Here is a 72,089-nt window from a genome sequence, read left to right as displayed (position 1 = left end):
TTTCACATAGATAATGATTGTTACGATCTGACCATATAGGTTAAGTTGAATCAAGTTAGTTAGGTTTATCTTATTATTTTAAATTTTAAATAAATCGGATAATCTGTATATGGATGTGATCCGCTAGGGATTTACTCCTATAAATAAGGGTGCACATGTGTTAATAATAATCATTGAAAAAATCTGAATTTAGCTAAGTTATTATTTTCGTTATTACATTTTATCGTAGCCGTTAGATTGCTTTATCTTTCTAGGAGCAAATCATAGCCGTAGAAGTATCCCGACCTTCTAAACCCTAGCCACTGCCTACCTCTAGTAGCCACCCTATAATATGGCCATCCACCACCACCCTTGGCGGTCTATGACCCTTCAACGACCGCTGCAACGTCGGATAATTACTATTCTGCCCTTCTTCAATCTTGCTCCACTGTTTTATTTTTAACTTTTTATCCCAACATCTAATTTAGGTAAAACTAAAGCCATTAGAACCCTAACTCACAAGACTACCACCACCTAAATTTTCATAATTTTCTTACGTCTGAATCAGTCTAGATCTGGTTCATAACATTAGTATTAGAGCCGACGTTCCTTGAACGATGATTAACATGTGATCCAAGACGAACGAGGAAAAAGTAACCATGGAGGGTCAAGAACTCATCTCCATTCCTATGGGAGTATCTCCGACGTCCCCTCCACCACAAGCAACTATTGATCAATGAGCCACTGGCATAGGCGAAAGAATGGGTAGAGTCCATGGACTCGTTGCGAGAATCATCGAAGAGAGCCACGGAAAGCTCCGAGAGGGTCGAGAAGGCAATCCAAGCCTTGACGGCCGTTCTTCTAGCCTTGCACAGTCACCCCGCACACGCCACCACTAGACACAATGGAATTTGGCCACCCATGGCAAGAAAACCCAAGCCGTGAGGGAAGGGACGAGCCGACCAAAACTACAGCCTCGACCCCTCCTCCAACCGTGGTGGAGGTCCCTCCACCAAGCAAGATCCTCGCAGTTGCCGCAGCGATGCCAGAGCAACCGATAGAGATGGCCCCCCCGAGTCGTCTTCCCCACCAGCGGTGGGAGCTAGGGCCGAAAACCATAGCCTCCCACCGGCAACCATCCGATCACTCTCGGCCCTCGTTGCCACGTCTGGTCCCTTCCACGGGACCCCTACACCTAAGCCCAGGCCACCGTTTGGGTTGGCACCGATTGGAAGATAGCCAGCGATGGTGGTTTGTGCTGTAGCAAACTCGCAGCTGGTTGCCGTAGGTTCAGCGCTTCCACGACCACCGATAGCCACAGCTAGCTTCCTCGAGCTAACTGCCAACCCGTAGTGGCCTCCGCAGCTGCTGGCGACCATCGGGTTGCCGAACCCGATAGCCACCACTGTAGGAAGCTATTCGTACATCAGGTTGGCTTCGCCGTGATTTCCCGCCACCTCCGCTCCCCCTATAGTGGGCCACTAGTCCCTTCCATAGCTGCCGGGGGTCAATGGACCCGTCAGCGAAGTGTCATGGCCGCCATTGCAGCCCCTCAAGCCCGAGCTCAATAATTGGCTTCCTCCGCCATTCGCCGTCGTTCCACCACTACGAGGACTAGCTAGGGGTCGACTGTCGGTGATACACGACCGAACCCAACAGCCACCGCCCCCCATGCAACATGTGGCGATGCCCTTAGGCCAAATTCCAAGTTTAGCCCTAGGGTTAGTGTTAGGTTATTAGAATGGAGGAGATGATGTGCACGATTTTCATGGTAGGCCAAATTTTTGCGAATCGATCTGACCACTTCGTGCAAACCAGTTTGGAACCCATAAACATGACCTTGAGCATGAGTACAAGCCCGAGGATGAATGATGGAATGTCTTGGTGGGCTCCCATCATCAGACTGAGCCGAACCTGCGTGCAGCCTAGGTGCGACATGAGCCAAACTCATCAGCCTATGACCCACGTGACCAGCCTCGACGACGAGGTCACTTGGCCCATGATTATAGACCACATTTTGGTATCAAAGATAGGACCATCAATCTTGACTTCCCAAAGTTCTCTGGAGTTTAGCAGAGCAGTTTTCACGTACCATGGCACGCCCAACCACTAAAAGGTCGAACTAGTCTTATTCCACTTGGAAGGCGTGGTGATTAGGTGATACCAATCGGCTGAGCAGACTCGACCATTCAAGGCTTGGTAGGACTTTGTGGATGCAATTTGTGCTCGATTTAGTTCAACCTAGTACGAGGAATCCATGTTGACTAAGCTGACTCAGTCAACAATAGTTTGAGCTTACCGGGAAGAGTTCTAGTGGATATGCAACCGAGTCACTAACTAGTCTGACTCGGCCTTAAAAAATACCTTCATTAGTTGGCTCAGGCCTGACATTCAAGCTAGGTCAAGGCTTTGAGGCCCACTACTTCTGACAAGGCCTTCTCCTTAGCTGTTCTGATGGAGTCTAAGTTGAATCAGCTAAATTAGATCTACAAGAGAAGGAGAGAAGAAAGACAGTCCAAGCCCAAAGCCCACTAGAGATGGCATCTGCCCCACTTAGCCTGCACCAATGGCTCAGCCTAACCTATTACGAACCACTAGTTCAAAAGAATTTATGAAAATGTAGTAAAAGATGAGCCAAACCAAGAGTCCAATGTAAGAAGGAAATGACAATGAACCTAGACAAAGTAAGAGGGCAAGGAATTCTGCATATTTTGGTCCTGATTTTCTAACATATTTGTTAGAAAAAGAACCTCAGAGTTATAAAAAAGCAATATCTACTCCTGAAGCTCCTTTATGGAAAGAAACTATTGATAGTGAAGTTGAATCTATTTTACAAAACCATACTTGGAATTGGTGAATCTTCCACCAAGGTGTAAACCTTTGGGTTACAAATAGATCTTCCAAAGATGGATGAAAGTAAATGGTTCAATTGACAAATACAAAGCAAGACTTATAATCAAAGGATATAGATAGACATAGAAAATACATTACTTTGATACAAATTCACCAGTAACAAAAATAACGTCTATCTGATTAATTATTGCTCTTGTGGCATTAAATAATCTAAAAATACATTAGATGGATGTAAAAACTACATTCTTGAATGGTGAATTAAATGAAAAAATCTATACGTAATAACCTAAAGGGTTTGATGCTCTAGAAAAAGAGAAAAATATGTGCAAATTAATTAAGTCTCTTTAAAACACCCAAACCTCCAAATACACATGTAAACCGCGTGGGTAAATCCCCCCACGCGGTGCATCACATGACCTATCAGTACAAGGAGTTCACAAGGCACACAACAGCACAAATTCACCATAAATAAACTCAACTATTAAAGTCCGGATACAAGTTCCACAGGCCACAACAAGCTTTCTAAATATACATCCAAAATACAATGCTAAAGTCCAAAATACATCATCAATCATAACGCCCTCGCAGGGGCTTAATACAACTAATAGACATACTGAAAAAAAAGGCAACTACTCCTCGCTACCCACACTTGCGTCCCCTAGCTCTGAAATAATGCCACCAATAGGTAGTGAGTTTACAGCCCAGTGAGTAGGATCCATACCATCTAAAATAATGAAATCACATGTTTATATACATTGTATACTTATATTTGTTAGCAATAATAATATGTTTATTGAGATGACTTAACATGAGTTACTAAATCAATGCAATCGATAAAGATTTCCAGTCATTATCTTAGAACATGCTAGTTCCTAACGTATCAAGATAAGTCCACACAGGTATAAAGCTCGATACAATCTCTTATTCGTACACATCTCAATCATAGTGTTTACATATTATGTATAGAAATAAAAGAGCAGTTTAATCATCTCATGCCTACCAAAGCATTAATCATACTTATCATCGCTCACTGAGCTATTCACTACATAGGATAAATACTCTCAAGAAACAATCATCCATCACGTAACCATCTATCATCTCATACATCGAGGGGGGATATATACACATCTAGCGGTAATGCCACCTACACGTGTATGGCGACACTATAAGTGACCGGTTGTCTGTGGCCATCAGACTAAGGACCCTGGTCATAAGCCCATATTTCACTCTCTCTAAATCATCACCGTCCTCAGCGGGAGAATCAGAAGCTCTCGGCTCATCAATAGACGCCCTAACCTTGCGTCGTCGGGTACCGCTAGAATTATATCCCCGTCTCACAATCATGCTCTTCTATCATTATAATCTAGTCCTGACTATGTAGTATAACTACCTGAATGCCACACAGGCTCCTGACCTCAGGTGTAGGCCGCTAATAGTATAGTCATATAAAATACACTCTACCATTAACCTTGGGCTGAGTGAGTAAGGGTACTACTTAGTCAGAAACCAACTACTAATGATAGGTGGAAGTAGTGCAGTGTCTATAAGTGTATAAAGCATGTCATAGTCATCATGATCGTTATATTCTATATTCACAATATATATATATATATATATGCAAGGGTATATCATATAGGATACATGTAGAGCATCATCACACTAATGCTTATGCTATATTAACATTCTCATAATATCATGATGAGCAAATTATCAATAACTGCGTATGTAAAGATATAACATGGTATACTAAATGTATGTATTAATACCGATATTTCCTACAGTGTCATGACAGGTATAATGACTATAACTACATTATTCTAGATTTGTATAACTCTACTCGCTTGGGGGTCTCCATATACTAAATCTTGTCAGCTAGCCTGCTCCTTCGGAATCCCAAAATCCTCCTCACGCGGTGTCAATCCTATTAATTCACGCAAGTAAGCCATACGTAAAATTAGCGAACTAATAGAATTAATTATGTTATTAGAGCATTTATGTTTGGCAAATACATGAGTCAAGGGTCTCCTAGGGTGATTTCTATGTTATCCTAGAATTTACATGATACTAAATTATCATTACGGAGGCAAGGCTAATTAAATTAGGTGGAAATAGATAAACAAGGCTATAGGATCCAAATGACCTTAAATGGGCTAGACTGGGGGTATTGGGTTGGGCCCAAGCCCAACTCAGTAGGTAAGGAGGAGACAGCTCGTGGGCTGCAGTCCAAACTGCAGCCCACGGGCTCCATGGGCTGCAGTCTGACCCACAGCCCACAGGCCTTGTGGGTCCATGAGCTGCAGTCTGAACTACAACCCGCTACCAGATAGGCTCATAGGCTGCGGCTGGACCGCAGCCCACAAGTCTCGTGGGCTGCGACTTAGGCCGCAGCCCAATAGGGGTGTGGGTGGGGGGTTAAACCACCCGCACCCTCGCATGCCCTTCCCTTCCAAGGGAAGGAGACAGAGGGAGGGGAGGAGAGGCCCACAGGGCCGATGGCGCAGCCAGGAGGCCGGCAGCACAGCTACGAGACCGATGGGTAAGTGAAAGGGGAAAAGGGAAAAAAAAAAGGGAAGAGGAGGGCCCGATGGTGATGGTCGCGCTCCATGGCCGGCGGCCATGGGGGGCTCCATCCTCCCTCCCTTCAGCAAGGGCCCAAAGTCGTCCAAGGGAGGGGTTTCACTCCTTCCACTGGAGCCCTCGAATTGGCGGTCAGACGCAGGGTCGTTGGCCGCCGAGGTTGATCGCAAGAGGGAGGGGAAATTAACTACTGAAATTAATGGCGGGGGCGGGGGGTAGGAGGCTTACCGAAGGGGGGGTTGGTCGGCAGGCTCGATGGCTCTCGATCTGGGGCATCGTCAACTCCGGCGTCAGCAACTCATGAGAAGGAGAAGGAGAGAGTTAGTGAGGTGGAGAAGAAATGGGGGGTTGGGATGGCTGCAGTGAGGGGAAGAAGGAGATAGGGGAGGTGGGGAAGGTGGCGGTAAGGGAAAGGGAAGAAGAAGGAGAAGAGAGGACGGGGGGGGGGAAGAGTAGCAGGGACTGATGCGCGTGCTTCAGTCAGAGATTTTTTTTTAATTGGGGTGTTACACTCTTTATGGCTTAAACAAGCACGTAGATGATGGCATAAAAAATTTGACCGAGTTATGATGTCAAATAGTTTTTGCATTAATGAATATGATAAGTGCATTTATGTGAAAGACACTTCAGATAATTATGTTATTATATGTCTTTATGCGAATGACATGATAATAACTAGTAGCAATATTAATGTCATTGAAGCTACCAAGAACATTTTGGCTAATAAGTTCAACTTGAAAGATCTAGGAGTTGTAGATGTGATTTTAGTATTAAAATCACTATGACAACAAAAAGATATATTATATCACAATCTCATTATATTAAAAAATTGCTCTATAAATTTGATAAAGATAATAACAATCTAGCCAAAACACCTATAGATGTGAATCTTCATCTTACTATAAATATATGGAATGTATATCTCAGTAAGAATATTCTCGAATAATAGGTGGTTCGATGTACGTCATGAATTGCACTTGTCCGAATATTACATACTCTGTGATTAAACTGAGTAAATATACAAGTAATTCAAAGAATAATCACTGAAAGGTGATAGTTATGGTACTCAGATATTTGAGATACACTACTAACTATGGATTACACTACTCAAGATATACATCAGTATTTGATTGGTATAGTGATACAAACTAGATTTCTGATACAAAAGATACCAAATCCACGAGTGAATATATCTTTACACTTAGGGGTGCATCTATTTCATGGAAATCTTCTAAACAAATATGTATAACCATATCTACTATGGAATCTAAATTCGTAGTATTATATGAGGCTGGAGAAGAAGCTATATTGCTTCGAAATTTCTTTGTAGATATTTCAATGTGGCTGAAACCTATGTCCGCAATTTATATACATTGTATCTGAAATTTCTAAACTTCAATGTTGCAATGAGTTTGTATTATGTATATATTGCATCACATGAGAAAGAACCACATATAACATACAATGTAGCGCATCATAATGAACAATATGATGTTCTTTAAATGTTGAAATGTTATATGGTTTGTTGTATTCTATTGTTCATGTTGGTTATCTTCAAGTTTTGAAACTTCTTGGTTGTATTATATTTTATTATTTGAATTGTTGGAAAAATATTTCATAATTATTTTTTTGAAACTCTACATTCTCCGAGACTATTTGATAATATATTACAACCAAAATGTATGTTTCAGATAGTAGATATTGTTTCTATGACAGATTTAATGTAATATTAATATGTTGGAAATAATATTTGTATGGTAAAAATAAGGATTAAATTATGTCACCGGAAGAAGTGCTTTTGTATGTCACTGGAATAAGTTTTCAAATATTTCACTATAAGAAGTGTTTTTGTAATTAGTAATTTTGTGTTTATGGCTGGTTAAGTGAAAGGAGAAAGCATTTTCAATTTGAACTTGTCAAGATTTTGTTGGTAGAATACAAGTTGGAGGGGCAAGCACACATTATCTTGCTAGATATGTATTTGAAGGTGAAGGAGGGTTCTGAAATGTTGAGTCTAATTTTTCCTTTTTTTGGCAAAAACTTTTCATTATATTTTGTATTTTTTTGTTCATCAAAAGATATATATTCATGATAACTTACAGTTAATATTTTATTTTGTGTAATTTTTTATGTAAGCATAATTTTTTTGTAATATAGTTATATGGTTATATGATAGGATAATTCCATTTAGACCCTCATGAACTATCACCATTTTCTATGTACACCCTTTGAACTTTTCTTTTTTACCACATACACCCTCGATCTAAAAACTTTTTTGATTTAGATGTCCGTATAGTTAACTTTTTTTCTTAGTTCAAGGAGGTATATATGGATATTTTTCTTAGTTTAGGGGCGTATAAGTAATAAAAAAATTAGGGAGTGTATGTGTAAAACAGTAATAGTTTACGGGGGTCTAAGTGGATTATAACTTATGTGATTATTTTTTGTAATGTTGTGTAATTTTTGAAATCTGGTTTTCAAATTTATGATTATACAAATTTTGTGTGTATGCACAATATAGGCCATATGATGATAGATAAAATATGTATTTTTGTGGAGAAATTAAAAAAAAAGAAATTATTTTTCTCCTTTTTCCCACTTTTTAAAATTGAATTTGTACGAAAATAGAATATCATTGAAAACCTAAAGCATTACGGCTGCAACTATATTGGCACTACAAACATTGCATACATAGTGACCTAGCACTACATATCAAAGGCCCAAGCATTGCATACATATAACGCTACATAATTTTGCCCAACATTGCATACATATGCCTTATATATGCAACGCAGCTGTCCGAGCATTATATTCATACAGTGTTATATAAGTTTTGCCGAGCATTGCATACATAAAGCATGACACACATCTATCTTCTCAAAGGATAGGTTCAGGTTCATTCGATATTTTCTTTTCCAACAATTTTTTCGATATAATTCCTTATGGCATTTTATCTTTGACATTCTGATGCTCTATGTAAAGCCCTTTTTCTAGATTTATAGTGCATTTTCTCTACTAAATTAACTTGTTGGAGTGGGTTATCCATATATGAGTTTACATTGCAATCTCATTACCAATTATGTAGATGTGTGTTTTGTGTATTACGTTTCTCCTTGGTTTGCATATGTTTTAAGATTTGATCTCTTATAGATGTTTTGGGCTTGTCTTCTAGTAAAGTTTATATTTTCTGAGATTGAGCAAGGAAGCTCAAGTCCTCTATAGTTAGTTTTTTAGTATACTCAAGGACCATTTTTCGTTAATCTGGAGTGTGCAAAGCTTTTATGTTGACTTATAATATGTATATATTTTCATCTACTTTCATGACCATTTTTCTATATAGTTCCCTTTTGCTTCTCATATCTTTATATAGATCACTGAAGAAAGTTTAATTTGTTGCAAATTGACCTACTAAAGTTTAATTTGTTTTTAATTGCATTTGTTGAATATGTTGCAAATTGAGCTGCTAAAGTTGAATTTGTTGCAAAATGGGCTACTAAAGTTGAATTTGTTGCAAATTAAATTTCTCTAATTTGTTGCAAATTAATGTTACTCTTCTTCTAACTACAAGGATCTTGTTCTTCACAAGCTAGTTCTTCTACTTAGTGCACTAATATTGTGCCCCGTAAAAGGACCATTTTCTAGGTAATTCAGTTTTTATTTGTATTAGATTTAAGCTACAAAAATTAGTAAGTTTTTAGCAATGTCAACTTTTTTTGTTATATAGGAGCAGTATTAATATTCCTTGATTCATTCTTTGCAATACCTCACAATCCGTAAATAAAATCAATGAGTTGATGAAGAAATATTTTATGAAAAGGTTACTAACAGATGGTGCCCTAAGAGTATTCGAGATGCAATAAAATAGTATGTTTATTACTAGCCGATGCCATTGTTTGAACAAATAATTCGTCAATGGTCAAAGGAGCATAGATGTTTCATATTAGGTGAAATTGTTAAATTCATAATTATCATATTTGTTATGCTCAAATTATTAAATATTAATATTTTATTTTAACTAATTACTATATTTTAGTTATATGTAGACCTTTGATCGATTGAATTTCATTTAATAACTAAAAATGGTTAAATTTCGACTTAAACAAATTTAGGCTTAGTTAAGTTAAATTGGTCAGTACTAGCCAACTCAATCTACTTCTCATCTCTCAAGTCATGCTTAAGTCAAACCAAGATCTACTAATCACTTTTTCCCTATCTAAATTAGAACGAGTCAAAATTCATTCTTTTTTCATTGAGCAACAAATTTTCAGTAATCAAATATCTATTCAGCTGTAGAATTTCAGCAAAAAAGCTTCACATAATACAGTAGATTTTTAGCTTTAATTCAGCAAAACTTTCAGCAATAATTACAGTAATAAACAAATTTTAAGTTCCTATTTGGGTAGCAATTTTCAACCAAGCAAATTACCCATTTATTGTAACAGATTTTTATCATATTTTATATACATTCTCAGCAAATTTTAAATATAGTCATAGCAGATTTCAAGGAGATTTTCATTAGTATAAGAAGTCTATAAATAGAGGGATTGAGAGCTAAAGAAAAATATTTTTTTTTCTTGTGTACTTTTTGTTCAGTTTTTTTTAAAGGAGTTGTAGTTTAAATTTCAATATTTAAACTTACAATTGTTTCAATTCAATTAACAACAACGGACTCATTCGAAGAAATTTCAATCTTGGTATGTCAGCAAAGTTCATATTTTTTTTTTTTTGCGTAATCTTTTGTTTTTGGATTTGGATTTTAATAGTTTTTGAAAGAAATGTTCTATAACTATGTAATGCTAATCTCATGTTAATTTTTATTCAAGTTGTGTTATTAATTACAAAAATGAATTTCTAATTTTCTTAAGGTTGAGGATGAAGCTTGTTGATAGCATATTTCTTTTATTCTATATCTCTTATGTGTTCTTAGTTGCTAAATAAGTTTTTCTTTCTTCTACTTTAAATTTATTGTTTAGAATTTAGATATTAGTTGTTTTTTTAAAATGGATACATCTAATGATTTAAAATTATTTTTAAATTTTCAAACACTTCAAGTTTTCAAACAAGTCCTTATGAGATCGATACCTTTCTTGCTAACCTATTCTATAGATTCGTGCACTTGCTAGTGTTACTTAATTTGTCATAATAGAAATCAATATTAAACTGACTTTAAGTGATATGGCTATATTTTTTTGCTACCATTATAAGGGAAGTCAATATGTCTTACAAGTAGCAATTATGTAGCTCTTTGGGGTCGACGACATATAATAGGAAAGCTAGATAGGACTTCAATTGAGCGACCACTTCAGAAATTATGCTCTAGTAATAAGATTGAAGAGATAGAAGATTTGCACAATATTTCCTATTGCTTATATTTAATGTTGTTCTCTTTCAATGCATCAACTACTACTGTCCACCTCAATTATTCAAGTATCTCAAAAACATAAATGAGATAAGTCTCTACTCGTGGTCTATAGTAATTCACAAGTTTATAATAATTTTAATTAGGAAAGCTCAAGGTTATCTCCAAGATTTGCAAAGACGATAACAAGACAATGTAATATATGTGAACAAAGCAGTAATCTTGTTGCCAATATATCTATATAAGCATGACATAAATGTTCCACATTTGTTCCCTTGTCTCTTCTATCAGAATATTATAATAATTTAAATGAGTAGCACCTACAAAAACACTTATGTACTTTAACTCATAAAAAGGTAACACATAAGGAGATAGCCATTTCTTTTGAGAATATATAGTTTTGAGATGCCTTAATTTGTCCCCCAAGAAAAGGCATTGTTAGGTGGTATAGATTCATTGGAATTAGAAAAAAAAAATTACAAGCAAGTTGGTTTTTTCCTAGTCCAACAAACCTTATACTTGAAAAGAAACAATGTACTTGGTTGGATGGGCTTGGTTTTGATAAAGTGGACCCACAAAAGGAAGATTATTTTAAAGAAATATTAAAGGTATTGCAAGTAACTACATTATTAAATTTATACATAAATATTGCTTAAATATGATTTCATATACAATAATCATATGTTGTTTTATTATACATATATAATTGACAAATCTTTTGCACTAGATTAAATTTGATATTGAAGAGATCAAGCAAACTCAATTATAGATATTACAAAAACGAAGGCGCATTGGGATATTGTTGCAAAGAGAATAGAAAAAAAGGAAAGCTTTTGAAACAAAGAGGGCTCTAGAAAAAGTATGTTTCCTCCCACAATATTGCCTTAGGAGCTGATATGTCTTACTTCTCATTAGGCCAAGTTATTGAAGACTAACCTCCTATTGAAAAAAAGCTCTGAGACTTTTATAATTTACACGCTACATTTTATCTATTTTGTGATTCACAATTCATTTTTGAGGATTTTATAACTGGCCATTCTTTTTTCTTTATAATTCTCAAGTAACATCCTAACGTAATATTAACTAATTAATATTAACCAAATTATTAAGATACCCTTCCAACATCTTTTTTCATCTTTTCCAACCATCTCTTACCGTTGTTGTGGCCACCACCTTCCCTCATCCTCCTCCTCTTCTTTCTTCTTCTTCCTCCTCCTCCTCTTCCTCCTCTACCTTTCCTTGCTTCGACCAAAGGTTCATTAGAGAAGATGAAGCTTTTAGTCCTCCTCCTCAGCCTCCCTTTTAAATCTTGCTCCTCTACCTTCCTTTAGTAATCATCTAATTAGATATGCATAAATTATTTTGTATATTATAATGGAATATTCTTTTGTTGTTACCATCCAAGTGTTAACCAGAGTGTTAAATAAAAATTATAGAGAAAAATAATCATTTGAGTTACACAATCCTCAAAAATGGGGTGTGAATCACAAAATAGATAACATGTAGGGTATGATTTATAAAATTACCTAATTTATTTCTCATTTTATCTCTTACAATATATTTGAACTCAACAATATTGTTTGAAACATTATAGAGATCTTTGAGTATCAATTCAGATTTAATGGTTGAATGTTGTATATCTGGTGCTCTTGAAGGTGAAAAACTATGGAATTGTGTTTATTTGATGATTCCATTAAATACATGCTTACATTGGTACCTTCTTATTATTAATTTAGAAAATAGTGTTCAACGACATTACTCTTCAATAGAAGTATAACACTATTTCAATGAGACGATAATAGTAGTATGAAGAAGATGATTTAATTTCACATTCATCTAGTACTATTTACAATAACATAAATTATATAAATCTATATTTGCAACAGGGGAAATAGTCACCTTAAATGACTGGAATCTCAATTATGAACATGGAATCCAAGCTAGCGGCAATTGGAAAGTTATGGAAATATATTCTAAGACAGTATCAAAGTGTGAATTATAGTATATTTCTCTTGGAATATGCTGATCGAATCCATAGGAATGCCAAAATTACTAGATTTGGATAAAAGGGTATGAAATTGCTTTGGGCTAAGCATACTATAGAGCTAGCAACTGATGGTTTTCTAAAGAATCGTGAATACTTTCACTTCTATATCTTTACACAAAACTGTAACATTTAGACTACATATAATAAGATGTTAATAGTGTTATCTTACATTTTTTGCAAGGCGGAGGTTTTATCGCTCATAGTTCTTAGGATCAATCTTTTTCATGTCATATTATTGTAGGGCAATTTGATGGTAATTGATGATAATTTGATCTCCTATTAAATTATTTTTATTTATGGACAAGTTTTATTTATTTGTCTTTTGGGCTCATCCAAATGATAATCATTGTACCTGAGATGTTCCTATTTGTAAACTTTATAGATGTTGACATAGAATTTTGTTTGTTTGTTGTTGTTGTTAATAAAAGGAGCCTTCATAATATTTAAGCATGAAATTTATTTCTTTGTTGTAGTTTTCAGTATTTGATGTTTGTTGTTTAATAATATTTGCTACTGACAAATATAAATTTGTGGAGTTATAATGTTTGAAAGTTTGAATAATAAGTGCAATGTCTATTAATCTTGAAATAGTTTTGAATTTTGATGCCTAAGAATATATAAAGTTTTTAATTTGGTGTTTATTTTTCACTTTGACTAGTATAAAGTTTTCTCTAATTCTATTTGCATTTGTCTCGTGCTTATTTTTCTTATTTGGTGGTAATATTTCTTATTTGATGTAGGTGAAAGAATTACTATATATGGCATTTGTCTGGTATAGAGTTTTCTTATTTGGTGCTATTTTTTCACTCTGACTTATTTTTAGTAGAATATATATGCTGAATTAGAAAGTATATCATCGAATATAGTAAATATAGCTCGAAGAATTATTATATATAAAAAATGTTAGATTAAAAATAATAGTAACGTTTACCTATAAATTGTTAGCCACTATTATTTTTCAAGAATTTTGGTATAAATATTTTATTATAAAGGTGTTTTAGTTGTATATATATATATATATATATATAATTTCAAATATAACAAGTTGATTTAATTGCTTAGACCTACACATTGCATAGGTATCAACATACAGTGTATACGTAGATGACCAATATAGTAATGTTAGGTATTAGACACCTACCACTAATTGGTTGGAGCATTGCATTATTCATATATGTAGCATTACATATATAGCAGCGAAAGTGGCATATGTAAAGCACCTTTTATGTATTGCAATATTAGTAAGCATTATTTGCCAAAGGTTAAAATATTACCTACTTATCAGTATATAATGCATATGTAGGCGACAACCATAGTTATACGCACTGGTAGGTGTGTAAAACATGATAATGCATAATATTATTTAGCAATTGTAATACATTACCTATCTACACAATGCATAGTTATATGCACTAGTAGGTGCGTAAAACATGATAATGCATAATATTATTTAGCAATTGTAATACATTACCTATCTACACAATGCATATATAGGCTTCCACCATGATAAAACATGATAATGCATGATAATATAATGTTTGATGCATACATTGCTACTCTTTTCTCCATCTATCCATCTACCCCATTACTCTATTTTAAATCAAATATAAGGGTTTTAGTTTTTTTTTTTCTCTATTTTTGTTTACCTTCTATCACATCAGAATATTATTATACTCTTATTCGAGAATACAAGTAAGCATAGAAATAGTTATTCCTAAAATGCATTCCTAATTTTACTGCTTATTCCTATTCCACTTTATTCTACATGTGAATACAACCTATGGTAAGATGACTTGAGAATCTATGACACATCTTTTTGTATTTTCTATGATGGATCTTTCGCAACTCATATCTCTAGGATATGACATTTATTCCAATCTATTTGCTATTGGCTGGTTTTTTTAAAAACTTGTATGACCAACTTAATTTTCATCAAGTATTCAAAATATTTGTGCGAAAGTTTCCTCCGCTGTAGACATGATCATTAGACTCAACTTGGCCAAACTCAGCCCGAACCTACCAGGTTTTAATCAGGCTAAGCCTGGCCTAAGCCTGATATAGGCTCTGACCCAAGCCTGAGATGGTAGTGGGCGGCATGGGCTAAGCCTTTGCCCGCCCGACCAGACCTGAAAGCCCGATTCACTAATTTTATCTATGCCTCAACCCATAATGCATGGATATTCCTATAATCTTTTTAGTCTCACATTAGATATTTAGTAAACTATATATCAATATATAAGTATGATCCTATGAAAAATAAAAAATATTTTCATATAAGTCCATTAAACTCGGTATAACAAAATATAATATATTTTATATTTAACCCATTATGTTAGACCTATTATACTCAAGCCTAATATCTAACGAGCTAGTGGGCAGTAATGACTAAAATATTTTAGCCTTGCCCAAACCCAACCCAGCCCAAGTGATTGGTGGGTCGAGCTATAAACAAATATTTAAGCCCAATTGGTCCGAAAAGTCTAGCCCAAGCCCGGCTGGAACCCGACTCGGCCTACCCAACGATCATGTCTACTCCTCTGTTATGATGTTTTGAGTACATTTTTTTTTCTGACCTTTTTGTAATGATTACCAATCTATAATAAATGGGGTGAGATGTGTTTGATTTATAAATCTGTGACAAGTAAGGGAAGAAGTGTTTAAGATATCATTAACTAGCGGTTGGCTGTTATCTTGCATATGATGAAAGTGATATATTATCTTCTATTACATGCATTGTTTCAGATGTTAGGAATTGAGAATATAAAGCATGTTTTCTATAGGTTCCATTTTCTATTTCTCACATGCATTTTATTTTGTTACTAAGCAGATTTAAAATGAACGTAAAAAATTTATAAATTTAAGTGTTGGTAACCTCGTGAGTTTAAAAATCTAATGGTTTTGGTTTCATCTGAATTGGAGATCGGGATGAAAAGATTTAAATAAAAGAGTTGAGCAAGATTAAACCGGGGCATACCGTTAAATATCTGATGTTATGGTGGTTATCGAAGGGTGGCGAACGGCCAAGGGTGGTGGTAGACGACTGTAAAGTATGATGGCTACTAGAGAAAAGTGATGGCTAGGATTTGAGAGCTTTGAAAATTCTACGGCTATAATCTACTCCTAAAAAAAATAAATACAATCTAATAACTATGACAAAGTGGTAAATGCAATAATAAGAAAATAACTTAACTCAATTAATTTTTAATACTTAGATGCTTGGATTCTTAAACAAAGAAGCTCAACCCCTCTATATATAGATATCAGATATAATGAATCTTTTTCAAACTTAGCCCTAAAGGTTTATACGGCTCAAACTAAAACTTGTTTTAGAAGTTTACATGACTTAGTTAAAATTGTCTTTGTGATTTATGTGACTTAATTAAATTTGTCTTAGTGACTTATCTGACTTAATTAAACTTGTCTTAGTGACTTACACGACTTAACTAAACTTTTTTTAAAGGACTTATATAAAAGATAAATATGATCAATTAAAAAAAAGAGAAAAGACTCAACTCAACACTCAACTGACTAGACTAACATACCCGGTCGGATTGTAACATACTTGGTACATAGTTGTTTGAGATTCTCTGCATATTTTGGATTTTCATTTCCAGTCAGATTTGGTAAAAACACATTTCCCGCTTATCGTTTTCTTATCTTTTTCTTACTTCTAAAAACAAGACTATATTTGAATTCCATTATTTTCTAACCAGTGAAGTTCCTTTCCAAATGAAATTAATTGAATTCAAATCAAACGCAAAATAAAATCCATCTAGAATTGGTTCCAGACAAAGTGTGAAAACTTTGACTTTTATGTATAACAACAACTATGCCAAAATAAAACAAGCCCTTCTATGATCGACATAAATATTTGAAAGAAAAGAAAATAAGCTACACAATTAGGCATTTCCAGTGTCATCTTCTTGCTGTCCTTTTTATTTCAGGTACAGCTTATCCAACTTGTAAGCTGTTTAACTATTTCTGGGAGTTCCACTGCTTGGCCATCTCAAATCCATTCCTACCGAAATAGTAGTCCTCCATGGTTTTCTGTATCTCAGCTCTTGTGTTCATAACAAATGGTCCATGCTGGACGACTGGCTCATTCAACGGCTGCCCACCGACGAGAACGAACCGCAACAGCTTCGCTGATTTATTCCACACATTTAGCCCATCGCCGGGGCTGAGCACAAGACAGTAGTGGCTTGCTGCAGGTGATGAGTCCTCACTTCCAAATACTCCCTCTCCTTCAAGAATATACACAAAGGAGTTCCAATTCTCTGGGATGGGCTGCTGCAGCTTGGCACCAGGTTTGACTGTAAAATCCATATACATCGTCGGAGTTCGAGTGTAGACTGGAGATTGGACACCAAAAGCTTCCCCTGCTATGATTCGGACTTCGACGCCATCCTTCTCGGCCTGGCTTATGTCCTTGCTTTGCAATTCCTGGTATCGGGGTTCGATCCTGCAATGCGAAAACAATTGAGCAAATCATATTCAATATGCCAAATAAGAAAAGGAAAATATTGTTTGACTGGATTAATGCTCAAATTAGGTACATTTTATCTTTAGAAGAGAGATTTATCCAGAGCTGCAATCCCTTCTGGATCCCTTCTCCTGCAGGCATCTCAGAATGAACTATTCCCCGGCCAGCAGTCATCCACTAAAGAAGAAAAAGATAGACATGTTTAGAGATTGAGATGAATGAATTTTTACTCCATAAATAAATAATACATGACCCTATGAAACCAGACCTGCACATCTCCGGTTCCAATGGTTCCTTTGTGCCCTGCGAAATCTTGATGGGTGAAGGATCCCTAAAATTCCATTGAAGCAAATCAGTGAACATCTTATGGTCAATGAATATTCTCATACCCCAAAAGACTAAAGATAAACTTACATGTAGCATATATGTGACAGTCTCAAAACCTGCAACCAAATAGCAACAAAGAACAGAAGACAAGAGCATTAGAGAACAACAAAATTAAAACAAAGAATTGTCTGGGGATTGACATAATCGAACCTCTATGGGGGTGATCAGGGAATCCAGCAGGAGCCGAAACTGCGGGAAAAGAAACAAAATTAATGCTAAAATTTTCATCCCATAAGCAATCACAAATGCAATCAAGTAAAAAAGAAGAGTAGTCATATCCCAATTTACCTTCAAACTCATCCAGGAGAAGGAACGGATCCAAATTTCTCAGTTCAGGCCTGAAAGAAACCAAGATCCAACTAACACTCCAAAAGCACAAATTTTTACAGTAGAATCCAAAACAAATTCTTATTATTACCTCCCAATGCTTCTCCTAACATTGGCTCCTACGCCCTCTTCCTGGGAATTGGCAAGGACCTTCTTGATCACTTGCCTGGGCTTCTCAAAGTTTACAGCAGACATGATGGTCCTCTTGGTTTGGCTTCGAAGTAGGAAGATTTTGGCTTTCGGATTGCAGAGAAGAGGGGTTTGTTTGAAGGATGAGGAGAGATCGGAAAGGAGGCTGCTATATATAGGAGAATAGCGAAGTCGCATGGTGTGTCGAGGCGATTTGTTTGGAGAAGATTGCTTTCCTTTTTAATACGCATGGTGGGTGTTGACCATCCATCCATGCTGGCTCCTTCCAGAGATCAAAATCTTCTTTTTTTCGATGTGAATGCATCCACATCTACGCTGACCATGTCATCAGTATGTAACCATGACGTTGGCATCCTTAAGTTCTCTTTATATTTCTTTGTTTGGGAAATTTTCAAATAGCACCCTGCATATCACTGAATTACAGTTCAAATCCAGAATTATTAGGTTTTGGAAAATAACCCTTTTTTATGAAAATGGCTAGAAAATACCCAACTAGTACTTATTCTTTTTTTTTTTTTTTTTTTTTTTGCTTTTGTAAAAACCCAACTATTACTTAGTAGACAGGATTAGATTGAGATTGCATAGAAATTTACCAACTATTACTTAGTAGAATAGACAGAGTTAGATAAACGAGGGTCCTGAACTCCTGATCCAACCAATTTAACCCGTTAAACTTGTTAAATTTTGTGTTAGACTCGACCTGCTATAAATTATTACAATGATCCTAGATATATTATGAATATTTGAGATACCAAATAGTTTTAAGATTAAGATTTCTACTTGGACGTTTTCCTGTTATTGTTAGTTTTCTTTGATTATTTTTGATTGAGTTATTATGATGTTTAACTATAATCTTAAAATAAGGGGTTGTATTTCTGAATAAAAAATAATAGTTAATTATGCTAATACCCTCTAAATTTATGGAGACTCCCCTAAAACTTTTTATGTTACAATGTCACCTTAAACTTTAGGACCAAGTGAAACTGAGTAAAGACGGTGACGAAAAATATATCACAATATTATTCATTTTTAAAATAAAATAATAAATAATTTATTCTCTTTCTTCTCGTTCCCACTCATTCTACCTTGGGCATGTGGCAGCATGTGAGCAAGAGGGCGACAGCAACGAGCTCGCCACGACCTCCCCATCTCACGTGGCATAACAGTGAGCTCGCTACGGCTCGGCTTCCCCATCCTACGTAGCACAGTAGCGAGCTCACCGTGGCCTCCCATTCCACACCACAAAGTAGCGGAGCATGTCGCCACCTCTCAGTCCCACGCAGCATTCAACCTGTGTATCTATCTTCAACTGGCCTGGAGAACTTGTAATATATATCAACTCTTGGAGCAGGCTGGGCTTAATTTGATGGCAAGTATAGAAAGAAAGGAATAATAGAATGATCTAATAGTTACAGAGGTTTCAACCACATGAGCAAACGAATTTGGTCCCTCTTATTTAATATCTAAATCAATGCTTTAATTTAATCTAATGGGTTCCCATTTTTCTCAAAAAAAATGAATAGTAGTAGAATATGTTGACTATATCGCCCATATACACATAAAAATAAAAATTACTTAACTATAATTCATTTCGGATTCAATATTTTCTCTATAGTATTTATTTTAATGTTTAATATTTACTAAATAGTAAATCTTTTTTTTTTTCTAATTTTATAGTTTGAACTTTGAAAAAAAAAATCTACTCTAGCAAAATAGTTTAAGTTTGAGATAATCACCTATTTGAAATGATAGCTTACTTTATTGAGGATAGTCAATTTTCCTAACCTCTCGTTAACTTTAGAAATAAGTTTTTTTAATTCTAAATTAAACTCATTGTTTCATAATAACAGTTAAATATATTTTAAATATAAATACTATTTATTAAATTTATATTTTATATCACTTATTAACACAATATTAATTTACTTTTTATATCTATCCCGTCAAGCAAATTTATATCAAATTAAAGAGTATTTATAATAATTTTATAAAAATAAAAAATTCTATCTTTTTCTTTATATTGTATCACATCATAGGTGATTATTGCAACTTTATTTTCTAGTACAAGTGAACATAAAAATTATTATTTTTAAAATATAAACCTTATTTAAAAACTAATAAAAATAAATATTTATTCTAATTTCTAGAGTAAATAGGTATAAAATAAACCTAGGCTAATGATGTCACTTAATTTGATGTCTATCTTCCGATTTTGATACATATGTCATTTGACATTGATGTCTATCCTCCAATTTTGTTACAGTGTAAATCAATTCTATTAAAATCGGAAGATATAATTAATAATAGCGGTAACATGCCATTTATTGCCAATCTCTTGGGACAACCTTATATCTACTACAATATTAAAGCTAAATGGACTTAAGATTTCACTTACATCCTAATACATTTTTTCGCATATACATTTTAATTTTTTTCTATATATATTCTCAGATTTATATATACCTTTTGAATCGAAAAAAATAATTATACTGATCTCTAAACTAAAAATAATTTGATTTTATATGGTAAAAAATAGTTTGGAGAATGTATAGGTAAAATGGTGATAGTTTTAGAGCCCTAAGAAGAATTTTTACTATTATCACACTATTTGACCAAAATAGTTATGTTCTAATTTATTTTTACCAAAATAGAATATTCCTCAAACTTATTATCAAATGATATCTAATTTAATATAGCCCTAATAAAAATACCGAACTAATCAATATTTTATCTTTAAATAAAAATATTAATCAGCTTAGCGTTTTTTGTTTGGTACTAAAATGCTGATAAGTTCAGCATTTTATATATATACATGAATCTATTAAAATTGCCTGGTTATAAAAACCCTTAACTGATTAACGTTTTAAAAATGCTGATTAATTTAATATTTTTGTTAGAATAAATTAGACCTATTTGATAATTAGTTTAAAAAATATTCTATTTTGATATAAGAAAAAAAGTCCAGTTCGGTCGAAAACCCTCCAATCTGCCGTTAAAGGACCGTTAGCATGGCAGGAATCGGCCTTTCCTCCTTCCCATCTCTCAAAACAAACGTTAACAACCACGGCTCCGCAAACCAAGGAGTTGAACAGCTTCAACACCATCCATCCATCCATCCATCCATCCATCTGAAGAGAAACGCAATGAAGCGCAAGCACGCGAGAGAATATCATCTCCCAACATTTTCCTTTCGTCGGACGAGGAGGTCACCATCACCAAGGTGAATGGGCCATGGCGATTTCGAGGGTATTCTTGATCTTTCTCTCCTTCTTGGCCTCGGATTTAGTCTTTGTCGCCGCCGATTCCTCCTTCGAGGACAACTTCTCCCCCAAGTTTCCCGGCTGCAGCAATGATTTCCAGAGGGTAGATTTTTCTACAAATTTATTAGTAGACTCTGCATTGTTGGAATCATTAAGTGGTCATATAATTGTTAGCCGTTAGAAATTATGCTTCTTTAGGTTACATTAGATTTTGGAACAAAAGGTATGGATTCGAGTAAGTTCGTTTCACAATAAGGTGACCTCATCAACGTAACTCTATTAACAAGTCCACTAGGTCTACTTTGGTTCGTACGATAATTTTTTTTAAACTTTATACAAGGACCGTTCGTCTATAACTTTCCTTACGTTTTATTTTTTAGTCGTAAAAAGATAATAATTACCTTGAATATGTTTGTGTAAGAATTTATGTTTGGTTACTGTAAATAAATATGTTAACTGTAATATAAATATTATTTAGAAAACGTGCATAACTTATCATACCTTTCTACCGATGATAAAATTTTATGCATAACTTATCGTATAATATTAAGATTTGATTAAAATATATATAAATAAGTGATTAATTGTAAAATATATTTAAGGGAGACTAATTTATAAATAAGTACCCTTGTGTACGAATCAAATGCCACCTAACAAAATGGGTCATACAAATGAATAGGTTTAGAATGTATATAATTGACAATTAGAAGGTGCACCATTAGCCTTTATGGTTAGACTAACATCCTCTAGAAATCCTCCAGAGGGTTTTTTATAACAATGATCGTATAGGCAGTCTTCACCTAGTCATGCACATATAGTTTTAGCTGTAAAGTTTCTACATTTAAATGTATGAGCCCAATACACTGCATCTATGCAGATGATAGAGGAGCCTTTTGCAACTTAATTGCATTTTATTTTCAATCAGTAATAATAATCTTTTGTGTGCATCTCATAGGTAAATTGCGTGCACTCAAATACAGTAAGACATGCATCTAATATAGAAAATATATGCACTTGGTTTTCAAAAGTTCAAACTTTCCAATTAAAAAATTACAATTAAGTTGCAAAATGCCCAATGATAAATAGAAGAATGTAAGGCCCATCTATGCCTCATCAAAAGAGATATTAGAGACTAATTAAAAAAAAAACTGGGACCTAAAAGTAGTTTTCAAACCATGTTAAATGACAGGTTGATTCAAAATCTTAAGTTGCTACGTAACAATAATATTTATCATGCTTTTAATAAGAACATAAAAGGTCTCAAAGTGAAAGTTAAGCCTTCATTGCATTTGTACTCATCCATCATCAACAGAGGTATTGAAAAATCTTATATTTGTTTTGTATACATGTAGGTGAATTTTGGTTGACTAAGAAATTTCAACTTTCAGGTTAAGATACGGAACTGGGTAAATGGTGTTGAAAAATCAAGCATAGTTGGAATAACTGCCAGGTTCGGTGCTGTTTTGCCAAGTAATGCATCAGAAAATCTCAAGAAGCAAGCTGTTCTAGCAAATCCAATTAGTTGTTGCACTAATTCATCTTCAAAGGTTATTGCCCTTTGATCTTTTGTTTGCATCACTTGTTAAAGTTTTAGTCTTGGACAACCTGTTCATTTTGCTTCTCTAACTCCACGCTTCATGTTTCAAGGTGAAAAAAAATTGTCTTCCAAATTTGGCGTATTTTATTTTCGTCATTCTCTATCCCTATGGCCAACTCATCATATATAGCTGTGATTTGTCAATGTCGTTATCATTTTGTTCTTAGTTGGTTGGTATCATTAATGTTTTTATCAGTTTGTGCCTGGTGTATGGTGCTACAATACTGAAATCGAAAAACTATTATTTTATTGTCATGTTCTGCAGTGAAAAGAAAACTAAACAGTGATAGAGGATAAATTAATAGAAAGCAAATAGACAAGAATATAGACAAAGACGGGAATAACTAAGGAAGAAAAGAAGAAAAAAATAAAAAAAAGAAGACTATAGATTAGATGAAGAGGATAACTACCAAATTGCTCTGGCTTGTTGGAATCACACCGAAGGGCTTGGCATTGCACCAATAGATGGTTTATGGAACGAAGAAGAGGAAAAGAGCCTCCTTTCTTTATTTTTTTTGAATCAAAATCATTGCTGAAACAATACAAGACCTAACCATAGAATAGATTTAGGGAAAAGAAAGATTTTGTTGAAAATATATTGCTTGTGTGTGATAGAGGGAGCCTTAGTCCTATTTACACAAAAATCACCAGATATCTAACTAAATGAATAAATTATAACTCTAATGTCTTAGTCAAACTCAGATGGATCTTAAACCAAGAGTTTGTTAAGTAGACACTCAAAGAGAGAAAGGGGAAGAGATTTCATGAAGAAGTCGACAATCTTCTCCCTAGTGCTCAGGCGATAGAGTAAATAATACCATTTTGTACTCCTAGCGAGTATAGTGCATATCAACTTTAATGTACTTTGTCATCTCATAGAACAAGATTCTCTACAAGCTTTTTAGCACTGTTGTTGTCGACATTAAGAGGAGTTGTGACGGGCAAGAGAACACCCGTGCCATTGAGAAGGTGATGGAGTCAAATAATCTCTTTTGTCACAGCACATAGAAAGATATTTAGAATCTGTATAGAAGAGAGATACAACATTTCACTTCTTACTGCGTTAGAGAATTAGGAAGTCTCCTAGAAAATTGTAGAAACTTGCAGTAGATTTCCGTTGTCACCAGCATAATCTGAATTAGAATTAGCCTGTAGCTCTAAGATGAAAGTCGATGATATGAATAGAGAGCAAGTGATGGTACCACGAAGATATCGAAGAACATGCATGAGAGCACATGATAAATAGATCTAGGAATCTGCATGAACTGAGTGACATGACTAATTGTGTGAGAGATATCATGTTGCATAATGATTAGATAGATAAAGCCTTCGACCAACTAATAATATCTAGTTAGATTTGGAAGAAACTGACTATCATCAAGCTGAAGCTTCACATGTAACTCAATTAGGGTAGTAGCAAAATGAGTGTTAGTGATGGTGGCATGACTGAGAATATCTACTAATTAAGGAATTTCGACACTCAGAAAGTACTAAAGAGGACCAAGATCCTTTATCTCAAATTGGCTTTCAAGATACTACCAAAAGGACAAATGCCAGCCGAGTCATCTCCGATGACAATTATGTCATTAACATACAAAAGGAGGATCCAACCCTGAGTAGAAGATTGTAGAAACATGAATAGCTCAAAGGGATTCTCATGAAATTCGTAATCTATGTGAAAATTGCAAAATTGATCAAACTAAGCGCAAGGAGCCTGCTTGACCTCATAAATGGCTCATCGTAGTCGACAAATATAACCTGAAGGAATAGGGAAACTAGATGAAGGAACCATATCTCCTCTTCAAGAAGACAATTAAAAAATGCATTCTTCACATTCATCTGATGTAGAGGCTATTGGCATAAAAGCATCAACAAGAAGAGAACGTAGATAAGTCATTCGGGCAACGAGAGCAAATGTCTCCTCGTAGTCTATCTCGTATTCCTGATTAAAGCTCCAAGCAACCAGATGAGTATTATATGTGGCAACATATCCATTAGGTTCATACTTAACTTTGAAAATTTATTTGCATTTGATAGGCACGATGTTTGGTGGGCGAGAAACAATAGCACGGGTACTCATCTGCTGAAGGGCTTGAAGCTCATTTGTAATAGACCACTCTGGAACCTAGACAACCATAAGATCGGATCTGGGCTTAGAAATTGTGTGAATGACTTCAAGAAAGATGTGAAATTGAGGAAAGTATATAGCGAAAAAGAAAGTCATATAGTTGGGAGGGCGATGCTCACGCTTTGGATAGCAATGAGCTGGTGTAGGAGCCCATCACAATAAAGGATGAAATGATTAAAAGGGCACTACTAAAAGAGGAAGGCTAAGCTGTAGGAAGGGGACATGACTTACGAGTGTAAAATTATGGCAAAGTTGTGATGGAAAGTGGTACTCCTCTGGAAGGACTAAAGACTCATCGAGAGAGTACCCCGAAGGGCCAGAAAGGACTGATAGTAAAAGAGTATCCATGGGTAGAGAAATATTAAGCATGTGGTGAGTAGATAGATGGTAGGGCTAAACTAGAGACATCCGAGGTGATGGAAGATAGGATATGGGTAAAGTGATATAGAAAGGATAAGTCCGATGGAGCTAAGATATCAAAGGTAAAGAAGGGTATCTCTTCTAGAAAAGTGTCATTGCGTGATACCCTAATATGATAAGTAGAATTATTATAACAATGGTAGTCTTTATGCTCAGGACTATATTGTAAAAAAACACATTTAGCTTCTTGAGGGGACAACTTGTTACTTCTCCTAAAGAAAGAAGAACAAATACTCCCAAGAACACGACTATAAGATGGTGAAGTACCATAGAGATGCTCATATAGGGTGGCACTAGCTAGGGTGGATAATAGAGTTCGATTAATAAGATAGAGAACAATAATAATGGCTTCAGCCTAATAAGAGAGAGGAGCAGAAGCCTAAAAAAGAATAGCACGAGTGGTTTGAAGGAGATGATGATGTTTCCGTTTGGCAACACTTTGTTGAGTAGAGGTATAGGGACACAACTGTTAAGGTAGAGTGTTAGCAGAAGCATAAATAAAAAAAACTAAAAGGAAAGATACCCACAAGCACCATTAGATTAGAAGATCTTAATAGATTGATCGAATTAAGTACGAACTATATAAGAGAAATCATGATAGATATAACACAATAAAGTGTTGCCCTATTTATACAAAGCCACCAGATATCTATAAATAAATGAATAAGGTATAACTCTAATAATAGCTATCCTTACAAAAGACCTCCATCCTGTTTTCTAATAAGAGATGAATAAGATACTCTAAACTATGGATGGCCGTACTGGCACGTGGCACTAGGATTGCCACACGGCACGTCGCTCGATATCGATCTCGTCGTCGAGCTACCCGTCACCGCTCACCTTCGCCGTCGCTTCATTGGGTGCCCTAACCCTCACTGATCGCCGTTCACCTCTCTCTCTCTTCTCTCTCGGGCTAGGGCATCTGACGAAGCGATAGCGACGGTGAAGGCGAGCGGCGAGCGATGGTGACGGTGACTACGAATGCGTCGGCCGGTGGTCGGCACGACCATCGTTGCTCTAAACAATCTCAAATTCCTAGTTATAGTATGTCAAAATTGATCTTACCCATATAAGTACCAATAAAAGTATAAAACCTAACAAAATACTAACTTATTGTCCCAAAAAATTGTTAAATTGAGCTAAAATAGACCCAAATACAAAAGTTATGAAAACACACAAAATTAGGTCAAGTAAATGATGAAAATTAGAAAATAGCACAATTAAACTCAATCCTAACTAGACTTGACTCAATAAAGTTACCCAAAGATTAGAAAGCAAATCTCAAATATGAAATATGTCTGTAGTCTTTATTCTTGTGCATCACAAGACTATTACTTACTGGAACTTAGGAGCATGAATACTCTATGCTTTCTATATTGCTCATCTCGCAATCCACTAGCTGGATGCAATTTTTTTCCTTGAACTTTTCTAGATGCAGAAAGTGATTTTAAGTTTCCTTATCTTTTGAACCTTTCCATTAGTCAAGTTTTACTGATTTGATAGGTGTTTGTTATGTCCAATTGTTGGAACATCCAATTTGTTAGAGCATGGTGAAGGTGAGCTTGGTTGAAGAACTTCTATTATACTAAAGAAGATGTATAATGCTGGAAGCTCTTGAGCTTGATTATTTTAAGATGCCCAAAGTTGAACAGTAAGCCAATAGTGTGACTGATTTTTGGCAATGTCCTTTTGACATGTCTCACTGCTACAACAAGTACTGTATATGAGCGGCAGCCTCTGATGAGCATGCCCATTGCGCAATTAGATATTTGGGTAAAGCATATCCATTTAGCTTGGGCTCTTTAGATATTTGAGTCATGTCTGCTGGTTAATCTTTTTCTGGCATCCTATTATACATTGTTGACTGGTCTCCTTAAACTATGTCATCAAACCCGAAGGCATCTTATCTATATGCCTTTTGCATTTTCAAGTCATTTTGACATTCAACTTATTGCCATCTCTTTCTGCAATTCTCTTGTGGTTGATTATTGTTTTTCATAGTAAGATATTGTTAAGTGATTTTTAGTGAGATACCACTAGTGTTTCTCAGCCTTGGTCCTTTCCTTATCTGCATGGCATACCACAGTCAGCTTTATTAGACAGTTTCTTTTCTCTACTAAATTCATGCTTTCATATCTCAATCTCTTTCTATCTTTTCTCCTTAACTCAAATCTTCCACAAAATTTATGAGACTATAAAGTAAGGAACATGTATAACTTTACCAATGTAAAGTAGGCATAACTCATTAGTTGTCCTTGTTAATACTTTAGATCCCTAACTGTTGTCTTTTCTTTTAGTGAGTTATAGTAGACTAGTAGGATCAGTGTTTTTAATGGTAGCCAAGGTGGTGCCTTGGCGGGGCAGCAAACCAGCTACCTCGCATTCCACATTGGCCGCCGTTAAATCTTCCACAAAATTTATGAGACTATAAGGTAAGGAACATGTATAATTTTACCAATGTAAAGTAGGCATAACTCATTAGTTGTCCTTGTTAATACTTTAGATCCCTAATTGCTGTCTTTTCTTTTAGTGAGTTATAGTAGACTAGTAGGATCAGTGTTTTTAATGGTAGCCAAGGTGGTGCCTTGATGGGGCGGCAAGCCAGCTACCTCGCATTCCATATTGGCGGCCTGTAAATGGCTGGCGGGCCACCATTTGTCTTTTGGCAGGGCCGTCTTATTGTTTGGCGGCTCGCGTAGCTCGGTTAGTTGTTATAGTGGGTTGGGTAATGCGGTAAGGGGTTGAGGTATATAATGGATAGTGAGTTTATGAGTGACTAAATAAAAAAGAAATCTTACTCTACCCTAACTCAATTGAGCTCTTTTCCTCCTCTACCTCCCTTCTCTCTTGATCGATGGCGGCAAGCTGTATTGGTAGCGGCAATGGGAGTGGCGACGGCAAGCATCGGCAGTGGTGACAATGAAGAACTCGAACAACACCACTTAGAGAAGAATAATATGAAGCACTACATTTGCTCGTGGGCTAGGAAAGCGGAAGGGGAAGGGGATGGCAGCTGGTTTAGGAGAAAGGTGATGTAGATTGTAGAGTGATTGATGCGAAGTGATTAACAACAGTTGGCCTAAGCACTAGCTTTGTCCTAGTGCATATTTTTTAGGAGAAAATGCTCTCATCTTCTCTAATTACTGAGTTTGTCGTATGTTGCAAATTTCTCTATATAAGTGACAAATAGTGTGAATTAAAAGTATAATTTAATTTGATTAATATTAATTAGTCTAACTATCATATCTAATTATTTTTAATTATTTTTATATAAAAAAAGCTAAATTGCCTTATCACCCGCCTTTCGTCTTGGCTCTAGGCGGTGGGGTAACCGCCCGTCATCTGCGGCCATCTTTCAAAACATTGAGTAGAATATTCAAGATGAATCCCTCTAAACATTTTTGTCCAATTCTCAACAATTGCTCCAATACCATGGGATTTTTATATTTTTTCCCATGAATGCTCGTCATTTATTCATTTATCAACTGCTTGATGGTTTATTATTTTAACCAGTCCTAAACTAATTGTCAAATACAGACCTGAGTGGTTCAAAGTGAGCTTTTGATTCCATCATGCTTTCATATTTAGCTACAGTGACAGCCTATACATGTTTAGATGAGTAAAAGGACCAAGATCTTGCAATGACTTATGCAATATGTATCTTTAAAAGGTACAAAGTACGTAGATAATGGAAATTTCAAATATTTATCCAAACAAAAGCACCTAAATAACACAGACAGACATAGAAGTTTTGGTTCACTTATTGACCAAGTCTCACTTTATTGTCCTATGAGCTTTCTCCATTAAATAAGAGGAACTTATCCATTGATGGACTAACTCATAACACAACTAGGAAAGAAGATGACAAATGCCTAACTACAAGGATACAGTGGAACCACTTTCACATGATATTTTTCTTTTCAGGATCATTGTAAGAACTTTACTATATGAGCTACTCAATCTTTAACAACGTATATGATTAAGTCATAAATATTTTCTTGCAACATGTAATTTTGCACTTGCTTGATGCAAATAATGGTTACAGGTACTTTTAATAATTTCATTGTTTAGTGCCAATCATTTCTAGTAGCATATATGTACCAACCAAAAACAAATATTTGAGTAATAACAGACCAAGACTGTTCTCGATTTTTGTTTATATTCTTTGTCGTAAAGTAAGCTACATTATTGGCAGCTATCAGGTTCTATTGTATTAGCTAAGCGTGGAGATTGCACGTACATTGATAAAGCAAAAATTGCACAGTCAAGATCTGCAGCAGGCTTACTGTTGATAAATGATGAAGAAGGTTTGCTCCCTTCCTCCCCTCTACTTGACTTAGTGCTTTTATTTGGGATACTATGCATCATGGATGGCCGTGCCGGTAGGGGCATGACACTTGGCATGGGGTGTGCTAGTGGCACACCCACGTGCCGTGCTGTGCTGATTCGTGTCGGTCCGGGCACGGCTTCGTGCTGGTCATGTGTCAATGTAGAGATTTTTTTTAAATTTTTTTTTCTATTTCTATCGATCTTTATCAAATCAACTTTACTCATTTTTTTAACAAACATGATATGACATGTGTAACCCATTTTTTTTTAACTTTTTCTTATTTTCATCAATCATCATCAATTAACTTTTGTCATTTGTCATTTTCTAATTTTTATAATCATCATTTAACAAGTATGGAATGTTCAATCATATTATGGAGTATTCAATCATATTATGGAGTGTTAATCATTAATATTAATTTTACTAAATGTATTCAATCATATTATGTGTTGAATAATATTTATATTCAACTATTGTTTTATCTATAATAAAATATGTTATTTACAAAAATAATCTAAAGATAAAATAGTGTAATGTTGGTTTTAAATTTTAATACATATATTTAAATAAGAAATCAAAGATTGATATAGTAAAGACCCAAAAACATCTTTAAATATCTTAAAAGTTTTATTAAAAATATTATAAATATATGCCACTGTCACCGGGAGGCATGCCGCTTTGGCACGCCTCGTGCCAATTGGCATATGCCGCCGGCACGGCCTTCGTTGTATGCATATAATCTATGGTAGTTCATATTGTATAACTTGATATTTTTTGGTTCCTAGAACTTTCCAAGATGGTTTGCATGCAAAATGATTCAGCACTTAGTATCAAAATTCCTGTCGTTATGATGCCAACTTTAGAAGGAGAGAAGATTAAGAAATCCTTGGAAACAGGGGGAAGAGGTAAACTTTTATGGTTTTTCTACTTGACTTATTTGTTGCTTTTGGTGTATTAACTTTCCTATAATACCATCTGGATTTTTATATGTGAATCATGTGCCCTTATGTTTCATCTTTACAGTAATCTCTCTACTGCTTTTCTTAGGCTATAATATTCTAACTTACTGCTGATTGCCAATACAGAAGTTTATGCAGATTCAACAAGTTTTTTTCTTGAATTCTGTTATTTTACTCTTACTACATCATACAAGAGCAACCAAGCCTTTAGTCCCAGCAATTTAGTGTTGGCTAAAAGGGTGTTCTAGTGCATGAGGCCCCAATTAACACGGGCTCTAGAGATGGATGGGGTACGCAGGTTTACCCTCAATTCTTGACAGGTCGTTTGCATGACTTGAACTCATGACCTCTTGAATGCAAAGGGCAATCCTCACTGTCACACAAAACATCTTCCTTCTTAGAGAAAAATGAGGTTGGAACTTACTGAATGTTTACTTCAGGTTAAAGTGGTTTGGCACATTATTAGATGTTCTAGTTCAGTTTACTAGGTACAATTTTGTTCTCTTTCTTTCTCAGTATGCATCAAGGTTCTTAGCAGCATGTTGCTCAGTTGGAGTCACTGAATGGATGGCTTCTTTTAATGTGATAATTAAGGATTGCCCCATGCTGCTTGGTGGCAGGGTTTATGATTAAAATATACTCTGGATATTTCTCCTAGTTCTGTTTTCAGTTGCACAGGAGGGTATTTTGCATGATGCCCACCAATTTTCTTCATAAGTTTGGCTTCACTGATAAAAAATTTACTCGATGGAGAACTTTTTTCCTCAACTGTTTTTCGTTCCACATGCAAACTCCTGATTCTTTTAAAACATCTTTTATCTACTGCCTCAAGGCAGTATTTCATTGTTTTTTCAAAAAAAGAAAAGAAAAGAAATTATGACCATTCACCCTTTGTATATGATTACCAGGTAAACTGAAAAGATTCCACAATAGATAAAAAGGAAAGTGACACCTTTCACAATTGTACCGATGTTATTGGTATGCTGCAAAATGATGAGCTCACTCATGAGGCTTGCTACATCAATTAATTAGTATCAGCGTCTCAGGAAGAAAATGCAATACTGAGCTTGATCTCTTATAAATTTCTTTGAATAATCAATATTTCAAAACCAGTGTCCTATATAATTTCCGAAAGCAAGAAACTGATAAGAGCATCTTGTTGTATGATATATCTCATTTCCTTCCTTATAGTATGTATCTGCAACATGCACATAATAGCTTCCTTAGGCTAAGTAGTCCTTATATATTTCATGAATAACCAATATTTCAGCCAGTGTCCTTTATAATTTCTGAAAGTAAGAAATTGATAAGAACATCTTGTTGTATGATTATATCCCATTTCCTTCCTTATAGTATGTATCTGCAACATGCACATAATAGCTTTGTTAGGCTAAGTAGTCCTTATTGTCTTGAACCTTATAACGTCAACTTCTTAATTCTTTTCTAACTCAGAAACTGAACATAGTTGCTGTTAAGATAATCCCCAATGTGTGCTGAATTACATCTTTAAGTGCAGAATTGTTGAGAGCATGACTTTCTAGACATTGACTTTGTTTGTTGTTTAAGTTCGTTCATAGTTTCTATCTTTCAGTACATCCATTTGCTTTGTGTAATATTCTTAATTTCTTATCATTTTTATTTTTCACAATGCTCTTTTGCTGCAGTTGATATTCTTTTATATTCTCCAAATGAGAAAGATGTGGACTTCTCTGTAGCCTTTTTATGGTTAATGGCTGTTGGAACTATTGTTTGTGCCTCTCTTTGGGATGAATACATTTCATCTGAGAAGGTATGCGACTACAAGTGTGAAAAGAAATCGATTTAGATTTTTCTCTCTTGGGTTTTTTTCAGTTGATAATCCATTAAATGTTCCAGAAACATAATTTGCAAATTGTATGTTGTAACATTACTCACTAACTATTCTAAAAGCTTAAATTGTTAGAAAATGATAATTTTATCCTTTTATACTCTAACATGGTAATTTAATATTGAACACATTCACCTATTATGAGTCCCTATGTATTTGAGTCATTATGTGTAGATGTGTTGAAACCCAATCTCTAGTGCTAGACCTCTACTTGTTATGTATCTTTGCTAGTTCTCACCACCATATTCCTTGTAGACTTTATCTCTTACAAGAACTTCACTTCTACATGCAACTAATTATGTGGAGCTCTGTCTAATTATTAAAATGCCCTGGATTCGTTGTTTCCCAACCTGTTCTCCCACCATCATCCACATTACATAGTTTGTGATATCTACAACTTAAGTAGGGCCCTCTACGACTATTTGTGAAAATATGTTACTCTTCTTACTTCTTAGTTTTACTAAAGATCGTCTAAAAGAGAGAAACTGAATGAAGAGGTTCTAGAAAGCTCTATCAAGTAAGGGGTAACAGTTATATGATATTCAAATTCTGTCAGATAGTTGATGATGTTACTTTAACAAGTGTTAGTCAATTAGTAAACTTGATGACCTACATTTCTTATTCAGGGCTATAATACAATCATACCAAAACTATTTCATAGTCATCCATTCAAAATTTTTCATGAAGTGATCATCCAAAGAAAAGCATAACTATATTCCTTTTCTCTTATACAAGTCTCATTAAGGTGACATGCATCTAAACTTTGCCTTTAATCTCCATGAACAGGATCAACCTAATGCTGAACTGAATGACAAAGGAGACTCTGAGAACGAAATTATAGAAATGAAAACAAAGGGTGCTATAGTCTTTGTTATAGCAGCATCTGCTTTTCTGATAATTCTATACTTTTTCATGTCATCTTGGCTTGTTTGGCTTCTGATTGTGTTGTTTTGCCTTGCTGGAGCTGAGGTACAAAAGTCAGTACGAATTTTCATGAAATTATCTAGTTCAGTTGATAATTTGTTATATAATCATCATTAACAAACCAGGCTAGATTGGACATTTAGTATTCTAATAGACCTATATGTATGATGCTTTTTACCTTTTGCACTGTTTTCAGGGAATGTGCTTTTGTACAGTAACTCTTACTTCAAGGTGTGGTCCTACAAACTTATTTCTGTTACATTTTAATCTGTTGTCATCTCCTTGTTGCATTTAAGGCTTATTTCCTGAACAGAATCTTCAGAGGCTGTGGTCAGATTAGAGTAAATCTTCCTCTTCTTGGGGAAGTACTGGTTCTGTCTATATTTGTTTTTCCACTCTGCTTGGCATTCTCCATAAGTTGGGCTGCAAATCAGAAATCTTCTTTTGCCTGGATTGGCCAAGACATTCTTGTAAGTTGTAAGATATCAAATACACACTGAAATTCTCTCTTGCCACATCTGTATCTGTTTTTATTTTTCTAAATATTTTTAGAGTTTAGTCTTTGGCTTGACAAATAGTGTATATCGATATCCAAGTATCTGAAAGGAACCAAACCATTTCTCCTCAGTGCAAGTAGCACCTTTTTGTTATGTTATGAGCAATTGCTGCACACTTCCAATAGCTGCAACTCACATTATATGTCTTAGGTACTAAATTTAGCAACCAGGATAAGAGAGGCAGAAAATATTTATGTAAACAAAGAAATACTATTGCAATGCGTTACTCTTTGATTCAGAGTCCAATACAAATGATCTGCTAATTAAAAGTTAGGCCGGATCACTTTACAAAACTTTGGCATTTTGCTTAACCGATATTGAAATAGAGGGGCAGTTGGATTTTTCAGTGTGTCAAGTGTTGCTTAGTAGTTGTTTTGTGTACTATCAATCTATCATGTATAATTTTAGAGTAAATCATTATGCTCTACAGATGCAAAATAGGTCTTAGGTAGCATTTCTTTTTCTTACTTTCATGTATTTTCTGAACTATTTATGGGCAGGAAGTGTATGGCAATCTAGGTTAGTGTAAATGCTGAAGTTCCTTTAGCTATAAATTTGAATCTTGTTTGATTGAATATGCTTGTTTGATTAGGTAAGTCAATGTTCTGAACCAAGTCATATTTTTTCCAAAGAGTCCTAATACAGTGGTATAAGAAGAGTTTAGGATTACCTCTTTTGGTGTATTATACACGATGTAGTAAGATTTGATTAGGTAACAATTTTGTGATATACATTGAGAACCTTCTTAATACTTTTCAGTTTTTAAAAGTGTAGGTGCTATAATAAAATAAATTACTATTTTTCTCATTCAATTATTTGGTATATCTTTTATACCATCTGTTTAAATTTCGTTTCCTATATTTTTCATATTTAAGTCAGATCAATATGGAATTTGAAGAGAATCTGTTGTGTAACTATAAGTATAAAAGAATGGAAGCATGAAATCACCATTTTTTGTTTGCCTAAGCTTTTAGAGTTGTTAATGTATATCATGTACTGTCTTCAGGTTGTGTCTGGGGAATATCATATAACTTGTATCTTTGATATATTTGAGTAATATTGCTGGTTATTCCATTTATAACATGGTATTAGAGCCCTAGGCTTCTTTCCAGTTGATTATATTTTTTCTAATTTTCTATCAATCATATTCCTTGGCTTGCTATTGCACTAGAAGCCGTTTTGTTGGGAACAAATCTCACACAAATGAATTGTGAGAAACCCTCAATCACAAGGACCAAGGTTTGAAAAGTTGGAACTAGGATTTGGATTCGCCTCCCAGAAAAATAATACGTATCAATCATATAGGCCAAATTGTTCGTAACGGCCACTCGGATTGGATTGGGCTATTTTTAATTACATTAAATTCTAAATATTATTTAAAATTATATGAAAGTTTTTAAAATATAAAAAGAATGAGAAAATAATAATTACTCACATAGGAAACCTAAAAACTAAAAAAAGTGTTAACTTACTTAAAATTGCCGCAATGGAGAGAGAGAGTGGAAAAAACAAAAAGAAAAAAAAACTACCACAGTAAAGGAGAGAGAAGAAAAAAACTACAGTGAAGATATAAGAGAAGAGAGAGAAAGAAATGAAATAAAAAATCACATAGCCAAGGTTGTTTGAGTTCGATCTGCATTAGTTGAGTCTGCCAAAGTTGGATTTCTGCATCGAAAAAGCAATAACTATGGTAGGGAGAGAGAGAAATAGTGAAACAGAGAGAAAGAGAAATAGTGAAAGAGAGAAAGAGAAAGAAAGAGGAAGAAAGATAGAGAAATAGTGAAAGAAGATCGACCCAAATTGGCTGATCCAGATTGAGATCGGCCAATTTCACCCGATCCCAATCAATTGATTGGGCTGGGGTGTGGATTGGCAGATCCTTCGATCCGTGATAAGGACTCGCCTATGAGCTGCAATGAGACCCATGCAAGTCCTTGCATGAGAAATCCCATATGGATGGAAGTTGTCCCCTTGTGTGTGGCCTACAGCAATTTCAAATTCTAATGGACTAAAAATTCCTCCCACATGCAGATACTTCCATGAGAGCAACTATTTTGCATTGTTTTTTGGGACTTGAGATTGCTCACAATGGGAAAGAAATACTTATGTCTCAACAAAAGTACGCTTCCGATGTAGTTAGCTGAGCAACTAAATCTAATGTTGGCTCTTCCAAAGACAGTCTTTCAACCGTATAATAACTATAAAAATTGTCCTACTTTTTTTCTTGATCTTACATTCCTGATTTCTGTACCTATTTTCTTCCTTATAGCATATCCTTTACCATACATACAAGTGCCTTGTCACAATGGATAACTTCCTACGTCAGTTTATTCTGACAGCATGTCTCCTTCAGATCGTTTATAATAATTTTCTTCTCCATCCTTCATATTTTTGGCACGTAAATTGAAAATTATCACTTTTCATGTGGATGATATCAAAAGACTGATTTTCACTGCCCAACACACTGAACAGTGAACACATTAAAAGTATTTGCTGTTATATCTTTTACTCTGAGCTGTCAAGCTGTCACATTACAGTGCGGAAGTACTTTCATCAAGTTTTGTCTCTTCATTTGTTCTTGAAAGATATTTCAAGCATCAGTATCATCATCAATTAAGAGGTTGGACTAAAGTCTTTGTTGTTGTTGCTGCATCTTTTCATCAATTAAGATTGTATTACTGCAAATTTCTTTATTAATATTTTCACTAATCTTTTATGCAGTATTCATGTAGTGCAAGCCTCGCCAATTGCACTTCTTGTACTGCATATTTAGTCTCTTTGGAATCCATTTAATTCCATGTTACATGCTGTCTGACAGCTTACTATTTATTGTATTAGCTCATTTTTATATATTACAGTTCATTACGTCCCTTTTAATTGGATCTTTCTCTGATGCATCCAGGGCATCTGTTTGATAATACAAGTGTTACAGCTGGCTCAGTTGCCAAATGTAAAGGTGATCTTTGTAACACTATCATGTAATCATTTTTTTGCTATAATTGATAATGCTCTAACTAGTCCTTATTATATATTTTCAATATTTTATTCTTGTGGACTAACTTGTTACCTAACATCATAAAGAGTTGAGGTTATCTAGGCAAATTCCAGCAAATATTTTTCTCCATTTAATTTAGAGTCCAATTGGATGGGTCCTACTTAAAATGAGTAGAGCTCCTTTTCCTACAAAGGACTGCTAAACGTGTTTGATTATTTATCACTTCTCCAACAACATAATTTTGTAGATAATTGTTTGTTTATCATTCTTTAACTTGTTGCACTGCTTTTCAGGTTGCATCGGCACTTCTTGTGTGTGCATTTTTCTATGATATATTCTGGGTTTTCCTGTCCCCACTTATTTTCCATGAGAGTGTCATGATTGCAGTAAGTCTATTTTTTCTGGTTTTAACATTTCAGCCACTGTCTTCTTATCATGTCACTGATAGTGTTATTCTTGCAACTATTCAGTTAGAACAGTCAGTTTGCTGTTCAATTATTTCACCATAGCATTAAATTACTAGTTGTTTCACTGTTGGACTACCTCTTTGCTTCTGTTGAGTTATTTCACTAGAACATCAAATTAGTAGTTGTTTTCCAGTCGGATTGCATTTAGATTCTTGTCATAAACCTTTTCACGCTTTTTTCTTTAAATGATAAAATGGATATTAGAACTTTGAAGTAGCTTCAGTTTTCCTTCTTTTTTTTACCACTTGTCCTAGTATTTATTGCATACATTAAATTATTGAGACAAGTGTTTGGGTCCCAATTATAATTTATTAAAGAAGATTTATGAGAGAGAAGACCAGGACATTATATAGAGAGACCAGAGGAGACCTCGAAGGAGACGAGAGGAGGAAAGCAAACCTTCCCCTGGCACCATATCTCAAAAAGAGAGATACAAAGGCTGAAAGGGGTTTTAGCCGAGTTTTTGACCAAATTGCTGTAACAGTAAAATAATATTCTCCAAAGTAGCATATTGTTCAAACTATATCCCAAATTAGTACTACAATAAGATCGCTGTCTCAGACAACAATTCTTTAGTAAATTAATTAATTTTATAATAAGCTAAAAATAAAGAAAAAGTTTAGATTATCGTAACTTTGCGCTGGATTATCTGTTTTGGTCATAAAATGTCGTTGTGAAGATACAAAAAAAAACTTTGCGCTGAACCAACATCGCTTAGAATTGCAAATTAAAGACCATAGCTCCTCCAAATTTTAATTTCACATTTGTTATATAATGGTTTATGTCATGACCCAAAATTAGAATCATGACTGGCCATGAACCTCAATGCACTTGAGATACATGAAGCTTTAACCAATATTTTTCTAAGTCCCAAAATAACAAGAATTTAATTATGAACAAATAACTCCAGTAAATATAATCCAATAATAAAGAAACACCAATGTCATCGATAATATGTCACCAATCAAACTAAAATAAGAGATGATTTAGAATAAAATGTCTAATACAACCGATAGATAAAATAGTAGAATTCTAAGTGGAGGTGGGGTCCCGGTACATCTCACTCAGTTGCCACATAGATCAGCACTTGAATTATTAGAAGAGAAAACCTATGAGCTAACAAATATAGCTCATTGAATGAAATATACTCAAAAGCTAAATAAATCCGAATCCATAACATAACTTTAAATAAATACCAGCCCAATAATATAAAATGAGAATCTTAATAAGCTTGCTTATAATAACAGTAATAATAACAGTACAAGTAATAACATAGTAAATCATATCTTATAACATGATTTTTGTCCATATGTTGAACTTCTTTCAATATTAATAATAATGTCATATGTCTTATTTTGGGACTGTTCCTGAGGATTTATATCAACTACAAGTCACCAAAATATGCACTCGAGTTTTTTTTTTATAGTTAATTCAGTTAGGATAACTAGGAGGTGTCACTATGTGATAAACTCACCCTATCTTTTCCACTAACTATAAAGAAAGATTAAAGTCATCTTAGGGAGATTTTTGATCTACTTTGGGACTGTTCTTTAAGTGCGCCAGAGTCATCTAAGCGAATCATATGCTGATCAGGTATAGGATTGTCCTCTAAACTTCAAGGTAGTTTTGAGTCACCACAGGGAGATACACGAAGAATATCTAGCTTATGCCTGTTCTCAAAGTCCTACTACATATCAATTATATTTTTTCACTAATATTATCAATCATATAAATGACTATTTGCACTAAGTATAGTAATACAGTGGGTTTTATATTTTGCACATAAAACATAATATTGCACGAAAATATAATAATGTATTTGCACACTGAATTTTACGTGATCTGATAAAAAGTATAAAATACAAGACAAATAAATAAAATAAATATGTAAGTGAACCTACTCACCTATGACTAGGTGAAACGACTGAAATCTCTAGTCCATGGTTTAAGAAAAAAATCACCATATTTAATAATAAATAAATAATATATGTCAATTTAACTAATATCATGATTTCTAAAATTTAAAACTAATTAAATAGCTAAAATGTGTTGATTTAAGCCCATTGGATTGGGCTGGATTGTTGCCGGCCCGCAGCCTATAAGAATTCAATTTAACGGGCTGGGCCAAGGCCCAACAATTAAATTAGCAATGGATTGGGCTGCGGGTTAGAAATCGCTTTCTCTGAAAGTGTTTAATATAGAAACAATAGTGAAAATAATTTATTGTCTAAAGCAATAATTCCCCTAGCAATTTTTTAGTGTTGTAGAAAATTAATTAGTCCATTAAAATCCGCTGTCTAAGACAGTGATTTTATTGTTGTACTAGTTTGAAAAATAATTTGAATAATGATATATTTTATGAAATATTTATTACTATAGCAATACTTTGGTCAAAAACTTAGTTTTAGCCTTCCTTAAGAAAATCTCTATTGCGCTCAAAGGCTTTACAAAGGCTTTACAAAGGCTGGAGTGCACAAAGAATCTCTAGAGCCACCAAAGAATCTAAAGGCGATGATCGAAGGCTTCGCGAAGGCAGTAGGTCCAGTAGTTCGTGATCGACGCTAGAGAGTCCTCCCTTTGATAACTGGTAGGAAGGAGTCCTAGAAGTGTTTTGCCAAGGAGCACCCCAACAAAAGGTGGTGGAGAGATTTCACTGCATCATAATAGAGCCAGCAACCAAGAGGACCATTGAAGCCTTTGCGAGCTAGGACATGGGTTGTTTGAATTTTATCAAGGTTGGTTAGCTAGAGGAAGGTCTTAACTTTGGATGGTAGGGACATCTTCCAAAGGCTAGCCACTCACTCCTCTTTGGTGGCACTTGTAGAGAGGATGCTATTTTGGGAGCTGGCGGAGAAAGATCTGAACATAATCATCCTCTAGTTGATGTTGTGCAGAGATCTGGCATGAAGGGAGAGGTCCTTAAGGAAGATTCCTGGTGCAGCCCACTCATCGGCAGTAGGCCCGTCTATCTTTCCAGCGCACCCTAAGGAAGGTGCATCTGTGAGGAGCATGCTTTTCCATGTAGATACCTGGAACGCTAGGGGAGATACCTGGAACACTAGGGGAGATGAGTGTGCAATGGTACTTCTCTGAGCTAGAGATCAGTCCATAAGCTAATTTAATCACCTCTCCTTGAGATAAAGGAAACTTTTACCGTGAAAGGGTGGCGGCCCTCAGCACACCCCTTCATATAGCCGGGCACCTCGGGTTCTTTCTTAAGATAGCTCCTTCTGTAGTATAGCTCAATTACCACTGCTCTCTACCAGGAAACCTTCTAGTTGGGCAGCTTCCACCAGCATTTTCCCACAAGAGAGATGTTGACACCTTTTGAGGCCCATAATCCTTAAATCCCTTGAGCTCTTAGGAAGGCAATGTCTAATTGGCTTGATAATGGAAGTGAAAGATCGATCCTTCTCTCTTCCAAAGAAAGGCCCTTCTGATGACATTTATCTTGGAGATGACCGCTTCAGGTGCCAAAATACAGACATGAAGTATGAGGGAAGGACTGAACCACTTTATCAAGCACAACTCTGCCTGTCAATTGATAGGATTCTAGCTTTCCAATACTTGTTGACGATAGGCTGCCAGTCCTAGGAGTTAATCAACCTAGGATTTAGGGGAAGGCCTAGGTACTTGCTAGGGAAGAGGTGCAGAGGACACTCTGACCAACCTGGGCCAATACAGTGCAGCTTTAGCCAAGAGGATTGAGTGGAGGCACAATTTGTCTAGGTTGATGCAAAGGCCCAAGACAAGCTCAAACAGGACCATGATACAGTTGAGTTTGGAGATGGATCCAGTGCTTCCACTTGATAGGAGAGTGTTATCTACAAATTGGAGGATAGGCATTTCTGTGGTAGGCGGAGGACCCAATCCCTAGAGAAGCCCATCATCTTATGACCCTAGGAAGAATCTTATGAGCAGATCCAAGACTAGGATGAAGAGAAGTGGAGATAAAGGATCCACATGCTTGAGACCATAAATCCCCTCACTTTTACGATGTAGAAGAGAGTATTTCATCCGATACATTTGAAGGCCTTGGCAAAATTGAATCAGTGAGCACAAGACAACAGCTCATGGACTAGAGCAACATTTTCCAGAATTGACTTCCATTTAGTAAATGCTGATTGATTGCTATAGATGAGGTTGCCCATCAACCTTTTCAACCTATTGAGTAGGACCTTGGTAATTATCTTAAATTTACAATTGAGCAAGTTGACTGGTTAGTAATTTGACTAGAGATTGGCCCATCGTTCATCGGTAGGAATAGGAAGGACTTATTCCCTGTTTCAACTAGATGTCTTGGGCATGGAAACCGTTCAAGACTTTTCAAGGATCCCCTTCGATTTTGTTCCAAAACTATTGGTAGAAAATGACTGGAGATCTGTCGAGTCCCAGGGTTCTCACCATACCCAGAATGAAGAGTGCAACCCAGATCTCCTCTCCGGAGAAGGGGTCAGCTAGAGCTGCAAAGGAGGAGCTCTGATCTTGATGGATAGCGGCCTAGTCAACCTCAATCACTGGTGAGGGACGAGGAACTACTTACAACGCTAGTGAAAGGCCTTCCTAATATAGAGCTGGTTGGCCATAGAGGAGCCACCCTACTAGAGATAGGTGATACAGTTATTTTTCTCCCGTTCGTGAATAAATGAAAGAAAATTGTGTGAATCTCTCTGTTGGGCCACAATTGATGATATCTTTTTTGCCACAAGATCCTAGAAAGAATGCTGTTGAGCTTAGCCTTCAAATTAGATTTGCGAGCGAGGTCCTAATTGAGAGGAGACCTGCCTATTCCCACCAGTCCAAAGCAAGGATGGTATCAAGCAAGGTCTCCTTCGAAGTCGGATACTATGGAAGTTAGATGCTCCATAAGAAAATTTTCTAATTGAGAAAAGAACTTGAGGATGAAGGAAAATGTAGGATTGGGAGAGTCAGAGCCTTCACCCTCCAGCCTCTAATAGTTGTTGTAAGCTTGGGGCTCCTAACTAGACCTTATCAAACCTAAAAAGCCTCAAGGTTCTCGTAGTGCATTTGGTACTAGGGCAATTGGAAGCATAGACTGAGACCGAGCAAGGGAGAGTCAAATGGGAGTTGTCCAAGAAGGCAAAGTCTTAATCGGCAAAGAAGAAGGCCCTGCCCAATTTGTAGTAGGTTGGAGAAGATTGTTGGACAGAATGCTTGTGTTTACAAAAGGAGCACAGACCTATTATTCTAAAATAATTATTTGATTATAAACAAATAGACACCCCTCCAATAAAAATCTACAAAATAAGATTCTTATAAAAGCCAAAGCCCGTCGAGCAGTCACCAAGGATCCTTTCCCTTGGCCTCCCCTTGTGGGATGAGAGAGTTGATGCCATTGAGGTCACCTAGCCAAATGAAAGGGTAGAGGATTTGGATTATTGTTGGAGCCTTGTTAGAGAGAGTAGGCTTAGACACTACTTTGGCTTTGAGAGTCGACCAACAAGTTGCTTGGGGAGAAGGGAGACAAGCCTGAGTTAGAGATTAAGGGTTCTTAGCTAAGGAAGCTAGGGCTTGAGCTAGGAGAATGCTAAGTCATAGTGGGATGGGCATGGCTTGTAGGAAAGAGCAAGGCATGACAGAAGCCATGGGGTGGGAGGTTTGAATCATTACCGAATAATGATAAGAGTTGTCATCATCCCAAAGTTGTCATCATTACCATTTTTCTTCTTCCATGAATTGCTATGCATCACCATGAGGGGTTTGGCCTAGGCCTTGCAGTGGGACCTAAATTGTAGCTTTAGTTAGCTTGACATTGCAATTAATCTTAGCATTCAAGGTTGACTAATAGGAGGCAAAGGTCCCTCAACTCACCCACTTACCTCTATGCGCATGACATGCTGAGAGAAAAACAGCTTCACCATTGACTCAAAAGGAGAGAAAAAGAGAATGAAAGAGGAGAGAGAGACTTGTCATGCTGCCTTAACGTTGCAATCGCTTGTCACCGCTCTCTCCTTTGGCCCCGGTCTACTTCACCATACCCAAGTTGGGAGGAAGAGAATGGGAGGAAGAATATGACCCATGATGGGTCGAATAAAAACTTAAGTTAGTAATCTAATTTAAATTTAAAACTAAGTTAAGTTAGATCCACTAACTTAAGTTTTTATTCGACCTATTATGAGTCATCTTCTTCCTCGCAACTAGGGCACGATGAAATGGACCAAGGGCAAAGGCAAGAGAGACAGCAAGGGCAACATGACAAGTATCCCTCTCCTATCTTATTCTCTCCCTTTAGGCCTATGGTAAAATCATTTCACAGTGAGCCGTGTGGCGTCCCTTGTGCCACATGTTGGTATTTTGTCAGCATGGCAATACCAACAGGACCATCATTGGTACGAAGTATAACATAACACAAAGATAATCATAATGCCTGAAGTATAATGTTGCTCGGAGATAAAACAATGAAATTATAGTATGAAATACAAGACGGTTACTACGTGAGTGAATTCACTCACCTAGTCCATGCAAAGCATGGATGGGCATGCTGGTCGGCATGGAGCGCGTTGACCGGCACTTGTTGTGCTAGTAATGACATAACACTTAGCACGAGGTGTGCTAGTGGCACACCTCTTTGCCGAGTCGTGTTGACTAGCATGTGCCATGCTCAGCTGTGCCGGTTCGGCACGGCCGTGTGCCATCCAGCACGACTGCGTGCCGATCATTGTGCTATGTGAAATTTATTTTTAAATTTTTTCTATTTTCATCAATTATTATTAAATCAACTGATCAACTGATCATGTAGAAAACTTAGGTAAAATTAATAATGATGGGACTAGAGATAAGATATATATTCCTATTACACAGACTTTTCAGAAAGGTACTATTTTTATAGAGGACTTAAGTCTATAAGTAGTAGGACATTAGGAGAGGTGCATTCACAGAATGGTGAGTTTATCATCATTACCATCATATCTATCACCACCCGTGTCACAACCCAAAATAGGAATCATGACTGGCCATGCATCCCAATATGCTTGAAATACACGAAGCCTTATTAGTACTCTCTACGTGTACGATGGCAAAATAAATAAATAAAATAAAAATGTGCTTTATTAAATTTTAAAACTAATTGCAATAAAGATAAAACAATGTTAATGTTTTTGAGTCTCTAAACTAAATAAATAAAATTTCTAATGTAAAGCATAAAATTTAAAAGAGCGAAAAAGTAAATAGGTGAATCCTAAGTGGAGGTGGAGTCCGGGTACATCTCGCTCAGTTGCCCCGCTGACTATTACCTGAAATAAATAAACAAATACAAAAACAATAGAACCCATGAGTCAACAACTATAGCTGAGTGAGTAAAATCCACTCGAAAATCAAATAAATTTTAAATCACATTAATGCTGAATAAATTAGACTAAAAGCAACAATATCCATAACAATATGCAATAGGCATGCTCTATAAATAATAATAATGATAACAATAGAGAGATGTCACAACTTGTAACCTTGCACGTTTAAAACATATTAACATCTTTTAATATTTATACTGTCATATGTCTCAATGGGTCTAAACCCTGTGGATCCACATCAACTAGAAGTCACCTCGAGATGACACTCGGGACTTTTCTTCATAGCTGATCCGGTTAGGGTCATCAGAGGGTATCACCCTGTGATCAACACACTCTGTCTTTTCCTCTGACTGTTGAGAGAATTTATAGTCATCTAGGAAATTTTCTCATTCATCCTAGGACTGTTCCCTAACCCTGCCAGAGTCACCTAAGAAAGTCACCAGAGTGATCTAATTTAGGACTTTCTCCTGTACTTCGAGATAGACTTGAGTCACTACGGAAAATCACAAGCAATTTATACTTCTCTAAGTCGTACCAATACTAGTCTCATTTTTCTTTTCATAAATTTTAATATTTGCACGAAGTATGGTGATGCACGAGTATAGTAATTAAATGCACACAGAAAATATAACAATTAAATTTTCGCACATACGGATGAAATAAATAAATTTGCACATAGAAATTGCAACAATTAAATTTTTACACGGAAGGGTAAAATAAATAATTTGCACACAGAAAATTTTCATGGTCTAACAAAGATATGAAATATAATAAAATAAATATTTTAGTGAACCCACTCACCTGAGTCTAAGTAAGACAACCGAAACCTCAAATCTCTAGCTCACGTACTAAAAATCACCACCTTAAATAATAAATAATAATAAAATTCTTTTAATTTGAATAATATCAATATTTCTAAAATTTAAAAACTAAAAAGATTTAAAAATGGGTTTAATTACCCATTGGATCGGGCTGGCTAACGCTGACCCAGCCCAAATAAAAGAAAAAGAACTAATCGGGCTGGGTCATGGCCCAGCCAGATAGGAAATGGATTGAGCTGCGGTTTAGCTCGCAGCCCATCCAATTTAATTGGTTCGGGTCGGGTTTGTGGATCCAAAATCCAAACCCGAACCTTCTTTTCTCCCTTCTCGAGTCCGACGTGAGGGAGGGAAGGATCGAGAGAGAGAGTGGCCGCCGGTGATTTTGCCGGCGGCGATTCACGATCGGCTCCCTCCCTCTCTCTCTCTATCTCTCTCTCTCTCAGTTGTCCTCACGAGGTGGACTCACCACTGACGGCCGATGCCAAGGCCGACGTCGACTGGAGCCACGAGGGCTCTTCCAGAAGGCATCCATGGCGTAAGGCTAACGATTTGGAGCTCTCGAGCATGAGCAGCAGCAGCCCGAAGCCGCCGGCCAGCGAGAGTTGCCAGCGAAGCCGAAATCCCCAATTTAGGTATTTTCGCTAACCCTATTAAACTTTAATTAAAATTTATGGGTGGGAGAGGGCTTACCAACGAGTCGCGTGGTGGTCTCCGATGGCTCCGGCGGGCCGATCCCATAGCGACGACTCCGGCGGTGAGGAAAAAGAAAGCGAAAGAGGGGAGGAAGAAGAGAGAGAAGAGGGCTGAGATGGTTAAGCAGAGAGAGAGATTAGGGTTTTAATTTATAGATTAGAAGAGAAATCTAGAGCTAATCCGATCCGGATTAGGCGCGATTTCTCTCTGCGCCTCGTCGCGTGCTGGAGAGGGAGAGGGAGGGATTGCACGTGCAGAGCACGTGCACCCTCCTCTCTCAACTTCTTTTTTTTTCGTTTTTTTTTTTTGATTCTGATAATCCGTAATAGGAATCATGATCGGCCATGCATCTCAATACACTTGAGATACATGAAGCCTTATCAATATTTTCTACGTGTATGATGGCAAAATAAATAAATAAATAAAATAAAAATATGCTTTATTAAATTTAAAACTAATTGCAATAAACGTAAAATAATGTTAATATTTTATTGTCTCTAAAATAAATAAATAAAACTTCTATTCTATAGCGTAAAATCTATCAGAGCGGAAAAGTAAATAGGTGAATTCTAAGTGGAGGTGGAGTTCGGGTACATCTCACTCAGTCGTCCCGCTGACTATTACCTGAAATAGAGAAACAAATACAAAAAAAAAGAATCCATGAGCCAACAACTATAGCTCAGTGAGTGGAATCCACTTGAAAACCAAATAAATTTTAAATCATATTAATGCTGAATAAATTAAACTAAAAGCAATAATATCCATAACAATATGCAATAGGCATGCTTTCTAAATAATAACAATGATAACAATAGAGAGATGTCACAACTTGTAACCTTACACGTTTTCAACATATTAACATCTTTTTAATATTTATACTGTCATATGTTTCAATGGGTCTAAACTCTGTGGATCCACATCAACTAGAAGTCACTTCGAGATGACGCTCGGGACTTTTCTTCATAACTAATCCGGTTAGGGTCATTAGATGGTATCACCCTATGATCAACACACTCTGTCTTTTCCTCTAACCGTTGAGAGAAGTTAGAGTCACCTAGGAAATTTTCTCATTCATCCTAGGACTGTTTCCTAACCCTGCCAGAGTCACCTAAGAAAGTCACCGCAGTGATATAATTTAGGACTTTTCGCTGGACTTCTAGATAGACTTGAGTCACCACGGAAAATCGTAAGCGATTTATATCGGAACTGTTCTCTAAGTCGTACCAATACTAATCTCATTTTTCTTTTCACAAATTTCAATATTTGCACGAAGTATGGTGATGCACTGAGTATAATGATTAAATGCACACAGAAAATATAACAATTAAATTTTTGCATGTACGGATAAAATAAATAGATTTGCACACAGGAATTGTAACAATTAAATTTTTGCACGTACGGGTAAAATAAATAATTTGCATACAAAAAATTTACATGGTCTGACAAAGGTACGAAATATAATAAAATAAATATGTGAGTGAACCCACTCACCTGAGTCTAGGCAAGACAACTGAAATCTCAATCTCTAGCTCACAAACTAAAAATCACCACCTTAAATAATAAATAACAATAACATTTTTAATTAAAAAAATATATTAAATTTTTTTCTACAATTTAATTCAAAAATTACTAATTTTGGGCCAAAATAAGCCCAAATCAGTTGGGTTGGGCTGTAGTTGGCTCGCAGCCCACCCAACTAACACCTAAATGGATTGGGCCCAAGGCCCAATCTAATTAACCAATGGAATCGGGTCAGGTTCCTTGGATTCGGATCCAACCCGACCCGAATCCAAAAAAATAAAGGGAGAACACCAGACTCGGTTGCCCGAGTCTGTCTTCCCCGAGCAGAAGAGAGAGAGAGACAGAGAGAAAAATGTCGGCGGCCACCGCGGCGACGGTTCGCAGGCCGCACCCTTGGCTCCCCAACACCCACATGGTGCCGCCATCCTCGCAAGGTGGAGGAGAACCCGCGAACGGCGATCAATCCCATGATCAATGACGACCGGAGCCACGAGGGCTCCAACGGTGAACGCCCACGGCACGAGGTCAACGGCAAGATGCTTCCAGATGGAGCGGCAGCGACCCGAAGCCGCCGGCCGGCTAGATTTGCCGGTGGAGCCGAAATCCCAAATTAGGTATTTTCGATTTACCCTATTAAATTTTAATTAAAATTTATGGGTGGGAGAGGGCTTACCAACGAGTAGCGTGGTGGTCTCCGATGGCTCCGGCGGTGCTCCAGCGGGCCGATCCCACATGAACGACTTCGACGGTATGGAAAAAGAAAGCGATAGAGGGGAGGAAGAAGAGAGAGAAGAGGGCTGAGATGGTTAAGCAGAGAGAGATAGAAGAGATTAGGGTTTTAATTTATAGATTAAGGAAAAAAAATCCTAATTTAATCCGATCCAGATTAGGCGCGATTCTGCCCTGCACCTTGTCACGTGCCGGAGAGGGAGAGGGGAGGGGCTTGAGAGAGGAGGGTGCACGTGTCTCAACCCCTATTTTTTTTTATTCTGACAATATCAATAACATACATCAGAGCCATAACATTCTTATTATACTCTACATTCACAATCTGTATATGCTTATAGTGTGCCTGTACCTGTGCCGGTATTGGTCGTTCCCACATATATTTAATATTCATATCATATCATTAGAAGAATTATAAAATTTCTATTTGTATGAAGACTATATGAGATGTTATAACAAGCAATACTAATAGTGGATGAGTCTTGAAAAATATCGACAGTATTTAATATAACATTCTCGTATTATTCTTGTGTCAGCAAATGAAGTTTTTTATTTTTCTCGTCATTCTAAGTTCAACTAGGATATTAGTTTTAATTATTGAATTTTATTAATTAATATTATGTGTTCAATTTTATTTTAAAGTATTCAATTATATTATAGAGTGTTTAATCATTGATATTAGTTTTAATGAATGTATTTAATCATATTATGTGTTGAATAATATTTATATTTAACTATTGCTTTATCTTTAATAAAATAGGTCATTTATAAAAATAATCTAAAGTTAAAGCATTATAAAAACCAAAAATCAAAGATTGACACATTGAAGATCTAAAAATATCTCTAAATATTTTAAAAAACTTATTAAAAATTTTATAAATGCTTGCTAGTAGCACGTAAAGGTGTGCCACTGGCACAACTATCGTCGATGCAAAGTACTAAAATCCATAACCCAGTTGTGAGGAAAATCACCACCTTGAACAATAAGCATTTTATATTTTAATTTAACAATAAAGAAAATTCTAAAATTACTCTTAATATGTAGTAGGGTCCACAGCCTACAATTTGGGCTAAGATGCAGCTAGCCTGTGGTGGGTCAAATCGGAGACACTATCTTACGCCAACGGCAATACACACGAGGTGGAAGGAGGACGATCGAGACAGCCGGAGGCAAAAAGTGCACCATTCATGGCCGTCGGCCATGGTGGTGAGTGATCTCCCCAAGAATACTGGGAAGGCAACTGCTAAGGGTGCTACAAAATTCTTCATGAGGAAAATGTGACAAGAGCAGGTCCAATAGTCATCCATGACAGCAGCCAAAAATAAGCACAACCGATGAGGCTAACCTACATGGTGTAGCCTCTCTCGAGCACCTTGGGAACTCACTAAGAGTATTCAGTACCCTCCTCACAAGGGCTTTGAGATGGCTGCGTGTGGTTTAGCATGGCATGTAGAGTCTTTTTTTCTCTAAATTTTTCTATTTCATCCATCATCATCAAATCAATTTAGTTCCCGTGCTTGTTCAATATTCTTATCATATCATACGATAATTACAAAATTTCTATTTGTATAAATACTATGTGAGATGTTACAACAAGAAATACTATTAGTAGATGAATTTTGAAGATTATTGATAGTATTTAGTGCAACATTCTCGTGTTATTCTTGTGCTGACAGATGAAGTCTTTGATTCTCTTTGTCATGTATGTTCAATTAGATATTAGTTTTAATTATTGAACTATTATCAATTTATATTATGTGTTCTATTATATTATGAAGCATTTAATTATTTTCTCGTTTTATGTGTTGAATAATATTTATATTTAGCTTTTATTTTATTTTTAATAAAATAGGTCATTTACAAAACTAATCTAAAGATATAACACTAATATAGGTTTTACCAAAAACCAAAAATTGACATGCCGAAGAACTAAAAACATATCTAAATTTCTTAAAAATTTTATGAAAAATATTATAAATAAGTGTCATGTCGATGGTGGCATGACCATCATTGAATAAAACTAGAAAGAGGGCTAAGGTGGCATCGAGAGAAAAGGAGAAGAGGATTTGCTAGGGTTTTGTAGAGAAGGAATAATAAGACTAACATGATTTCCCACAGAGAAATCATGCTGAAACTTCTTTGAGAATGACAAGGAAAAGGAATAGTGGCACACGTTCTTACGGGTGCATCGGAATTTTTTTGTGTGGATATTACTCCCACCTTTCTTTCCTGAGACGTGATCATCACGTGGAAGGCCATCCTCACCTATGCCATATTTTGACTCAACAACTGAGCACACAACCTGGTTAGCAACACCAAGTTCCACAGTCAGCAGCTTCCTCATTACTCCCTTTTCCACTTAGCCTATCACGTTCTCCACACTTGTTGTCACAAATTGTCACGACTCAAAATTGAAATTATGACCGGTCATGTATCTCAATACTCTTGAAATACACAAAGCCTTAATAAATAATTTCCCAAGTCCACCATGATAAGAATTTAATATAAATATTTGATTCCAGTAAATGTAATCTAATAATAATGAAAATGGCCAATATCACTACTAATGTGTCTCTCCAGTCAAATTGAAATAACAGAATGTTTCAGACTACTGTTCCACCTCTCTTTAAGCCAACCAACCTGGAGCTTAAAAATCTATCCCTGCTCCTATACCATCATATATCTATATCTTCTGTACTTCATGGTATCAACATATTATGTGATTGCTCTGCAATCCTTTTCATTAAAGTGCTACAGGAAATATTTCAACTAATTCTCAGTTCTAACTGTGTTATTGTGCTCAGTCACCAACTTATCAGTGATGTAGCTAACATTCTGGGCCGTCTAATAACTGCATGTCATTAACATTTATTTGTATTGTAGGTTGCACATGGTGACAAGAGTGGCGGACCAGCTATTCCAATGCTTCTAAGAATCCCTAAATTTGCCGATCCATGGCGTGGCTATGACATGATTGGATTTGGAGACATTCTATTTCCTGGACTGCTTATTTGTTTCAGTTTCAGGTACCATTTAACTTTCCTGTCTTTTGTAAAACAAACAATATTCATTTCCTCTTGAACCAGTATATTTGCACCAATAAAATTTCTTTTCAAAACCGTGACAGAACACTATACATACACTTTATAATTGCTCAAAAGACGCCGAGTATTGCTTGAAATTTTGTGGGAAACCATCTTATCATCAAATGGTTGGACCAATATGGTGTGAGGCACTCCTTGCCACTCTTCCAAATAGTTGATCAAACCAGATTTAAAGGCTGATGCAACAACTAACCTTTCAAGTTTTATACCACCTGTATAAAATCCCAAGGACCATAATAGTACCTATCTGATGGTAATTTTTACTTTCATGCCTATTAAGGCATAATAGTAATTGCATGCAGTACAATGCAAGTTAAGTAAAGAGAAAGTTATGAAACTTTTGTTGCAACATATGCCTAATCCTACTGTCCATCAGCCTAGCAAGCACAGTGACACTCAGAGAACTCTGATTCAGTTTGCAGACCACTTATATCCTACAGTATCACAAGATACATAGCTTCAATTGCTACAGTCACTTCCTTCCTGGAGATCTAGTTCTTAGTGGAATTAGCTAATGGTGTAATGTCTTTTTTCTATTGCAGATACGATAAATCAAATAAGAAGAGCTTCTTAAACGGTTATTATATTTGGCTAGTCATTGGTTATGCTGTTGGTGAGTATTCTGTTTTTCCTTTTCTCTCAGAAAGCAATGTTAGCAAGACCTTTCCTTTCAACTGTGAGGCAAAAAATATTACTAACATGCATTGTAAAAAAGTACAGTTGTTTTGAATTAATCAATTCTTTCAGGTAAACCATAATCTTCTGATGCCCATTGGATTATTTCCTGACCTGTTTGATTATGACTTGTGAATTAAGATGAGTTGAATACTTCACTATTGCATGACAGACTTTGCTTGTATCACCAAAGTGATCCATAATGGTTATTTTGTGTTCTTTAATATGGGGCAAGTACTCAAGGGTTGTGATGATCCTCCTAGATAAGTGATGAGCAAGTGGGATTTCGACAATTAACATCATTTCTTGTAGATAAATCTGCATTTAATATGGGCATAGGATGTTGTGAAAGAAGGATCAAAGTGTACTGAGATGAGATGGGATGTCAAATTCATTAATCCCAAGGTTCCTAGTATTGGGATTAGGATTAGTATCGGCCGTCCGAAAAAACGATACGTTCGGCCGTTTGTATCGAATCGGACTATTTTTTAATTATGTAAAATTCTAAATATTATTTACAAATGCAGAAATTTTTAAAAAAATTTAGAAAAAATGACAGGGAAATAAGAAAATAAAATTTACTCTCATATGAAGCCTAAAAACTTACAAAATGAATTAACTTACTTAAAATTTAAAATTTTGATGAATATTGAGTTAGTTCTCATAAATTTTATGATCTTCATCCTCATAATTAGCATAAATTTGTAAATAATGATGTTTAGGACTTAATGCTCCAAAAAGTAATTATTATATGGATCTTGTTGTATGGCCTGTGTTTGAGGAGGATAATAACCAGTATATGGATCTTATGTCTGAAAATACTAAGGATAATAACTAGCATGTGGATTTTATGATGACTCCAAATAATAAATACTCAATGTACCATAATCATAGAAAGCAATATTCTCATGATGACATCGCTGATATGTATATACATCCTTATTTTCTCTGTCTTTAATCCCATGCCTCCTTAACTTCCCTTAGCAAATGTAGATGGGACAATTTCACCACCAGGTGTATCATCAGGATTATGACTAGTACTGGTAGGTATATTATTTCTCACTGTTGAACGACCTGTACTAGTCTCTACCCTTATTGTGGTCTTCTCTAATATATTATCTAATCATGGGTTATTTCTGTCATCAAACAGTAAAATTATTTAATTGAATTATAACTCACTTCTTTATCGTAAAGGATTTATTTATGAATATCAGGCTTAAACCTATTGATTACCTTCTTAACTCCCAACAAAACTTCACTATCATTATTAACATTTATAGAGAATTAAAATCTTAGATTAAGAAAATATCTTGTAAAAATTTAAAATTTATAAGCATTCAAATTGTTAAATATTCAAAAATAAAAGTAATAGTAAATTAAAACTTAAAAACGTGTCTACTAGCAGCGTATATATCTCTATGTAGTTGTTTGTTCCATCTAGAATCAATTATTTTTCACCACTTCCTATAACTTTGGCCCATATTTTTTTTTATTGATTTTTTTGCTATATCTATTACCTCATATAAAAAACATATCTCAGACTTGTTATCACCGTCTATAAGTCGTAATATTTTGACAAGAGGCTCAAATACTGCGGTGGCAATTAATATCATTCTAAAATATATTTTCAAGAGCTATATTCTTTAAAGTTTCATCTAAAGATTTATCCTTAAGTTTCATATTCTTAATTCTTATAGACCACTCATGTGATGTAAACATTTACAGAATATTATTCTTGTAGCGCATGATGCTCTCCAAGGCCAAAAAATGAGCGGCAAATCTAGTGACGTCGAGTCTGATGATTTTTTTACCACCAGTCATCTGCCTAGTAAATTAAAAACTCAATTATGATTATATATAAAATTTGTCAACCTCTGACCTTCATGTATGACAATATCAATTTTAGGTTCTTTTGCAATGTCCTCTAACATTAAATCAATACAATATGTAGCATATGATGTCTAATATAAATGAGTCTTTTTTATTATAAGTAAATTTCTAATAGCTTTATAATTAACCCAATTATTAGTAACCAATTGTACTAGTCTTTTTTTACTAAATTTTTGCACCAGTTTATCTATCAAGTAACAAATATAATCTGCATTTTTTAAATGAGCAGTAGCATTCACAGACTTCAAAAATATTGTCTCCATACCCGAGTACACTAAAAAATTAATTATATTTCTTCTGTTTTGTGTACTCCACCCATCACACATTATTGTACAACCAAATTTATCTTAATACTATTTAAATATCTTAACATAAGTACGAAGCTCGTCTACCTCTGAGTCAAGATATTTAGTAGTAATATCATTTGAATTAAGAGGCGGAACACTAGGCCTTACTAATTGTATAGCATCTATCATAGTGTGATAATAAAGAGTATCAACTATATTAAAAGGAATATGATTATAGAAGAAAAATTTAGAGATAGCTCTACCAATGTGTTTCTTTACATTTTTAATTCCTTTGAGAGCTATCTTGATGGATGTCTGTGTACGACTCCTTTTTTCTTCTAAAAATATGTATTCATTGGCCCACTATTTTTAGATTCTGCTATAACACTAGGAGTCATAAGAGTAGATTTGTTGCCCCCATATTTTTTCTCCCTGTATATGAATTCATCTAGATTTCTAAAAGTTACCATCAATGCTTCTTATCTTTTCCTCCTCTCTATGCATATTTCTGCTCTTTTTTATTGACCTCATCATCTATTTCTCCTCATCATTCTCCTCACTTTGTTCACTATTATCATGATCAATGTGTACAGGATTATGTATCAATTGTTTATGAATTATTAATTCTCTCTATTGTGTAGATTATTTATCCTTCTATTTGACAATTAAATGAGCCAACATCTATTTTCTAACTTTAAAAAAAATTAGACACATGTATGTATTTAAATCCTAAGCAATGATATCAACCCTTTGCTTAAGTAAATGCGGAATAAATATCAAAAAGTAAAATAAAGATGAACACTAAGATTTTTACGTGGAAAATCCAAGTGGAAAAAAAAATCATGGATCCTAACTCGGATCATTTGTAGCAGTTGTAAGATTGACTTACAAAACAACTCGTCCCACGACTTTGTTTTTCTTAATCGCTAGAGCTTGCAATTTACTGCTTTCCGTGATTGATCTCACAATCTTAGTAACTCTCAAGATTGATCCTTCATCTAGATGACCCTTAAGACGAAAGCTTGGTGCATTATAGAAGAGATGGACCTTATTGGTGAGAGAAACGTTGTAGCTCCAAAAATTCTTTATTAAAAGTAATCACCAATCTTACTAGGGTTAGGGCATCCTAATCTTTATATAGGTTAACAAGATAAAGCCAAATTCAAGTTAAAAAAACTCTCAGAAGTCCAAAACTTTTATATTATATGGGTGTGTTCGAACGCAACCCGAGTGCGTTCGAACGGCCAAAACGTATTTGCTGTATGTGGGAACGTCTGATTTTGCTTTCGAACGTGGTGCGAACGCGGTGTGAACAAGGTGACTTATCTTCTCTAAAACTTTAAAAATTTCGGTCGGAATCTTATCAAAACTTATAGATATGCTCATGAATATGTATAAAAATATTTAGATTATTTTGTACATATTTGCAAATATTAAAAACCTAACATAACTTTTAAGGATACTTGAGTGTAAGCTGCTACATTTTCTTGCCTTCCAGCCAAATATTCTTTCAAACATCTGACACCATCACTTATTTCTTTTCCATACTGATTGCATTTAATACGTTTTCTATCTTACCAAATAGTGTTGCAATGTTACTACCCAATATTGATATCGTATGACTTCTCTTTTGGAGCCATTGATATTTTATGGTTTTTACTATAATTCTGTAACTAAAAAATATAAACAAAAATCAAAATAAAATATAAAATAATTAAAAATTTACAAAAATAAAACCTTCTCAATTTTTTTCTTTTTTTTTCTTCTTTCCGATTTCCACCCCTTTCTCTCTCAGGTTCTCAGCAACAATAGGTTGTGTTGCTTCACCACAGTGTTGCTTCACTGCAGGAAGAGAAAGAGAGGAAATGAGAAGAATTAGAAACCGAAAAAAAAAAACTCACCCGAGGTTGTCAGAGATCAAGTTCGTCGGATCTTGGTTAGGAAAATAGTAATTAAATGAGTTAAACAAGTATAAATTCGAGAGTTCTAGAAGATCAAAATCTGATACTGTGTTAATTCACATACTAAAAATATTTTAAGTCATTAGAAAACGGTAGTTTTTATTTTTTATATTTTAACACTGAATTAATCCATTTTGGCAGAAATAAAAAGGATAGCTACCATCAGATGATCTAATTTTTCCTTTCCCCTTAACTTGGCACCAATTAGTAGAAGATAGTTCAATCAAGTCAATAACCATTCATTATCCACTACCTAAATTTTGCATACATTTAACATTCTTTTGTTAATCTGTTAATAAAGATATTGGTTCATCCTTTGCAGGTTTATCACTCACATATCTTGCTCTTTATCTGATGAATGGCCATGGACAGCCAGCGCTGCTCTACTTAGTTCCTTGCACCTTGGGTAACAACTCTAAAATCTTCCTTCTAACAGAAACATATTATTTCCTTCCTTTTTTAGGGGATGTCATATCGATCATGAGTTCTGACCTTTTCCTGTGGCCAAATTATCAGGTCTTGTTATTATATTGGGTGCGATAAGAGGAGAACTAGGTGATCTCTGGAACTTCGGTAAAAGACGACGTATCTCAGGAGAAGCTTAGTTGCATTGTGAGCTTAGAAGAGAAAAGTATCTATCGCAGTTCAAGATATTGATTCCATCAGCAGTTGTAGTTATAAAATAACTGATCCATTTGAGATGAGGAAGACTTAAAAATCTGGCTTCTACAGAAAAGGTCCAGAAATTACTTAATGTACAGTAAATATCATATGACCATGATAAGCAATAAGTTTGTCTCTGTAAGACAGTTTGGGGTGTAAATTTGTATCTTGTTATATAAAATCACAGTTGTGGAGATGTTCTTTCAGCCTCTTAGACAGATTCTTCTCTTCAAAAAATAAAAAGAAGCACCTAGAAGTCATTATCCTCGTTCTTTTTCACTTTCTGTTTGAGGGAGATGGAATCCTTATAATTACAACTACAAGGGGTTTGGGCTCAAGGTTTTGAGAGTTTTCTTGGGGATTTAGAGCAGACACTTTTTTTCTGTTTTGCTATGAATATCTTCTTCCTCATAGAAAAAAGATAGAACGCCCCATGGATGGTAGGCTTGACGTTGAACTACATAGTTCTTGGTGTCTTTTTTTACTTCTTTAATTTTATTATAATTATTACTACGACAACTAATACTATTAAAACTACTACTACTACACTATTACTACTACTAAGAGCAAACAATTAAACCTTTTTGTATCTTATGCTTTTGAAATAGTATGGTTATATTTTGCGAGATTGCATGAGCGCAAGGTGAAAAATATTCTCAAAGGTAGATGAGATGTAGGAAGGTTTTGCATAGATGGTCCAAAAGAAACCCTTCACCGTTGGCGATTCAGTTTACCCAAAAGCTCTTATTTGCGTTGATGGAAAGATAGAATCACTTTCAATTCAACATCTTTGTTTGTATGAATACTTCTTCTCCCACAGTTCTCTCTCGGATCAGCCAATCTCTCGGATAAGCTTAAGAAATAGACTCATTTTGCAAAAGAAGAATAATTCTTCTTTGAGGAAGACGTAAATGTTTCAATATAGTACCACCATAAAAGAACACCTCTTAAAGGAAATGCTTCTTTTCTATGTCCCTTTTTTTTCTTCTTCTGGAGTGGTGTTCTCCTTGCCTCCAATTCCTTCAAATATGATATTACTTATCACTCGGGAATAAGATAGCTATTCAACTTTGTTCTGATTGATTGTTGCACTCATCCTATCATTTTGTGTAGAATATATCTTTCCATTAGCCTTTAAGGATATTGAAGTATAGGATTGTGTAGTCAATCGAAATGGATCGTCCAGTCACAATCTTAGAATGTTTTTTTTCTCTAATTTTATTTTTTAAAAATTGGCACTCATACATTTATTTACTCACATAGTCTATTTCTAGAGTTAAATATCAAGTGGGGAATATTTTGGACACGCTCAGCTGCCACCTCTTATTTTCAAGGGAAAAGACACTGAGTTGACTAACGTTTACGTAAGTTGTAAAGCAGTGAACTTTCAATCGCTTTAATCTAAACACAAAAGCATTAAATCTCTTTGGCGTCTTCTTCCTAATAAATATGAGTACAGAAAGTGAGAAGGTTTTTCTTTGATTTGTATTTATTCGTTAATTGATTAGAATTCAATAAACTAGGGAATTCCTCTCACGTATCGTTACATTTCTCATATATTTACCTATTCCCTATTTAAAACCCTAATGAGCTCAAGATTTAGGTAAAAAGCTAAAAAACATTAGCATCTTGTATCTTACATGAAACACTTCAGTATTTTCAGTTGTGCTCAGTTGTTTGCAGTTGATACATAAAAAATACCACTTTAGATAACAAGTATAGAAGGTAGACGAGTTGGGTAAATAATAATAAACCCCTGCCAAAGGATAGGAGTCGATTCTTGAGGCAGGCTGAGATGCAAGGACAAGACCACCGAAGGTATGGTGCAACAAGGAAGTGCTCTAGGGTTGCCCTGGTGCTGCTGTCATCTAAAAGGAATGAGAATCAATTTAGTGATCTATTTATAGTTGAACAAGGTTATTGTAATAGAAAAAAAGGAATGAGAATCAATTTTAATTGATATAAAAAATTTACATCAAATATACGATAACAAGTAGGATGCGAAATAGGAGATACCATAGGAATGAAAAATGTTCTAACCTAATAATTGTGTAGGCTAGACAAAAGATTTAGCCTCGGTGACATATGAATTGATCAAGTGAGCCAATCATCCGAAAGAAATAGATCACAATGAGTCTAAACAATGCATATAATACTTTAATTTAAAAAATCAATCAAATATATAGATCAACATCAATGTTCAAGGGGTATTTTCATAATAGGCTAGTAAAACTCAAGTATTGAACCACACTAATGGCTTCTAACCAAATACATTGATAATATTAAGAGAATATTTCCATAGCCATTTGGATAAAATTGAGGTAAATGTGCAAATAACATCATGCATTTTAACTAAATTGTGATTTATATCTATATATTTTTACTATTTACAAATCGAGCCTTATGATTTAGTGAATATATGTGGAAAATATCTTGGATTAGATTTGAACTAACACTATTTGTGCAAATGAGGATATTCTATCAAATTAATTTTTTAAAATGACTAAAATACTCTTAGTATATGTTGGGTAAGTAGAATTTAGTTAAATAATTTTTTTTATTTTTCTAGTATAGTAAATTTAACCTCGAGATTTGGTTAAGTTTGATTAACGAATCTTATGGCAAGGTGTTTTCTACACATATTCGCTAAATCAAACGACTTGATTTACAAATAGTAAAAATATAGGGTGTTAACCATAATTTGGTTAAAATGTAGGGTGCTATATGCGAATTTTCCTAAAATTTACCATAATATAAAGAAGAGTGTAATAAATTTTTTTGGTTAGTTGCACTTTACCCCTCGGATGGAAACACTTTTATATTTTTAACTTAAGCACTTTAACCCTTCTGCATTTCAACTTAAGCACTTAATCTCCTATGGTTGAAAATATAATACAACAGTTATATTTTCCATCCTATTTGGCCAACCTAAAGGTTTAATTTGAAGGTTTTTTAGAGACAAAGTAATAAAGAATTAGATAAGCTTTTTAACTCACAATGAGATAAATATAAGGGTAATTCCCTTTTCACCCCCATAAACTACTACCATTTTTCATAATGACCTTCTAAACTATTTTTTGGTACACAATGGCCCTCTAAAGTATCAAAATACCTCATCCCTTTAACGCTATAGGCGAAATCAAGGACACATTGCCCCTCCATGTTGGTCAATATAAATTTCTCTCTTTGAGTTCCACATGACTTATAGGTGCATATGAGGGGTAAATACATATTTTTATCATGTAACTATTGCATAACAACTTATAGATGAAAATAATTAGCAGAAACCTAATGGAAGGAGTAAGATAAGGTATTTTGATAGTTCAAAACTTATTGTATACTAAAAAATAGTTTAACAGGTCATTATGGAAAAAGGTGGTAATTAAGGAGGTGAAAAGGATATTATTCCTAAATATAATTAAAAATATAGGAGGGTTTCATACATGTTAAGAACCGGTTTGGGTCGATTAACCCAATCACTTGGATTCGATGCATAAGGAGGGTTACGGGTTTTTGCATCTTACCCCTAGCTATTTATCTATTTATTTTATCCTTGTATTTGCTTATTAGTTTACTTTTATTGCTTAGACCAGATGTTAAGTGCATTTGCTTATTAGTCCTTTTGCTTATAAGTACGAGTCAGACTTGAGCATGTTCAAGTTAGCCAACTAAGCAAGTCAGTAAGCCACATATAAAGGTTGTAGTGTTAATCACCTAGGGTTATTAGAAAACCCCACCTTGACTCTCTCTCTCGTTTCCATCTCTCTCGTACTATCCATCTAAGCTTGGTTGTATGCCATCGAAGCTGCCTTGCTAGCTACCTCTTCGGCCGACCAACACCACCTCTCCCAAGGTGATGGTCCACCTTCTCCTCCCTCCCTTCTTCTTTTCACCGACCATAACATCAACCATCATTGTCACCTTCATACCACCTTTCGCCTAGTCCTACTATTACATAAGATCTAAACTGATTCAAATATAAGAAAATTATGAAATTTTAAGTGGTGGTAGGCTCGTGAGTCAGAGTTCTAATGGCTTTAGTTTCACCCAAATTAGAGGTTGGGATAAAAAGATATAAATAAAATATTAGAGCTAGATTAGAATCGAGAAGAATAGTAAACATCCAATGTTAGGGTGGTCGTCGGAGGGTGGCGGATGACCAAGGGTGATAATGGATGACTATAAGGTAGGGTGGCTTTTAGAGGAAGGTGGTGGCTTTAGGTTGAAGGTAGAATATAGTTCTAAGTTAGATCTACTCAGAAAAATAAATGACTATAAGTAATTTACTTCTACCCCTAGATTATCTTACTCTTACTCCTAAGATAGTCCAAGGCTAAAACATAATTCTTAATTCTTTATTAGATACTTCAATTTTTAAGGCTTAATTACACTTTGGCCCCCCCCTCCCCATCCCCAATCCCCATTACTATAAAAGTGTACAAATACCCGCCCCCCCCCCCCCTTCCCATACTTTTGAAATGTTGTACCCCTTAGACATCATTAATATAAGCCATAAAATTATATTTCTATCCCTTTGTAGTTGGGCGGAATTATTATGATTTATTAGTTGAAAAAAATTAAATTGCATATTTACCCTCACCTACCACTAATTGGACAACTCTGCCTCTCACGATCACATCGCCCACATTGCCCATATCGTCAATTTTGAGAGAAGAGAACAAGAGAACAAGAGAAGAGAGAAACCTTTCTTCTTCCCTTCTCATCTCGTCTTCTTCTCTTCTTCTTCCCTTCTTCCCCTCTTCTTCCTCTTTAATCTACCACTCTTATTACTTGAACTCTTTCCTCTCAAGGATGTCAAGGCACTCAAGGATCGGAGAATACATAGAACACCAAAAATCAAAGGAGATTGAGTATATCAAAGAGTTTGTAAGGTTTGTCCAATTAAAATTTTTGCTTTTATAAGGTGTAAACTTTCCTAGAGATATTTGTAATATCAATATTTTGGTCCCCACCCCAAATTTAGGGTTTTTCGAGGGCTTAGTAAATATTATATTACTCTACCCATCTTTGTTCGCTCTTCTTTTCAAACATGTGGTCCCTCTAATCTATACATGCTCTGCACTTTAGAAGCACATTAAATTTGTTTGTCTATATAAACATTGAGTTTGTCTGTATGCACTTTATAAGCATATTGAGTTTGTTTGTCAGCATATAGATAAATATTCTAATGTAGATTTCATTATAAATGCAAGTTGTAGAGAAATGCAAGAAGTACAACAAACAATGAGCCCAATTAAAAGAGTAAACTTAGTTAACGAGTCAAGTAGAGAAATGCCTACTTGTATGTACTGTTGAAGAAATTAGTAGACATAACTAATCTGACCATGTTTCAATGCCACTAGTACTGTTGAAGAAAATAAAAATACTCCAAAGAAAATATCTGACCATATACTAATACCTACTAGTAAGTTGAAACAAATATTTCAAATGAATTATCTGACCATAGTGAAGTTGAGTATGATTTTGTTATGTCTATGCGTTCATATGGAGATGATGATGAAAGTGATAGTGCTAGTGCTAGTGATTTTAGAATTGCTAGTGACAACAATGAGTGTAGTAACAATGATAGTGACAACAATGAGAGCAGTGACAATAATTTTGAAATTGATAGAGGTGAATCTTTCCATCCAAGAGTTGATACTGATGAAAGTGATAATAGTAGTGATGAGCTAAACCACAAGAAGCATATGGCTAAACCTATGCTAAAGCTTGGGATGATATTCTCTAATGCACACTCATTTAAAAACTTATTGAAAAAGTTTCATATTAAAGAAGAATATGAATTTAAATAATATTAGAAATAAGCCTTTTAGGATCACTGTTGAATGCAAGAAAGGCTACGGGTTTAAATTGCATGCTTCTCCATTGGTTGGCACAAATTCTTTCCAAATTAAGAGTCTCAAAAAACCTCATAAATATCGAAGAGTTTATAGTAACAAGGCAGCTAACTCTATTTAGTTGGCCAAAAAGTATATGAATCATTTAGTTGATAATTCTGATTAGAAAGTAAAATCAATGAAAAGAACAATTAGAAGAGATTTGGATGCTTAAGATGCAAGTGTGTTAGGTTTTTATTTGTTGGCAATTGTGTACAAAATATTCTAAGTGTATTTTTTCATGTATATGAGCTTTACACAAGTCTAGAATATCACTGGTGTGAAGAATTTCAAGATCATTGGAGAAAAGCCGTCGCGTTCTCAGCCGCGTTCACAAGCGCGTTCGAACGCGGGCACTGCTTTCACACAGACAGAGAGCCGCGTTCACAAGCGCGTTCGAACGCGGGCACTGCGTTCACACAGACAGAGAGCCGCGTTCACAAGCGCGTTCGAACGCGGGCACTGCGTTCACACAGACCGAGAGCAGCGTTCACAAACGCGTTCGAACGCAACCTGAAGAATTCAAGCTGTCGCGTTCGAACGCACTTGGGCCCGTTCGAACGCAAGTGAGATTAAGTTAGGCCGTTCGAACGCACTCGGGCCGCGTTCGAACGCACCTATGAAGTTTGCAATTTATTGGATTTTCGTGAGTACGAATATTACTTGGATTTGGAAATATCTTGGAGATCATATATAAGGATAGTGTTGCCCTAACTCTATAGATGTTGAAGGAGATTATTCAAGGAGACCTTTTGGAGGCTACATTGGTTCTTCAACAAACAAGGCCCTTTGCATCTAAAAATCTTAATCTTTCGTCTTAAGGGCTATCTAGACGAAAGATCAATCTCGAGGGTTACTGAGATTGGACTTCAATCACAAGAAGCAGTGAATCGTGGGTTCTAGCGATCAAGACTGAGAGGAACAAAGTCGTTTGGATCGACGGGTTGTTTTGTGAGTCAGTCTTGTAACTGCTACTATCATAGTGATTGGTTTTGATCCGAGTTTGGATCCGTGGTTTTTTACCGTTTGGGTTTTCCACGTTAAAATCTTGGTGTTCATCTTTACTTTCGTTCTTTATATTTCTTCGATCTTTTACTTAAGCGAACGAGTGAGATCATTGCCTAATATTTAGATACATACGTGTGTCTAGGGGTTTTTTCAATTGGTATCAGAGCAGGTTCTCTCATCCTTTGAGAGAGATCTATTAGGCATGGATTTTCATAGAGATGGACCATCATCTATTAGACCTCCTATTCTAGATGGATCAAATTATGGATATTGAAAAGCTAGGATGAGAGCTTATTTGAAGTCTATAGATGAGAGAGTATGGATGGCCATTGTGAACGGTTGGAGTCCACCAATGTACATGGTGAATGATGAGTTAGTTGAGAAACCGATTGAGTCATGGGATAAAACAGATTATGAAAAAGTTGGCTGGAATAGCAAAGCAATAAATGCAATTTTTAGTTGTATTTCCTCGGAAGAATTTAGAAGAATATCTACTTGTGAAATAGCAAAACAAGCTTGGATGATCTTAGAAACAACTCATGAAGGTACTATGGCTGTAAAACTTTCGAAACTTCAGAGGTTGACTACTAATTTTGAAACCCTACGTATGGAGGAGAATGAAACATTTGATGAGTTCTATGCAAAGTTAAGTGATATAGTCAATTCCAGTTTCAACCTAGGAGAGAAAATTCCTGAAAATAGAATTGTCCGTAAGATCCTTAGGTCTCTTCCAGAAAGGTTTCAAGCGAAAGTCACAGCTATTGAGGAAAGTAAGGACATTGATTCTATGAAAGTTGAACAATTGGTAGGAAATCTACAAACATTTGAGTCCAGTCTTTCAAAACCGAGGAAGTCCAAAGGGATAGCTCTATCCACTGTTGAACAAAATTTAGAGGAGTCTGAAGATGAAGGTGATTTAGATGTTGAGATGTTGGCTATGTTTGTCAAAAAGTTTAATAAATTCTTTCGGAAGCCAAACAAGTTGAATACTGAAAAGTTTGAAAAAAATAAAACTTTTTTGAAAAAGAAGAATACTGTGACTTCGAATACAGGTGGTAGCAACAACAATGTCAAACAGAAAAATAAGAATTCTGAAAATAAAGTTCAATGTTTTGAATGTTCTGGTTTTGGACACATCGCACAAGAATGCCCTAATCGTCTTAAGAGAAAGGGCAAAGCTATGAAAGTTACTTGGGATGATTCAGATGAATCTAATGATGATTCTGATAAAGACGAAGAAAACTTTGTAGCCTTTGCCTCTTCTCTGCTTAATACTGACTCTGTTGATGATACTGATAGTACAGATAATCTTGATATGCTACCGGCTGAGGAAGATGAATCTGAAATTCAAAAGGCATATAATGACTTGTACCTGGAGTCGTTTAAACTCAAGAAAACGACTCAAGGAAATTGAACCAGAAAGAATTCAATTTGAGGAGAAGTACAAGTTGGAGCTTGAACGTGTTAAAGACCTCTCTGAACAACTTGACAATGCGAAAAATAAAATGAAGGCTGATGAAATTGAACTAGAGCGATTGCATAAAGAAGTTACTTTTCTAAAAGGGAAGAATAAACTGGACGAGATTCTAAAAGCTCAGATCTCTGGAAAAGACAGGTATGGTGTTGGATATACTGGTAATTCAAATAATAATAAAACTGTTTTTGTTTCTGCAGGTATACAAAAGGAAGAATACCTGAAGCCATCAATTGTATTTTCAAAGCAATCCTGGATGAATCCTTCAAAATTGAAGATGAATCTACAAACTGGTGAATCTTTGACGGCACCAAAGGTAAACTTTAGTCACACTCCTCGACAAAAGGTGAGTAGAAAAGGGTCTGTTCCGACATGCTATCATTGCGGCATTCTAGGGCATATTCGACCTCATTGTAAATTTTTGCAAAAACCTAGAACTGCTTTCATTTATGGAATGAAAACAAAAACCATATGGGTCAAGAAAAGTGATTTGAAATGTTATGTTGTGCATACAACCTTGAAAGCTTTAAATTCTGATTTATGGTATTTAGACAGTGGCTGTTCAAGACATATGTCGGGTGACAAGTCGTTATTTTCTAATCTTGAAAAACATGAAGGGGGAGTTGTGACATTCGGAGATGGTAATTCATCAAAGGTAATAGGTAAAGGAAAGGTAAGTACTCTAGGGATTCCTAGTCTCGAAAATGTTCTTTATGTTAAGGGCTTGAAAGCTAATCTACTGAGCATCAGTCAATTTTGTGATGAAGATTATGAGGTAAAATTCTCCAAAAATGATTGTACTGTTCTAGATCATGATGGTAATGTTATATGTTATGGATCTAGAACATCTGATAATTGCTATGTCGTTGGAACTTCACATAAACTGAAATGTAACAGTGCGTCTTTCGACATTGCAGATCTCTGGCATCAACGTCTTGGACATGTGAATCACAAGGAATTATTTACTCTGTCCAAACATGAAGTGGTAAGAGGAATACCTAAGATAAAAGAAATGTCAAAAAGAGTGTGCGGTTCGTGTCAAATTGGAAAACAAATTCGTATCTCACACAAGAAGGTAAATGCAGCTACCACTGACCGTGTGCTACGATTAGTTCACATGGACTTGATGGGTCCAACGAAAACCGAAAGTCTTGGAGGTAAACGCTATATATTCTTAATGGTCGATGATTACTCCAGATATACCTGGGTTGCCTTTCTACGTGAGAAGTCTGAAACCTTTGAAGTTTTTAAATCACTGTGCTTAAAATTGCAGAATGAAAAATCTACAACCCTAGTTAGGATTCGTTCTGATCATGGTAGAGAATTTGAAAATGAAAATTTTTCTATATTTTGCGATTCTCTTGGTATTCAACATGAGTTTTCAGCTCCTATAACTCCACAACAGAACGGGATTGTTGAAAGAAAAAACCGAGTTGTGCAGGAAATGGCTAGGGTTATGCTTCATGCTAAAAAGGTTACTCAAAGGTTTTGGGCAGAGGCGGTCAATACAGCGGTACATGTAATAAATCGTGTTTATCTAAGACCAGGTACAAATATGACTGCTTATGAAATCTGGAAAGGTAAGAAACCTAGTGTTAAATATTTTCGAGTTTTTGGTAGTAAATGTTATATCTTGCGTGATCGAGAATATTTGACTAAATTTGACACTAGAAGTAGCGAAGGCATCTTTTTGGGGTACTCGAATAATAGTAGAGCCTACAGAGTATTTAACCTTGAAACTTCTACTGTTATGGAATCTGCTAATGTTATGATAGATGAATCCTCGACTGACTTAACTAAAGCTACTTCTATTTCTGTTTCTGCAGATACATATTACGAAGAAATAGGAAAGGAGCTTGATCTGGAAATTGAGAATAAGGATGAGGACAAAGTTGAAATGAACAAAAATGACTGCAACGTACCGGAACCATCTGCTAGAGTGAAATCAAATCATCCACTGTCACAAGTGATCGGAGACGTGAATGGACCGATTAAGACAAGACGACAAACCCAAAGTGAGGTATCATTTACTTGTTATACATCTTCTTTTGAACCTAAAAATGTGAAAGAAGCATTGTTAGACGATTCTTGGGTAAATGCTATGCATGAGGAATTAGAGCAATTTTCTAGGAATGATGTTTGGTATTTAGTTCCTAGACCTAAGAATGTGAACGTTATTGGAACAAAGTGGATTTACAAAAATAAAAGTGATGAACATGGCAATATAGTTCGAAATAAAGCCAGACTAGTAGCACAGGGATACACTCAGGTTGAGGGTATAGATTTTGATGAGACATTTGCACCTGTTGCTAGATTAGAGTCTATTCGTATACTACTTGCCATTGCTTGTCATTTAAAATTTAAATTGTTTCAAATGGATGTTAAAAGTGCTTTCTTAAATGGTATCCTGAATGAAGATGTTTATGTGGAACAACCTAAGGGTTTCGAAGATCAAAAATTTCCTTCTTATGTTTTTAAATTGAAAAAGGCTCTTTACGGGCTAAAACAAGCTCCGAGAGCTTGGTATGAGAAGTTGACCACCTTTTTAGTGGATGCGGGGTTCACTCGAGGGGGAGTGGACAAGACATTATTCATTAGACGTGAAAACAAGAGTTTAGTTGTGGCACAAATATATGTGGATGACATTGTCTTCGGGGCGACGAGTCAATTATTAGCTAAGGAGTTTGCTGATCTCATGCACAGTCATTTTGAGATGAGTATGATGGGTGAGTTGAAGTTCTTTTTAGGGCTTCAAATTACTCAATTGGAGAGAGGGATTTTTATCGCTCAAACCAAGTATGCTAAGGATCTTGTGACTAAATTTGGTTTAGAAAATGCAAAACATGCCAGAACTCCTATGAGTACAACTACCAAACTAGGTAAAGACATGTCAGGAAAAAGTGTTGATCAAACAGTGTATAGGAGCATGATCGGTAGCCTTTTGTACTTAACGGCTAGTAGACCCGACATTGCATTTAGTGTCGGTGTGTGTGCTAGGTTTCAGTCTGAACCTAAGGAGTCACATTTGTTTGCTGTGAAACGTATCATAAAATATGTTAGTGGCACAGTTGATTTAGGTATCTGGTTTACTTATGACTCGGGTGCTATCATATCGGCATACACGGATTCTGATTGGGCAGGTTCATGTGATGATAGAAAAAGTACTTCAGGTGGATGTTTTTATATTGGAAACAATCTGGTTGCATGGCACAGTAAGAAACAAAACTCGATATCTTTATCTACTGCGGAGGCCGAGTACATTGCAGTAGGAAGTTGTTGTTCTCAGTTACTATGGATGAAACAGATGGTCAAGGATTATGGCATTGAACAAGATACTATGGTGCTTTATTGTGACAACATGAGTGCTATTAATATATCGAAAAATCCTGTTCAACACTCGTGTACAAAACATATTGATATCCGACATCATTTTATACGCGAGTTAGTTGAAGACAAAACAATAGCACTAGAACATGTTGAGACGGAGAAACAGTTGGGTGACTTGTTTACAAAACCTTTGGATTTACAGAGATTTGAGTATCTTCGTACTTCTTTAGGGATTTGTGCTTTGGACTGATTTTATTGAGATTTGTGTTCTTTTTAGTTTGCGAGTTTCTTTTGTTTCATTTTTTTTGGTTTTCTTTTACTCTGAAATTTTCTTTGGTTTCATTTTTAGATTTGTCGAGAGTTTTTTTTGTTATAAAAAAAAAAAAAATTTGATGCACTCCTAGATTCAATAATATCCTCTTGACATAAAAATATGATTTTTCTCTTGATTGTGCGTTATTATAGTCAATTTTGTCATCTTGTAGTATATTGTTTCAATTTTGAATTTGTCACTCCCTCGACTTCTATAATAATAACTTTTTAATGCCTCATAACGTATGTGTATTCTTGAGTGAGCATAATATCATGAATATTTTTTTAAATAGCTCTCTATTAACTTTGATTTGTACAGTTTGACCTCATGCTTAGTTATCAAATATATTTTTATAAAAGATCAATGAAAAGGGCTGCAATGAGTTAGTGTGAAAGCCGTCTTGTTTCGAGTCCAGTTTGACTCAGTACATTATTTGCAAATGTTAATAAAAAAAAAAATTGATATATGTGAATTTCTTCTTGCCCATTGTTTGATTTGTATTTCAAGAAAAGGGCTACCTACTCATGTGTGAAAGCCATCATTGCACATATATGTTTCAATAAAAAAAAATACAGGAAAAATTCCTGCTGTATTATGGAGAATAAGTCGAAAAGTGCAAAATTTCTATACTGAGTCGGTTTGACTACTGTGTTGCATCATTATTTATATAGTAAAGTTTGTTTAAGAAGATTGGTTCATGTTATCTATGATCATCTTGCATATGCATATCGTTATGATCAATCAAGATTAATGTAATTTTGAGTGATGCATTCGAATTGAGTATAATATGCTTTTGATGATTTGATTGATCTTGTATGACTTATTTCATTTGATTGTCATACTCTATGTCTTGATTATATTTTGGAATTCTAGAAGTGCATCTTCAAAAAGATTTTTACCTTGTTTTTAGTTAAATTAAATTAAAAAAAAAGAGAGGGCGTTCGAACGAGGATTCTTGAGTTCGAACGCGGCGCGTTCGAACGCGCGGACTGGTGCGTTCGAACGCACGCGTGGGTTCTTTAAATATTGCGTCCGAACCCAAGGGTTTCATCTTCCATTCTCCAAACCCTAAAAACCCTTCATTTTCCCCTTCTCAAATCTTCAAGATCTTGGTGTTTTTCATCAAATTTTTCACTTCAAATCCTTTTTGGGGGTCGATCTCCTCCGGATCTAGTGTCTTTCCACCAAAATTTTGAGTTTCTCCCCACATTTGCAAGGTATGATCATCTATTATTTTTTTTTATATACACTTGCTTGATTTTGAGTGATGTGTGCGTTCTCAACTTTTGATCACGTTAATGTTCAACTCTTGATGGTTCTTGTGAGATTGAACGTGATATCTTAGCATTTTTCAAGTGCAAGATGTTTTTCCTTTTGGGGCTTCATGGTTTTTACCATTTTTCTTTGGATTTCTTGCTATTTTTTTTGGTTGCTTTCGGGAATGTATTGAATATTGAAACGTGTTTTCTTTTCAAGAATGCCTAAGAAAACGACGGTGACCAAGAAACCAAGGCCGCCTTCCTCGCCATCCTCGGCTCCCAAGTTTTCTTCAACAACGGCTGAGGGTCGTTACAAGCATAATTTTGGCACCCGTCCTGTTATCTGTGAAAGACCCGTAGTTATATCTGATTTTTCTGAGTTGGGGATTGAACAGATCTTTACTGACCGAGGATGGTTATCAGTGTGTCGGATGAGCGGGACTGCTTATGTGGAAGTTGTTAGAGAATTCTTTAGTAATGCCACGATTTTCGATCACTGTATACGTTCTACTGTTCGTGGTGTATCTATATACTTGGATTCCGATGTTATTCGTGCTGAACTGAGTTTGCCTGATGGTGAGTTTCAGTATCCGACGTCTGCTCCACTCCCTGATATAAATGACTATGCTGGTACAGTCCTGATCAAAGGGGAACATTGGAAAGGTAACATGATGCCACATGCAAGGCTGACATCTGTGGCTCGCATGCTTCATCTCTTTTGTCTGTACAATGTCACCCCCAAGACTCGACATTCCAGCATTAGTTTGGATCGTGCGTTCCTTCTTCATGCCATGTTATCGGGAGTCTTTATTGACTTAGCTGCAGTGATCTATGATTCGATTCTCTCAGCTGCACAGAAAGAAGCACCTCGTGAGGGATTACCTTTTGGCATCTTTCTTACCAATTTGTGCACTCAGAGTGGGGTGCGAGTAGATGCTTCGGAACCTTCACTTACTTCGCAGAAACCATTGGATCGGATTACTCTGAAGCGGAGTCAAGCTCACGACCAGACGTCTCCTCTCAAACCGTCCTCTTCCGCCGCTGGTCGGTCATCGCATCTCGACAGTTCAGATGATAGCTCTGCCGATGACTCATCTCCCACTGAGGGGGAGTTACCTCAGTACTCGGACCGGTTCGATCAACTTAGTACTCAAGTGCAGGATCTCCATTCCGCGGTGAATGATCTACGTACTGAGCAAATCCGTCAGGGAACTGTACTTGATTCCGTGTTGACGATTCTTCATCGTCAGTTTCCTCCGAGTTCTTAGTCTTTGGCATTTGTGCCAAAAAGGGGGAGAGAGTGTCTCAGTGGTTAAGTGTCTAGGTGTGTAGGGGGAGTATGGGCATAGGGGGAGTTTAGTGGAGTTTACTTGATGGTTGATCTTGGCATTTGAAACTTAACTTGAAGCAATTGTGATAACGTGTGTTTAATCTTTGTCTGTTTAAATTTTTGCTCTTGTGATAACTTGTGTTTTGATTTTTTTTCTATTTCA

The 72,089-nt window shown here is 35.5% G+C and overlaps 2 protein-coding genes across 2 annotated transcripts; one reads left to right on the top strand and one right to left on the bottom strand.

The window, feature by feature from the left end:
- Nucleotides 1-16,568: 16,568 nt before the first annotated feature.
- On the bottom strand, nucleotides 16,569-18,368 carry LOC140768455 (pirin-like protein). The gene is made up of 7 exons (XM_073108729.1): nucleotides 18,104-18,368; nucleotides 17,974-18,023; nucleotides 17,836-17,874; nucleotides 17,713-17,741; nucleotides 17,567-17,629; nucleotides 17,372-17,475; nucleotides 16,569-17,277 (listed from the first exon to the last, which is right to left on the bottom strand). The coding sequence occupies exons 1-7, from the start codon at nucleotides 18,337-18,339 to the stop codon at nucleotides 16,791-16,793; spliced, it is 1,008 nt and encodes a 335-aa protein (XP_072964830.1). The 5' UTR covers nucleotides 18,340-18,368; the 3' UTR covers nucleotides 16,569-16,790.
- Nucleotides 18,369-21,186: 2,818 nt separating this feature from the next.
- Nucleotides 21,187-57,512, top strand: LOC140769381 (signal peptide peptidase-like 2). Its single transcript, XM_073110074.1, has 14 exons — nucleotides 21,187-21,525; nucleotides 22,811-22,969; nucleotides 29,763-29,874; nucleotides 30,683-30,802; nucleotides 32,521-32,645; nucleotides 33,510-33,692; nucleotides 33,844-33,878; nucleotides 33,961-34,117; nucleotides 37,107-37,160; nucleotides 37,493-37,585; nucleotides 51,622-51,764; nucleotides 52,385-52,455; nucleotides 56,978-57,061; nucleotides 57,172-57,512. The coding sequence occupies exons 1-14, from the start codon at nucleotides 21,394-21,396 to the stop codon at nucleotides 57,258-57,260; spliced, it is 1,557 nt and encodes a 518-aa protein (XP_072966175.1). The 5' UTR covers nucleotides 21,187-21,393; the 3' UTR covers nucleotides 57,261-57,512.
- The last annotated feature ends 14,577 nt before the right edge of the window (nucleotides 57,513-72,089 follow it).

The sequence above is a fragment of the Typha angustifolia genome, chromosome 10 (genome assembly GCF_048772165.1).
Source record: "Typha angustifolia cultivar Huaian chromosome 10, ASM4877216v1, whole genome shotgun sequence".
Taxonomy (NCBI): Eukaryota; Viridiplantae; Streptophyta; class Magnoliopsida; order Poales; family Typhaceae; genus Typha; species Typha angustifolia.
The sequence above is the reverse complement of the archived record's forward strand: the minus strand, read 5'-3'. Positions and strand labels throughout refer to the sequence as shown.

Excerpts from the sequence above, each read along its gene's own strand:
- LOC140768455 (XM_073108729.1), bottom strand. The coding sequence starts at position 18,339 with ATGCGACTTCGCTATTCTCCTATATATAGCAGCCTCCTTTCCGATCTC. Across the intron at positions 17,875-17,973 it reads TCTCCTGGATGAGTTTGAAG|TTTCGGCTCCTGCTGGATTC; the intron begins GTAAATTGGGAT and ends CTTTTCCCGCAG. Across the intron at positions 17,476-17,566 it reads TTGGAACCGGAGATGTGCAG|TGGATGACTGCTGGCCGGGG; the intron begins GTCTGGTTTCAT and ends TTTCTTCTTTAG.
- LOC140769381 (XM_073110074.1), top strand. The coding sequence starts at position 21,394 with ATGGCGATTTCGAGGGTATTCTTGATCTTTCTCTCCTTCTTGGCCTCG. Across the intron at positions 37,161-37,492 it reads CTCAGTTGCCAAATGTAAAG|GTTGCATCGGCACTTCTTGT; the intron begins GTGATCTTTGTA and ends ACTGCTTTTCAG. Across the intron at positions 57,062-57,171 it reads CTTAGTTCCTTGCACCTTGG|GTCTTGTTATTATATTGGGT; the intron begins GTAACAACTCTA and ends CCAAATTATCAG.